The 72,089-nt window shown below is 38.8% G+C and overlaps 1 protein-coding gene across 4 annotated transcripts; it reads right to left on the bottom strand.

The window, feature by feature from the left end:
• Window positions 1–22,907: 22,907 nt before the first annotated feature.
• LOC137216857 (spindlin-2-like) lies at window positions 22,908–24,853 on the bottom strand. 4 transcript variants are annotated; one of them, XM_067722973.1, is made up of 3 exons: window positions 24,547–24,853; window positions 24,220–24,339; window positions 22,908–23,875 (listed from the first exon to the last, which is right to left on the bottom strand). In XM_067722973.1, the coding sequence occupies exons 2-3, from the start codon at window positions 24,280–24,282 to the stop codon at window positions 23,078–23,080; spliced, it is 861 nt and encodes a 286-aa protein (XP_067579074.1). In that variant the 5' UTR covers window positions 24,283–24,339; window positions 24,547–24,853; the 3' UTR covers window positions 22,908–23,077. The 4 variants fall into 4 exon arrangements, with proteins under 4 accessions (XP_067579074.1, XP_067579073.1, XP_067579077.1 ...); XM_067722972.1 differs by lacking the exon at window positions 24,547–24,853 and having other exon boundaries at window positions 24,220–24,412; XM_067722976.1 differs by lacking the exon at window positions 24,547–24,853 and having other exon boundaries at window positions 22,908–23,848; window positions 24,197–24,359.
• Between the last annotated feature and the right edge of the window lie 47,236 nt (window positions 24,854–72,089).

The raw sequence follows: 72,089 nt of genomic DNA, 5'->3' as shown, positions 1-72,089 counted from the left end.
TCAGAAATTAAGCCGTGGTAAATTTCAGAAAATTGAAATTGTATCACGTATCTTTTCCGAACACAATGCTATGAGATTAGTTATCAAGCACAGGAAAAGATGTGTAAAAAATACACACAATTGGAGGAAAAAAAAATACACTACATAATATCGAAGTGATCACTGAGGAAATCAAAGAGGAAATAAAAAATAACTAAGACAAATGACAATGGAGATTCCATGACCCAAAACCTATGGGATGCAGCAAAAGCAGTTCTACAAGGGAAGTTTATAGCAATACAATCCTACCTTGAGAAACAGGAAACATCTCGAATAAACAACTTAAACTTGCATCTAATGCAATTAGAGAAAGAAGAATAAAAAAACCCACAAGTTAGCAGAAGGAAAGAAATCATAAAAATCAGATTAGAAATAAATGAAAAAGAAATGAAGGAAACAATAGCAAAGATCAATAAAACTAAAAGCTGGTTCTTTGAGAAGGTAAACAAAATACATAAACCATTAGCCAGACTTATCAAGAAAAAAAGGGAGAAGACTCAAATCAATAGAATTAGAAATGAAAAAGGAGAAGTAACAACTGACACTTCAGAAATACAAAAGATCATGAGAGATTACTACAAGCAACTCTATGCCAATAAAATGGACAACTGGGAAGAAATGGACAAATTCTTAGAAATGAACAACCTGCAAAGACTAAATCAGAAAGAAATAGAAAATATGAACAGACCAATCACAAACACTGAAATTGAAACTGTGATTAAAAATCTTCCAGCAAACAAAAGCCTAGGACCAGATGATTTCACAGGCGAATTCTATCAAACATTTAGAGAAGAGCTAACACCTATCCTTCTCAAACTCTTCCAAAATATAGCAGAGGGAGGAACACTCCCAAATTCATTCTATGAGGCCACCGTCACCTTGAAACCAAAACCAGACAAGGATGTCAGAAAGAAAGAATACTACAGGCCAATATCACTGATGAACATAGATGCAAAAATCCTGAACAAAATACTAGCAAACAGAATCTAACAGCACATTAAAAGAATGATGCACCAAGATGAAGTGGGTTTTATTCCAGGAAAGCAAGGATTCTTTTATATATGCAAATCAATCAATGTGATAAACCATATTAACAAGTTGAAGGAGAAAATCCATATGGTCATCTCAATAGATGTAGAGAAAGCTTTCGACAAAATTCAACACCCATATATGATAAAAACCCTGCAGAAAGTAGGCATAGAGGGAACTTTCCTTAACATAATAAAGGCCATATATGACAAAATCACAGCCAACATCGTCCTCGATGGAGAAAAACTGAAAGCATTTCCACTAAGATCAGGAACAAGATAAGGTTGCCCACTCTCACCACTCTTATTCTACAGAGTTGTGGAAGTTTTAGCCACAGCCATCAGAGAAGAAAAGGAAATAAAAGGAATCCAAATTGGTAAAGAAGAAGTAAAACTGTCACTGTTTGTAGATGACATGATACTATACATAGAGAATCTTAAAGATGTTACCAGAAAATTACTAGAGGTAATCAATGAATTTGGTAAAGTGGCAGGATACAAAATTAATGCACAGAAATCTCTGGAATTCCTATACACTAATGATGAAAAATCTGAAAGTGAAATCAAGAAAACACTCCCATTTACCATTGCAACAAAAAGAATAAAATATCTAGGAATAAACCTACCTAAGTGGAGAAAAGACCTGTATGCAGAAAATTATAAGACACTGATGAAAGAAATTAAAGATGATACAAATAGATGGAGAGATATACCATGTTCTTGGATTGGAAGAATCAACATTCTGAAAATGACTCTACTACCCTAAGCAATCTACACATTCAATGCAATCAGTATCAAACTACCAATGGCATTTTTCACAGAACTAGAACAAAAATATTCACAATTTGTATGTAAACACAAAAGACCCCAAATAGCCAAAGCAATCTTGAGAAAGAAAAACGGAGCTGGAGGAATCAGGCTCCCTGATTTCAGATTATACTACAACGCTACAGTAATCAAGACACTGTGATACTGGCACAAATACAGAACGATAGATCAATGGAACAGGATAGAAAGCCCAGAGATAAACAGACGCACATATGGTCACCTTATCTTTGATAAAGGAGGCAGGAATGTACAGTGGGGAAGGGACAGCCTCTTCAATAAGTGCTGCTAGGAAAACTGGACCGGTATATGTAAAAGTATGAGATTAGATCACTCCCTAACACCATACAAAAAATAAGCTCAAAATGGATTATAGACCTAATTGTAAGGCCAGAAACTATCAAACTCTTAGAGGAAAACATAGGCAGAACACTCTATGACATGAATCACAGCAAGATCCTTTTTGACCCACCTCCTAGAGAATGGAAAGAAAAACAAAAATAAACAAATGGGACCTCATGAAACGTCAAAGTTTATGCACAGCAAAGGAAACCATAAACAAGACCAAAAGACAACCCTCAGAATGGGAGAAAATATTTGCAAATGAAGCAACTGACAAAGGATTAATTCCCCAAATTTACAAGCAGCTCATGCAGCTCAATAACAAAAAAACAAACAATCCAATCCAAAAATGGACAGAAGACCTAAATAGACATTTTTCCAAAGAATATACACAGACTGCCAACAAACACACGAAGTAATGCTCAACATCATTAATCAATAGAGAGATGCTAATCAAAACAACAATGAGATATCATCTCACACCAGTCAGAATGACCATCATCAAAAAATCTAGAAGCAATAAATCCTGGAGAGGTTGTGAAGGAAAGGGAACACTCTTGCACTGCTGGTGGAAATGTGAATTGGTACAGCCAGTATGGAGAACAGTATGGATGTTCCTTAAAAATCTACAAATCGGGCTTCCCTGGTGGCGCAGTGGTTGAGAGTCCACCTGCCGATGCAGGGGACACAGGTTCGTGCCCCGGTCCGTAAGGATCCCACATGCTGTGGAGCAGCTGGGCCCATGAGCCATGGCCGCTGAGCCTGCACATCCAGAGCCTGTACTCCGCAAGGGGAGAGGCCACAATATTGGGAGGCCCGCGAACACACACACACACACACAAATCTACAAATAGAACTACGATATGACCCAGCATATCCACTAATGGGCATATACCCTGAGAAAAGCATAATTCAAAGAGTCATGTACCAAAATGTTCATTGCAGCTCTGCTAACAATAGCCCAGAGATGGAAACAACCTAAGTGCCCATCTGCAGAAGAATGGATAAAGAAGATGTGGCACATGTATACAATGGAATATTACTCAGCCATAAAAAGAAACGAAATTGAGCTATTTGTAATGAGGTGGATAGACATAGAGTCTGTCATACAGGGTGAAGTAAGTCAGAAAGAGAAAGACAAATACCGTATGCTAACACATATATATGGAATTTAAGAAAAAAATTGTCACGAAGAACCTAAGGGTAAGACAGGAATAAAGACACAGACCTACCAGAGAACGGACTTGAGGATATGGGGAGGGGGAAGGGTGAGTTGTGACAAAGAAAGAGAGAGGCATGGACATATATTCACTAACAAACGTAAGGTAGATAGCTAGTGGGAAGCAGCCACATAGCACAGGGATATCAACTCGGTGCTTTGTGACCGTCTGGAGGGGTGGGATAGGGAGGGTGGGAAGGAGGGAGACGCAAGATGGAAGAGATATGGGAACATATGTATATGTATAACTGATTCACTTTGTTATAAAGCAGAAACTAACACACCATGGTAAAGCAATTATACACCAATAAAAATGCTAAAAAAAAAAAAAGGAAAGGAAATTGAGCTGTTTGTAATGAGGTGGATAGACCTAGAGTCTACCATACAGAGTGAAGTAAGTCAAAAAGAGAAAGACAAATACCATATGCTAACACATATATATGGAAATTATGGAAAAATATGTCCTGAAGAACCTAGGTGTAAGACAGGAATAAAGACAATGACCTACTAGAGAACGATCTTGAGGATATGGGGAGGGGGAAAGGTGAGCTGTGACAAAGCGAGAGAGATGCATGGACATATATACGGTACCAAAGGTAAGGTAGATAGCTAGTGGGAAGCAGCCGCATAGCACAGGGAGATCAGCTCGGTGCTTTGTGACCGCCTGGAGGGGTGGGATAGGGAGGGTGGGAGGGAGGGAAACGCAAGAGGGAAGAGATATGGGAACGTATGTATAGGTAAAACTGATTCCCTTTGTTATAAAGCAGAATCTAACACAACATTGTAAAGCAATTATATCCCAATAAAGATGTTAAAAAAATAAATTTCAAAAAAAAAAAAAGAAATGAAGGAAAGGATAGCAAAGATTAATAAAACTAAAAGCTGGTTCTTTGAGAAGATAAACAGAATTGATAAACTATTAGCCAGACTCACCAAGAAAAGAAGGGAGAAGACTCAAATCAATAGAAATAGAATTGAAAAAGAAGTAACAGCTGACACAGCAGAAATACAAAAGATCATGAGAGATTACTACAAGCAACTCTATTCAAATAAAATAGACAACCTGGAAGAAATGGACAAATTCGTAGAAATGCACAACCTGCCAAGACTGAATCAGAAAGAAATAGAAAATATGAACAGATGAATCACAAGCACTGAAATTGAAACTGTGATTAAAAATCTTCCAACCAACAAAATCCCAGGACCAGATGGCTTCACAGGCGAATTCTGTCAAACATTTAGAGAAGAGCTAACATGTATCCTTCTCAAACTCTTTCATAACATGGCAGAGGGAGGAGCACTCCCAAACTCGTTCTACAAGGCCACCATCACCTTGATACCAAAACCAGACAAGGATGTCACAAAGAAAGAAAACTACAGACCAATATCACTGATGAACATAGATGCAAAAATCCTCAACAAAATACTAGCAAACAGAATCCAACAGCACATTAAAAGGATCATACACCATGAGCAAGTGGGGTTTATTCCAGGAATGCAAGGATTCTTCAATATACGCAAATCAATCAATGTGATAAATCATATGAACAAATTAAAGAGAAAAACCATTTGATATCTCAATAGATGCAGAGAAAGCTTTTGACAAAATTCAACACCCATTTATGATAAAAACCCTGCAGAAAGTAGGCATAGAGGGAACTTTCCTCAACATAATAAAGGCCATATATGACAAGCCCACAGCAAACATCATCCTCAATGGTGAAAAACTGAAAGCGTTTCCATTAAGATTAGGAACAAGACAAGATTGTCCAGTCTAACCACTCTTATTCAACATAGTTTTTGAAGTTTTAACCACAACAATCAGAGAAGAAAAGGAAATAAAAGGAATCCAAATAGGAAAAGAAGAAGTAAAGCTGTCACTGTTTGCAGATGACATGATAATATACAGAGAGAATCCTAAAGATGCTACCAGTAAACTACTAGAGCCGATCAATTAATGTGGTAAAGTAGCAGGATACAAAATTAATGCACAGAAATATGTGGCATTCATATATATTAATGATGAAAAATCTGAAAGTGAAATCAAGAAAACACTCTCATTTATCATTGCAACAAGAAGAATAAAATATCTAGGAATAAACCTACCTAGGGAGACAAAAGACCCGTATGCAGAGAATTATAAGACACTGATGAGAGAAATAGATGGAGAGACATACCATGTTCTTGTATTGGAAGAATCAACATTGTGAAAAATACTGTACCACCTAAAGCAATCTACAGATTCAGTGCAATCCATATCAAACTTCCTCTGGCATTTTTCACAGAACTAGAACAAAAAATGTCACAATTTGTATGGAAACACAAAGATGTTGAATAGCCAATGCAATCTTGAGAACAAATAACGGAGCTGGAGGATTCAGGCTCCCTGGCTTCAGATTATACTGCAAAGCTACAGTAATCATGACAGTATGGTACTGGAACAAAAACAGAAAGATAGATCAATGGAACAGGATAGAAATGCCAGAGATAAACCCACGCACATATGGTCACCTTATCTTTGATAAAGGAGGCAGGAATGTACAGTGGAGAAAGGACAGCTTCTTCAATAAGTGGTGCTGGGAAAAGTGGACACGTACATGTAAAAGTATGAGATTAGATCACTCCCTAACACCATACACAAAAATAAGCTCAAAATGGATTAACGACCTAAATGTAAGGCCAGAAACTATCAAAGTCTTAGAGGAAATCATAGGCAGAACACTCTATGACATAAATCACAGCAAGATCCTTTCTGACCCACCTCCTAGAGAAATGGATATAAAAACAAAAATAAACAAATGGGACCTAATGAAGCTTCAAACCTTTTGCACAGAAAAGGAAACCATAAACGAGAGCAAAAGACAACCTTCGGAATGGAAGAAATTTTTGCAAATAAAGCAACTGAAAATGGATTAATGTCCAAATTTATAAGCAGCCCATGCAGCTCAATAACAAAGAAACAAACAACCCAATACAAAAATGTCCAGAAGACCTAAATAGACATTTCTGCAAAGAAGATATATGGACTGCCAACAAACACATGAAATAATGCTCAACATCATTAATCATTAGAGAAATGCAAACCAAAACTACAATGAGATATCATATCACACCAGTCAGAATGGCCATCATCAAAAAATCTAGAAACAATAAATCTGGAGAGGATGTGGAGAAAAGGGAACACTCTTGCACTGCTGGTGGGAATGTGAATTGGTTCAGGCACTATGGAGACCAGTATGGAGGTTCCTTAAAAAACTACAAATAGAAAGACCCTATGACCCAGCAATCCCACTACTGGGCATATGCCCTGAGAAAACCATAATTCAAAAGGAGTCATGTACCAAAATATTCATTGCAGCTCTATTTACAATAGGCAGGAGATGGAAACAACCAAAGTGTCCATCATCAGATGAATGGATAAAGAAGTGTGGCACATATATACAATGGAATATTACTCAGCCATTAAAATAAACGAAATTGAGCTGTTTGTAATGTGGTGCATAGACCAAGAGTCTGTCATACAGAGTGAAGTAAGTCAGAAAGAGAAAGACAAATGAAGAATGCAAACACATATGTATGGAATTTAAGATAAAACTGTCATGAAGAACCTAAGTGTAAGACAGGAATAAAGACAGAGACCTACTAGAGAATGGACTTGAGTATATGAGGAGGGGGAAGAGTAAGCTGCACAAAGCGAGAGAGAGGCTTTGACATATATGCATTACCAAACGTACGGTAGATAGCTATGAGAAGCAGCCGCATAGCACAGGGAGATCAGCTCAGTGCTTTGTGACCACCTAGAGGGGTTGCATAGGTAGAGTTGGAGGGAAGGAGACGCAAGAAAGAAGAGATATGGGAACATATGTATATATATAACTGATTCACTTTGTTATAAAGCAGAAACTAACACACAATTGTAAAGCAATTATACTGTAATAATGATTAAAAAAAACACTCCCATTTACCATTGCAACAAAAATAATAAAATATCTTGGAATAAACCTACCTAAGAAGAAAAAAGACCTCTATACAGAAAATTATAAGACACTGATGAAAGAACTAAGATGATACAAATAGATGGAGAGATTTACCATGTTCTTGGATTGGAAGAATCAACATTGTGAAAATGACTCTACTACCGAAAGCAATCTGCATATTGAATGCAATCCTTATCAAACTGCCACTGCCATTTTTCACAGAACTAGAACAAATATTTTCACAATTTGTATGGAAACAAAAAGACTCCGAATAGCCAAGGCAATCTGGAGACCGAAACACAGAGCTGGAAGAATCAGGCTCCCTGACTTCAGATTATACCACAAAGTTACAGTAATGAAGACAGTTTGGTACTGGCACAAAAGCAGAAATATAGGTCAGTAGAACAGGATAGAGAGCCGAGAGATATACCCACGCACATGTGGTCGCCTTATCTTTGATAAAAGAGGCAGGAAAGTACAGTGGAGAAAGGACAGCCTTTTCAATAATTGGTGCTGGGAACACTGGACATGTACATGTAAAAGTATGAGATTAGAACACTCCCTAACACCATATACAGAAAAAAGCTCAAAATGGGCTAAAGACCTAAATGTAAGGCCAAAAACTATCAAACTTTTAGAGGAAAACATTGGCAGAACACTCTATGACATATATCACAGCAAGATCCATTTTGACCCACCTCCTAGAGAAATGGAAATAAAAACAGAAATAAACAAATGGACCTAGTGAAACTTAAAGGCTTTTGCTCAGCAAAGGAAATCATAAACAAGACCAAAAGAAAACCCTCAGAATGGGAGAAAATATTAGCAAATGAAGCAACTGACAAAGGATTAATCTCTACGATTTACAAGCAGCTCATGCAACTCAATAACAAAAAAAACCCAACAATCCAATCCAATTACGGCAGAACACTCAAATAGACATTTCTCCAAAGAAGATATACAGATTGCCAGCAAACACATGAAAGAATGCTCAACATCATTAATCATTAGAGAAATGCAAATCAAAACTACAGTGAGATATCATCTCACACCAGTCAGAATGGCCATCATCAAAAAATCTAGAAACAATAAATGCTGGAGAGGGTGTGGAGAAAAGGGAACACTCTTGCACTGCTGGTGGGAATGTGAATTGGTTCAGGCACTATGGAGAACAGTATGGAGGTTCCTTAAAAATCTACAAATAGAACTACCATATGACCCAGCAATCCCACTATTGGGCATATACCCTGAGGAAACCATAATTCTAGAAGAGTCATGTACCAAAATGTTCATTGCAGCTCTATTTACAACAGCCAGGAGATGGAAGCAACCTAAGTGTCCATCATCGGATGAATGGATAAAGAAGATGTGGCACATATACACAATGGAATATTACTCAGCCATTAAAAGAAACGAAATTGAGCTATTTGTAATGAGGTGGATAGACCTAGAGTTTGTCATACGGAGTGAAGTAAGTCAGAAAGAGAAAGACAAATACCGTATACTAACACATATAAATGGAATATAAGAAAAATAATATCATGAAGAACCTAGGGGTAAGACAGGAATAACGGCACAGACCTACTAGAGAATGGACTTGAGGATATTGGGAGTGGGAATTGTAAGCTGTTACAAAGCGAGAGAGTGGCACGGACATATACACACTACCAAACGTAAAATAGATAGCTAGTGGGAAGCAGCCTCATAGCACAGAGAGATCAGCTCGGTGCTTTGTGACCACCTAGAGAGGTGGGATAGGGAGTGTGGGAGGGAGGGAGATGCAAGAGGGAAGAGATATGGGAACATATGTATATGTATAACTGATTCGCTTTGTTATAAAGCAGAAACTAACGTACCATTGTACGTTACATTGTACAAAGCAATTATACTCCAATAAAGATGTAAAAAAAATGGATTAAAGACCTAAATGTAAGTCCAGATACTATAGAACTTTTAGAGGAAAACATAGGCAGAACACTCTATGATATAAATCACAGCAAGATCCTTTTTGACCCACCTCCTAGAAAAATTTGAATAAAGGCAAAGTCAACAATTGGGACCTAATCAAAGTTGAAAGCTTTTGCACAGCAAAGGAAACCATAAATAAGAGGAATAGACAACCCTAAGTATGGGAGAAAATATTTGCAAATGAAGCAACTGACAAAGGAGTAATCTCCAAAATTTACAAGCAGCACATGCCGCTCATTATCAAAAGAACAAACAAGCCAATCCAAAAGTGGGCAGAATACGTAAATAGACGTTTCTCCTAAGATATACAGATTGCCAACAAACTCATGAAAGAATGCTTAACATCATTAATCATTAGAGTAATGTAACTCACAACTGCAATGAGATATCATCTCACACCTGTCAGAATGGCCATCATCAAAATATCTACAAACAATAAATGCTGGTTACGGAGTGGATAAAAGGGAACTCTCTTGCATGTCTGGTGGGAATATAATTTGATACAGCCACTATGGACAACAGTATGGAGATTCCTTAAAAAACTACAAATATAACTACCATATTACCTAGCGATTCCACTACTGGGCATATACCCCGAGAAACCATAATTCAAAAAGAGTCATGTACCACAATATTCATTACAGCTCTGTTTACAGGAATCAGGACATGGAAAAAACCTAACTGTCCTTTGACAGATGAATGAATAAAGAAGATTTGGCACATATATACAATGCAATATTACTGAGCCATGAAAAGAAACAAAACTGAGTTATTTGTAGTGACGTGGATGGACCTAGAGTCTGTCATACAGAGTGAAGTAAGTCAGAAAGAGAAAAACAAATACCATATTCTAACTCATATATATGGAAAGTAAAAAAATAATAAAAAAAAGAAATTGTCATGAAGAACCTAGGGGCAAGACGGGAATAAAGATGGAGGCCTACTACAGAATGGATTTGAGCACACAGTTAGTGGGAAGGGTAAGCTGGGACAAAGTGAGAGAGTGGCATGGGTATATATACACTACCAAATGTAAAATAGATCGCTAGTGGGAAGCAGCCGCATAGCATAGGTAGATCAGCTCGGTGCTTTGTGACCACCTAGAGAGGTGGGATAGGGATGGTGGAAGGGAGGGACACGCAAGAGGGGAAAGATATGGGGTATATGTATATGTATAATGGATTTACTTTGTTATAAAGGAGAAACTAACACACCATTGTAATGCAATTATAGTCCAATAAAGATGTTTAAGAAAAAAACAAACTGCTTTTGCTGCATCACATAGGTTTTGGGCCCTCCTGTTTTCATTGTCGTTTGATTCTAGGTATTTTTTGATTTCATATTTGATTTCTTCAGCGATCTCTTGCTTATTTTTTAGTGTGTTGTTTGGCCTCCATGTATGTGTATTTTTTTACACGTTTTTTTGCCTCTAATTTATATCTGGTTTCAAAGCATTGTGGTCAGAAAATATACTTGATACAATTTTAATTTTCTTAAATTTATGGAGTCTTGATTTGTTACCCATGATATGATCTATGCTGGAGAATGTTCCATGAGCACTTGAGAAGAAAGTGTGTATTCTTTTGTTTTTGAATGGAATGTACTATAAAAATCAATTAAGTCCATCTTGTTTAATGTGTTGTTTAAAGTTTGTTTCCTTATTTATTTTTAGTTGGGATGATCTGTCCATTGGTGATAGTTGGGTGTTAAAGTTCCATACTATTTTTGTGTTACTGTTGATTTCCCCCTTTATGACTGTTAGCATTTGCCTTATGTATTGAGGTGCTCCTATGTTGAGTGCATATACATTTACAATTGTTTTACCTTCTTCTTGGATAATCCCTTGATCATTATGTAGTGTCTTTCTTTGTGTCTTGTAATAGTCTTTATTTTAAAGTCTATTTTGTCTGACATGAGAATAGGTACTCCAGTTTTCTTCTGATTTCCACTTGCATGGAATATCTTTTCCCATCCCATCACTTTCAGTCTGCATCTGTCCCTAGGTCTGAAGTGGGTCTCTTGTAGACAACATATATATGGGTGTTCTTTTTTTTTTTGTATCCATTCAGCCAGTCTATGTCTGTTGGTTGGAGCATTTAATCCATTTACATTTAAGGTAGTTATCGATATGTGTGTTCATATTATGATTTTGTTAATTGTTTTGTGTTTGTCATTGTAGGTCTCCTCCTTCTCTTGGGTTTCCTGCCTACAGCAGTCCCTTTAGCATTTTTTTGTAAAGCTGTTTTGTGGTGCTGAATTCCCTTGATGTTTGCTTATTTGTAAAATTTTAATTTCTGCATTGAATCTGAATGAGATCTTTGCTGGGTAGGGTAATCTTAGTTGTAGTTTTTTCCCTTTCATCACTTTAAATATGTCCTGCCACTGCCTTCTGGCTTGCAGAGTTTCTGCTGAATGTTCAGCTGTTAACCTTATGTGGGTTCCCTTTTATGTTATTTGTTGCTTTTCCGTTGTTGATTTTAATATTTTTTCTTTGTATTTAATTTTTGATAGTTTGATTAATATGTGGTTTGGCATGTTTCTCCTTGGATATATCCTGTATGTGCCTCTCTGCTCTTCCTGACTTGACTGACTATTTCCTTTCCCTTATTAGGGAAGTTTTCAACTATAATCTCTTCAAATATTTTCTCAGTCCCTTTCTTTTTCTCTTCTTCTTCTGGGACCCCTATCATTCGAATGTTGTTGCATTTAATGTTACCCCAGTGGTCTCTGAGACTGTCCTCAATTCTTTTCATTCTGTTTTCTTTATTCTGGTCTGCAGTAGTTATTTCCACTATTTTATCTTCCAAGTCACTTATCCATTCTTCTGCTTCAGTTATTCTGCTATTGATTCCTTCTAGATCATTTTTAATTTCATTTATTGTGTTGTTCATCATTGTTTGTTTGCTCTTTCGTTCTTCTAGTTCCTTGTTAAACATTTCTTTTGTTTACTCCATTTTATTTCCAATATTTTGGATCATCTTTATTATCAGTAGTTTGAATTCTTATTCAGGTAAAATGCCTATTTTCTCTTCATTTGTTTGGTGTGGTGGGTTTTTACCTTGCTCCTTCATCTGCTGCATATATTTCTGTCTTCTCATTTTGTTTAACTTACTGTGTTTGTGGTCTCCTTTTCAAAATCTGCAGGTTCGTAGTTTCCCTTGTTTTAGGTGTCTGCCCCCAGTGGGTAAGGCTGGTCCAGTGGCTTGTGGTATAGGCTTCTTTGTGGAGGGCAATGGTGTCTTTGTTCTGGTGGGTGGGGCTGGATCTTGTCTTTCTAGTGGGCAGTTTTATGTCTTGTGGTGTGTTTTGGGGTGCCTGCGAACATAGTATTGCAGCATAGTATGTAGGTAGTGGGCAATCTCTCTGCTAATTGGTAGGGTTATGTTCCTGTCTTGTTAGTTGTTTGGCATGGGGCATCCAGTGCTGGACCTTGCTGGCTGCTGGGTGGAGCTGTGTCTTGTTTGACGTGGAGATCTCTGGGAGAGCTCTCACCGATTGTCATTATGTGGGGCTGGGAGGTCTCTGGTGGTCCAAAGTCCTTAACTTGGCTTTCCCTGACACCAGGCCGGAGCACCAAGACCCCATCAGCAGCACAGCTATTTCAGAGTTCCAAGAACTACTGGGTTGTCACTTACTGTAACATGGTCTGGATTCAAGACTGTGTGTGCGAGGGTGCCATTTTCACTCTCAACATTAAGCATGTCATGGGGTTTTCAGTCTGTGGCTCTGCATATTGGAAACACAGCTGTCGCTGGTTGAGCATCTTTTATACATCATTTGCTATTTCCAAGCCTCACACAGCCCTATTGTTTTTGCTCCCTTATGCCTTTCCTTTAAAATCAGAGGACTGATGAACTGTTAAGCTTTTTGGAAATGTTGCTAGCAGGGAAGTATGTCCATTTGCGACATCAGAGTTGATCTGAGGCTTCTTGTCTCCCTTGTATATTATTTGTTTCTTTATCCTTGATGTTTTTAATATTCTCTCTTTGACTTTCACTTTTGTCATTTCAATTATAATGTGTCTTGGTTTTTTCCACTTAGTTCAAACCTGTCTGGGACTCCCTGAGCTTCCTGGATTTGAGTTACTCTTTCATTTTCCAGGTTAGGGAGGTTTCCAGCTAGTATGTCTTCAAATATTTTCTCAGGCTCTTTCTCTCTCTCTTTTCTTTCTGGGACCCCTATAATGAAAATATTAGTGCACTTGATGTTTTTCCAGAAGTCTCTTAACATGCCCGTAATTTCTTTTCATTCTTTTCTTCTTTTTTTCTGATTCCTTCTAGTGTATTTTTCATTTGGTTACTGTATTCTTCATCTCTGTTTGGTTGTTCTTTATATTTTGTCTTTGTTAAAAACTTCTAACTTCTTGCTCTGTGCATCCAGCCTTCTCCTGAGTTCTTTGATCATCTTTCTGATCACTACCCTGACCTCTTTCCCAGGTAGATTGTCTATCTGCACTTCAGTTAGTTTTTCTTCTGGGTTTGTTTTCTTATTCCTTCATGTAGAACATAGTACTCTGCACTTCTTTTTGTCTAAGTTACTATTTGTATTTTTAAGTATGTGGTGTGTTAGTTATGTTTTTTGACTTTGGAGAAATTGCCTGTTTAGGAGATGTCCTATGCACCCCAGCAGTTTACTTCCCCTCTTGTCACTCACCTATATGCTCAAAGTGTCCCCTGTAAGAGGGCTGCATAGGTCCCTCTGTTGTGGCAGGCTTACTGTCTGCACAGTCCAGAAGGCTTGGTTGGCCCCTAACCTGATTGGTTGCCAGGCCTTGCCTTATGTTGTTGCTGCTAGCTGCTGTTTCAGAGCCTGATCTTGAGGAGGCTTTCTGCAGAACCCTAGGGAGTTCTTGTGCTAGTGCTGGCTCCTTGGTGTGTGGATTCTGTGTTCTGAAGACTCCAGGGTTGTTGCCTGCCCACTGGCAGGTAAAGTCACATCCTTGGGTTAGTGCTGGACTACTGGCACACAGAGCTCATCCTGGAGTCTGGCTGCAGGACCTAGGAATCCCAGAGATTGTTTCAGATAGCTGGTATTGGGGGTGGTTCCTAACATCGTTAGGTATGTTGTCTGGGGTGTCCTCAAGCTTGTGTTGGACTGCTAGTGTCAGTGCCAAGGTCCACCTGGTCCCAGGGTAGGTCTGGCCTCTGTGGGCGGCCTGGGTTTGTAGGCTGCCGTATCATGGTTTTCTTGCATCTGGAATCTGTCCCCTGGTCGGTGAGGCTGTTCTAGGGGCTCATGCAGGGTTCCTGGAGGGCAGGGATGTTGTCTGCCCACTGGTTAGTGGAGCTGGGTCTTGATCCTCTGGTGGGCATGGCTATGCCTAGGGATGTGTCTAGAGGCAGCTGTGGGCCCAGTAATTCTTTAGGAAGCCTGTCTGCTGATGGTTTGGACTGTGTTCTTGCCCTTTTAGTTGGGTGGCCTGAGGTGTCCCAGCACTGGCACTTACAGGCTGTTGGGTGGGGCCAGGTCTTGGGGCTAATGAGCTAGAGGCAGGATCCCAAAGTGGCAGCATCTAGCAGCAGTTTTCATGTGGTAGAATGTTCCCAAATATGACTACACCAGTGTCTATGTCCCCAGGGTATGCCAGAGCTACCCTCTCCTCCTGCCTCTCCAGGAGACTCTCCAATACCAGCAGGTAGGTCTGGCCCAGGCTCTTATCAAATTACTGCTTTTGCCCTGAGTCTTGGTGTATTTGAGGTTTGTGTGTACCCTTTAAGAGTAAAGTCTCTATTTCTCCTATTCCTTTGTGATTCCTGAAATTAAGCCCCACTGGCCTGCTCTGTGGGCTTGTCTTCCTGGTGCAGGACGCCCTGGGCTGGGGAACCTGCCATGAGGCTTAGAACTCTCATCCTGTGGGAGAACCTCTGCAATATAACTATTCTTCATTTTGTAGGTCACCCACCCAGGGGTGTGGACTTGATTATATTGCAAGTCCACCTCTCCTACCTGTCTCCTTTTGCTTCCTTCTTTATGTTTTTACTTGTAGAATATCTTCTCTGGTAGGTTCCAGTCTTTTTCATTCATGGTTGTTCTGCAAATATTTGTGATTTTGGTGGGTTTGTGAGAGGAAGTGAACTCAGGGTCTTTATACTCCACCATCTTGGCCAGTGTCCTCCTATGAATATTTTAAAAATAGCTGATTTATGTCTTTAAGTCCAATCTTTGCCCTTCCTCAGGGACAGTTTATACCGATTGCTCTTTTTCTTGTATATGGTATATACCTTCTTATTTCTTACATGCTTTGTATTTTTGTTTGAGAACTGGACATTTAAAATAACATAATATGGCAATGTTAGAATTATGTTTCTCCCCCCATCCCCAAGGTTTGTTTTATTGCTGTTCATTATAATAGTTGTTGTTTGTTTCATGACTTTTCTGAACTAATTCTGTAATATTTGTACTTTTTCATGTATGTCTATTGAGGTCTCAAATTCAATGAGCTTAGCAGTCAACAAGTAATCTGTCAACAAATAATCTGATTAAACTTTAATCATTTGTTACCAATAAGTCTTCCAGTCACTTTGTGTATGTTGGCATATATAGAACCAGGTAGTTTACCACTTTGCATTAGCCTTCACTTACTGCTTTCAGAGAGCCTAAATGTCCACCATAAATGAGAGTTTAGGGGAATAATGTCTTTCCTGATTATGCACAAAGCCCTACACATGAAGGTGGCTTTCCATATCCCCAGGAATATGTCAGAGATTTTCAAAACCCCTAAGGACACTTCATTCCTCATTTATTTTATTTAGTCTACTGTTTGCCTCAAACTGTTATCCATTGACTCAGGCAGTTGTGCTCTTAAAACATTGAACAAATGCTCTCCCCGCCTCCCCAGAAGCTATTAGTATTGGATAAGTTTGAGTGAGGTAGAATAAAAACAAGTCTTTTGATTGACATCTTCAATGGAACCACCAAACAAGTCAAATTATGTCTTTTGGGGGGAAGCTCCAGCCTCATTCTGCTCTTTCCAATACTCAGAATGTGGCCTGTGGTCTATAAAATTTATAGAACATAAAATTTGCCTTTTAATCATTGTTAACTTACTGTCTCTCTGAATTTGCCTATTCAGATAATCCTTACAAATGAAGTCATATAGTATTTGTCCTTTACTGTCTGGCTTTTTTCACTTAGCACAGCTTTTTTATGGTTCATCATCATTGTAGCATCTATTAGAACTTTATTCCATTTTCTTACTGAGTAATATTCTATTGTAAGTATATATTATATATCTTAGTCAATTTAGGTTGCTATAACAAAATACCATAAAGTGTGTGTCATATAAGCACCAGAAACTTATTTCTTACAGTTTTGCAGGCTGGAAGTCCAAGAAACTGAGCATGGAACTCAGCATGGTTGGATTCTGGTGAGGGCCCTTTTCTAGGTCAATTATTTTCATTCATATGTTTTTCATATGTTATTATGCTTTTAGTATATGGTTATATCTACAAAAAAGACATCATTGTCTTGAATGTTTTAAAAATTTTATTAATGTTGGCTATCTGCAAACAGGCAGATGTTGCTTCCCTTTGTTATTGATTCCAATTGGGTAGTCATCAGTCCCAGAGACTTAAATCTCAAAGGGGTCATTATAGTTGTGGGGCCCCAAAGGTAGAGAGTATGACACAGGTTGTTGGACAATATCCACAGCAGAATGTTGTTTTGGGCCACAATTAAAGATGCTAATTTGTGAGTACCTGATATAAAGAACCAAATACGATGTCCAAGTAATCACAGTTTTCAATATCCAGAGGATCCAGTTAGCTGCTGAGCTTCCTTTTTGGTGGGGAGGGGGTTTAAAAAGGCAAGTTTTCTTTGATTGTTTGAAGGACTGAATATTATAAATCTGCCCACATACTACTGAGAAACATTACTTAGTAAGCAGACTCTTGAATTTTGTTGGGGATTTTCAGCCACTCTTTCTGGCCTGGGCAGTTGAAACTAAGGCTTCTGACTATCAACCATCAGGATATCAAGTATATAGTGAAAAGTTTGGAAATCAGAGTGTAGAAGCACTTGTTCTAAATTCTGACCTATCCAAGTTTGGCAAACATCAGTGGAGTTTAAGTAACCCTGAAGAAGTACAAGAAACATATATTGGAGACCTTTTCATGTGAATGCTAAAAGATCTTGATCCTTAGATGTCAGTAGTACGGGAAAGAAGGTGTTGTCAACATTTAAAAGTGTACCATGTACCATTAGTCTGTGTAATGGATTCAACTACAGTCACATTGTCTGCAACATCTGAGAGTATAGCAGAAACAAGTGAATTTGACAATAACCCTCTCTAAGACTGCAGATTTTTGCACATGGCTGTCCTTGAACTTCTTACCACCTAAGCTTCCTTCAATTCTTTAAATCTGGACTGTGATTTTTTTTCCTCTTGGGATTCTCTGCACCCAGAAGGGAACAGGGAGGTTGGTGGGAGAATGATTTATGCACCTTACTAATACTCCTCTACATGTGGCTGAATTTCATCTGGCACTTATGGGGCAGAGAAATACAAATATCTGTTCCCACTATATATTCAGATTAGAGGTAACAACTAGAGTGCACTGAATTGGCCCAAAAGGTTTCACTCAGAAGGTCATACTGGCTTCCTTTTCCCACCAGCCCAATCCCCATTAGCTCATTTTTATGCCATTTTCTTCCAGCGATCTGGGTAAAATAGTGACTTGAGCATCCATATCTAACAGGCCCACAGAAGTTTGACACTTTCCCTTTGCCAAAATTTCCCATCATACTCAGACAGGTGCATATGACCTTTGACCTCATTGGGGACAGGGAGCCCTCAGCTCTCATCCTGCAACTACTTCCCCAATTCCACCTCATTAAAAGATTAAGGACTATTTATGCATAATTGATTTGTACATTCACCATCAATTCTCATAAATTACCCTCAAATTCCATTAACTGGCTCGTGAGGTCCTCATTCTTCCTCTTACAGAAAGCCATGTCTCTGTCAGCTTTTATCCTCATCGCTACAAGTATCAAGAAGATTGAAGATTATGAAATTTTACCATATTTGTGAGCTAACAAGTTACCAGCCACAGTTTCTTGGGTGCCAGTAGAACATATGAGACTTTTGGTCAGAGACAAAGGATAGTTTATTATTCACAGTAATAAAAATAGCCTGAATATCAGTGTTTTTACCCTATAAGCCTGAGTCCCACTTCCTACAGAGTTATGAAGAATGGTTACATGACACATACATATAAGGTAAGTTGAATTACAAAGGAGGAAACATCAGTTTGGGAACCTCAAACTTTTATATGGAGCAGTAAGCATCCCTTTCCTTTGCTCTTGAAAGAGACATTGTCTTTATTATATTGGAGTAAGCATTCCTGCCCTTTGTCCCAGAGGAAATCACTATCTTCCAAAGACTCTAAGCAATCCTGCTTTTTACTTCAGAGAGAGAGATACTATGTCTATCTTCCAAAGCTGTTCACCACTCAAACATCTTTCAAAAGACACCTCAAAAGAAAGAATTCTCAGTGTTTTACTTGCCATATGTACAGTAACATGTGAGACACACACAGAATTGCCTTCCAACAATATATAAACATGAAATTGCTGGAAATATGCCGGCTTCTATCTAGGCTATCACTAGATAATGGCAAATTTCTTTCTGACAAATGCTCACCTAGAGTGTATAGGATCTCCCACTTGTTTAACTGGTCAATATGTATTTTCAAACTTCACATGTGTAGCTGATCTAATGTGTGTGAGATCATGTTACTTTAATTTTCATTTCCCTAGTTACTGATGAGATTCATATAGTTAACAAATGTTTATTAAACACTTACGTTATGCCAGATACTATTCTAAGGAAGAAAACTCATGCACTTTCAGGGTTTACATTCTGGTAGGGAAACAATAAACATATTAACTAAGTAAACTATGTAGTATGTTAGAAGATGACATATTATGGACAAGATTAAGGTAATGAGCAGCAGATCAAGGTAATGTATATTTGTTGACTGTGATCTATTTGAATTCCCTATTCATATATTTACCCAGTGTTCTATGGACTCTATTATTTTCTCACTGAATATATTTTTCTTTAATTCATTTTGACTATCACAGTTTGTAACCTTATCACATTGACTCCACTTGGTATATGATGATTTTTGATATTTGGGGCTTGCATATTTTAAAATAAACATATCAAACTTTCCCTTCATTACTTGCGCATATTTTGCCTGTAAAATAAATCTTTCCCATTTACATAGGGAAAAAAACACTCACTTTCATCTTATACTAAAATTTTTATAAGTATTACCTTCTAAATTTAAGCATTAACATTTTTCCATTTTCCTTTTGTGTGTAGGATGCGTTGAAGGGATTTATGCTTATTTTTTTGCCATATGGGAAACAGATTAATGGAGCACCATTTATTGAATAAAATGTCTTTTCATCATTCATCTGAAATATCACCTCTATTATGACATAAGTTTCCTATATGTAAATCTATTTTTAGGTCTCTACTCTGTTTCATTGGTATATTTTATCTTCCTTTTCCCAAACTTGACCACAAACAGATAACACTCCAGACTTTCCAGAATGATCCTGTGAAAAATATAAAACAAATCATATCCAGCCTCTGCTGAAAATACTCGAATGACTCCTCCCCACACTCACTGTAAAAGTCAAATTCCATTATAGACCCTCCAAGGCTCCAAGCTATCTGCTTCTCCCAGATCCACATCACCTCTCTGAACTCACTTCCTGATATTCTCTACCTTGCTAACTCAGCTCCAGCCATGCTGGTATCCTCAGTGTTCCTTGAACATGCCAGGCCTACCTCTGCCTTGGGACCTCAGCACGTGCTGTCCCTGCTAATTGGAATCCTCATTCCCCAGACAGCCACAGGGTCAGCTCTCTCACTGCCTTCAGGTCTTTACGCAAAATCCAGGCTCTCAGTGAGGCCATCTCTTCAACCTCCTCCCTGGAATTTCAGTCCCCCTGTTCATTTTTCCCTTCTTAACACTTATCACTTTGAAACTACTTTATATTTTACTTATTGTCTCTTGGATACTGTCTGTCTCCCACACTAATATGAAAGTTCCATGAAGATAAGATTATTTATTTGTTTCTTTTGTTTATAACCATATCATAAGGACCTGTGTCTAGAACACTGCCTGGCAGAGAGACCACCTGAACTAAGTATTGGTGAGATGAAGATAGAGCAAATAAATTAAAAAGCAAATGGGGTTAAAGTAAGCCAAAGTGGGGTTAGGCAGTTTTCCCTGGGTCTAGCCCCAAAACTACCAATGCAAGTGCTTCCAGGAGACAACTGGGCATTTTATTAGAGCGAAGAAGGCCAACTTGGGGTGTGGCCCCACTGAGAGAGCATTCTGAGTCTAAAATGGCTGAGCCCTTCCTCAGAGCCAGCTGCTTGTATCCTTATTGGAATGTGGGCCCTAATCCTTGGTCTATTGATTTTGTTTTTATTTTTTCAGGTAAGCCAGAAATGTGGATTTTTGAAATGTGAAATCCCCCAAATGTCTAAGTAGCTAATTTTAAAATGGAGAATGATAAAAACATGACGATCAAGCAAAATATGACAGCGGGCTGAAATTGGCCAATGAGTGGCCTGCAGGTGTTTGCTAGGCTGAATTATGTGCTGTATGAAAGAAAACTTATCCCTGTTCTGGTGAGGTGGGCTTGCCTTGTGTAATTCTTGAGACAAACAGCTTCAGGCCATGTTGGGTGGAGAGAATGAACTGGAATTACCAACTTCTATCAACTCCTGGAAGCTCCCTGCCTCCCCACCTCCCTGCTATGCCTGGAGTTAAGGAAACCTGGGCAGTGGGTAGTCACCAGAACTGTTTCTTTGAGGGTAGGGGTATATTTCAGTGAAGTGTGGAGTGGGAAAACCAGAGAGAGGGTTTTGAAGGAAACTTCCACAGCTGGACCGGGGAAAGGAAAGAAGGAGAGAAGGACAAAGACCCATGTGTTAGGACATTGTACCTCTGAGGGAATTTATTGGGGGTTACAACACCCTCTCCCCACCAACCACCTATGTGGTACCATACAGTCGGAGGACTTAGTTATACAAAGTCACAACTCCCTGCCCAACTGCGCATGCCATCTATCTCACCAGGAAATAGAGCTGCACAAATTTCCATCACAGCTCCCCGTGTGCGTGAAGTGGGCAAGACTGGTCAGGAGGTACCTGTGAAATGCCAGTAGCCAATGGCTTTGTTGGGATATAACCAGAATGGGGCTTCTGGAGGCAGCAGACCTCCATCTGGTGAAGCATTGGGTGAAGTCACCTGTGATTTCAGGCAACTGCTGAGAGAAGCATGGACAGTCAAGTATTCCCCACACCCGGGAGAGAAACATTAAGCTCAATCCTCTGATGCCCCTCCTCTGTAAGGAGGCCAGGTATAGTCCAGGAGGAGGAAGAACAGTGAGGAGAGTGCTGTACCTGGGTTTAGCAAGTTTCCATTTTTCTGGATAAAATGCTTTCCAAATGCAAGGTGGCACATCTCTTAAGTTCTGAGCACCCCACTGACCTGTTCCCCTCAAGAATCGTTTATTCAGTGTAGGCGAAGGGAACCAAGACCTTCAGGTCTGAGATTTACTGCTCTTGGGTCCTCTGGAAAATACGAGGAAGCTGCCCACAGGCCCCTGCTTATGGAGTGCCATGTTAGTGTGTTTAGGCTGAGGGTTTGGGTTCTGCTCAGCAGGTGTGGCATGAACTCCCTGATATTATAAAAGGCTTTTAGGTATAAACTTGGCTCCTGCTTAACTCTTGAGACATTCCTGTCAAAATGTCCTTCTAGGGAAGCTCCAGTCCATCTGGTTTCTTTGACTGTTGCCACCTCCTTTGGGCACAGAGCTAGGGAGGGCAATTTGGATACTGCCAGAAGTCCTATTTTTCCTTGGGTCTTCCCATCTCTCATGGACCACACTTCCCATATCTTGTTGTCTGTATTCTCACTCCCTCTGTCAGTCTTTCATCTTAGAATTCCTCTTTCCTCGATGTCCCTCCCCTTCTGGCCCCTCACTCATGCATAGAACTCCATTTGAGTATCCTTTTAGCCTCTCCCCAGATCTCTGCCAACTTCATCTTTCTCTCCCTTGCTCTGGATCTCTTCTAAACGTCCTTGTGTCCCTCTCTACTCAATTTATTCTGTCTGTTTTCCTCTAAGTCTCAAGATCTCACTCTCCCTCTGTTATTCTTCACCCCCTCCCAGTTGTGTGCCTCCCCCTCTTAGGTCATCCCGCCCGCTAGGGAGCCTCTCCATTTTTGACCCCTCCCCACCTCCTGCTAAGCAGCCACCTCCCCTTCTCCCTTCCCCCACAGCTCATCTCTAGTTCCTTCTCCTCCTCCCTCCCTAGACCAGACCAGCTAAGTCCTATTCCATTTTTAGATGACTGATTATGATACTAGCTGATCTTTATTCACAGTCTGAATTTACAGCTGTTCCTTCCTTTCATGCCCCATCCACCAAACACACCCAAACGTTTCAACATGACAAATTCCTTACACACAGCGTGTCATGGCCACATAAATTTGTATTTTTCAGGACAAAACAACAGTTATGCTGGCAAAGATGTCAGATTAACAGGGACCCTAAAGCTTTCAATACACTGAAAAGTAACATTATTTTGCATGTCTACAAAGTACACATTTGTTTTCACAAATGTGGCAAAGTTTACCCTAACAGTTAGGACTTTTTCACCAAATCATAGACATAGATATGGAAATCATCATCAAACTTGATGAAATACACAGAGGGTTTGGCTTCCACTTGGTGAATGACCATGCCGATCCGTTTGGAGCCATCTTCTTTGGTATATTCCACATGTTTACCTATCAGGCCATCTACAACTCCTCCTGGCTCCCTCTCTGCTGGAGGAGACTCACCGGACTCTGGCATGATACGGAGGTCTCCTTCTTTATAATCATCTAGAAGCTGGTACATGTACAAGACAGGATCTTTCTCATAGGTAATATAAAACCAGGCTTTCATGATAGGTGCTTGGGCCAAGACCATTCCTCTCCATTCATCCTTAGAACCATGCTCACCCTCAAACATATGTTCCACAGCTTTACCAATTATGGTGTTTGCAAGGTGCACATCTCTGAGTCGAGATAATGGCACCTTATCAGGAAGGATTTTAAGCTTTAAAATCCTTTCATCTCTGTGAAGTTCCAGTCCGTAGACACAGTCAATTCCATCATATTTCACCAGATAAAGAGAAGGATTTATAGGCACCTGATCCAGAACGGTTCCTTTCCACTGGGTGATGCTCTCATTGCCTTCCTTCCATCCGTGTGAAATTCTGCAGCCCACGATTTTCCTGCGGGGCTGGGAGGAAGGTCTGCCTCTCTGCTTCTTTTGAGAAGTCTTTTTCTTCCTCATACTTTCAGACCCTTTGTGGCCATCGACAATTTCCCTGGTTTGCTGCCCTGCAGCTGCCTTTTTGTGAGGGGTCTTCATACCTGCAGGGGGAGGAAGAGGCTAGGGAGAAACATTTAGTGTACTATAGTGTGAGGTTTTTTTCTCTGCATTGCAAATTCCCTGGGCACCAGGTATATGTATTACAGCCCAAGTTATTCATGTGTGCAGCAGGGATGCTGGCTATCAAAATGCTATTCGATGCTTGCCAACATTGTCCTCCCTCCAAACTTATTTGGCTGTGCTGGAGGGTTGGAGTGGTGATGGTTTTGGTGGTTGAGGCCCCAGCATGAGGGAGCAGGCTCCTTTGGCTAATGCCTTATCCTGTTAGCATACTGCGGTCCCCACACCAGACACAGATATTCACCGTTTATTAGCTCCCACCCTGTCTCTCCATTTGCACTTACATAGTCTCCTTTTCCCCTGCTCATTGTCGTCTGCTCTTCATCTGTTTTGCCTCCCAGCCCCATGGCTTCTGCTTGTTGTTCACCTCTCCTTCGTATCTCTTCCTGGTCATCTCCATTTTGCTGTTGGGTGCCCAGAACAAATCTATTTCTCTTTCTGGGGCCACCTTTGTATACCATCCAGGTGCTCTTTGGCTCCCCCTACCCCCACCCTCCCGTCCCCAAATCACCCTTGTCAGTCTCCCTCATCTCCTGTCCCAGCACACACCCCAATCTTCCCTCCTGGCATCCACCAACCCTCATCCTCCGATTCTCTAGTCCAGCGCCCACCTCCCCAATTCCGGGGATCGCAGGCCTCACGTGTCCAAATCGGACACCTCACTGCTGCCTCCGCTGTGAACCCGTGGTGAAAGAGAATCAGCAGGCGACGAGTTCGGAGTTTGCAAGAGCTGGGAGGGGAGGATCCTTAGGCGACGAGCCTGTCTAGGAGGACAGCAGGCCAGGAGAAAAGGATGGCAGCAATGTCTCCAACACCGGGCTCGCGGGCCCTCCACCTCCTTGTTGGCGGTGACGGCCCCTCTGCCACATCGGGATCCCAGAAGCCGCTGCCGCAGCCGCAGTCTCCTCCCTCTTACCACCGTCGCGCAGCTTCCTGCCAGGAGAGAGGCCTCCCCTTCCTGCCAAACACTGCCACCCTCCCCGCCCCCGCCACTCTCAAGCCCACTTCTGCCCTGGGTCTGGGAGGAGTTTCTATCTCCCGCCCCCACCCCCTTTCCAAAATCTGGAGCCGCCTTTCCTTGCCCACAACTCCCCACCCCGACTGCTTTGCCCCCACTCTCAAGTTCAGGGCCCCCGTTTTCCCCACCCCTACCCCACCCCCACCTCAGTGTCCCTGCCCCATCTGCTTTCCATCTTCCAAGAATTCCCCTTTTCTTTTCCCCCTGTGCCCTTCGGATGTTATTCTCTATATACGGAAACCTGCCTTTCCTGCCATTTAAAGGGATTTGAGGTAGGACAGGAGAAATGCGCTTGTGCTTCGTCTGCCATCTTGACACAATCCAAGTAATTTTTACTGTCTGGTCATTTTCAGACTTTACTTCTTGAAGATTTTTTATTCCTTTTCTTCTTTTTTCTTTTTCACAGATTGCAAAAGAATTGCATGCACAATGTGGACACTGTAAAATTCAGAAAATTCACTTGAAGAAAATAATCCACCCTAAATCCACTGTAAATCTCATTCCGTAGGGCTTCAAGCAAAATATGAACACTCATTATTACCCTAACCTTTTTTCTAAAATCTCTTAGAAATCTGTGGTCATTTTGCAAACTCAGGTCTTAATAATTCTTTGTAGCATCATTTTTATGGTATTTTGAAAATACAGTGTATACAGCAATATTACAAGTACTAAATACTCTCCATTAAAATTTTTACTTGTTTTTATTGAAGCATTTTAAAATAAAATATTATCAATAAAATGTAATCCTTTATTCTATAACCCTGATCCTATTCCCTTCCTCCTCTCTAACGCTAACAATCATCATTCAAATTTTGCATATCCTAACCCTCTTTATATTTATATTCATACATATATTATTTACAAATGGATATTATTCATTTTGTTTTCCATAATTATTTTTAAAAATTTCATTATGAAGGATAATTAATTACTCTATACTGTGAGGGAAAGAGAATCATTCTTTTTCAATGGACCACACCTGATATTTCTGGAAGGTGGCTCTGAGTCCTTATGACCCAGGTATATATATATACTGTGCAACTGATAAGAATATGACATCTCTACACTTTGTAAAACTAACCAATCATGTACTTAAACAACCTTATTTAGCAATTCCTTTTTAAAGTGTATGTATATGTCCACTCACATATATTCAAGAAAATGTTTGTTTTTTTTCTTAAAAAGACCTTTTAAGCAAGCCTGAAATAGAACTCTGATAAGTCTTGTAATCTAACTTGGTTCAGCTTTATTCTGAACATAAGTTTAAACATGTGTATGTTATTTTTCTGCATCTTGCTTTTATTACTCAATATTTTGTTTTTATTTATTTATTTATTTATTTTTTTAGGGAGAATCTTTATTTTTATTTATTTATTTTAACATCTTTATTGGGGTATAATTGCTTTACAATGGTGTGTTAGTTTCTGCTTTATAACAAAGTGAATCAGTTATACATATACATATGTTCCCATATGTCTTCCCTCTTGCGTCTCCCTCCCTCCCACCCTCCCTATCCCACCCCTCCAGGCTGTCACAAAGCACCGAGCCAATACCCCTGTGCCATGCGGCTGCTTCCCACTAGCTATCTACCTTACTACGTTTGTTAGTGTGTATATGTCCATGACCCTCTATCACCCTGTCACAGCTCACCCTTGCCCCTCCCCATAACCTCAAGTCTGTTCTCTAGTAGGTCTCCGTCTTTATTCCTGCCTTACCACTAGGTTCTTCATGACATTTTTTTTTCTTAAATTCCATATATATGTGTTAGCATACGGTATTTGTCTTTTTCTTTCTGACTTACTTCACTCTGTATGACAGACTCTAGGTCTATCCATCTCATTACAAATAGCTCAATTTCGTTTCTTTATATGGCTGAGTAATATTCCATTGTATATATGTGCCACATCTTCTTTATCCATGCATCCGATGATGGGCACTTAGGTTGTTTCCATCTCCGGGCTACTGTAAATAGAGCTGCAATGAACATTTTGGTACATGACTCTTTTTAAATTATGGTTTTCTCAGGGTATATGCCCAGTAGTGGGATTGCTGGGTCATATGGTAGTTCTATTTGTAGCTTTTTAAGGAACCTCCATACTGTTCTCCATAGTGGCTGAACCAATTCACATTCCCACCAGCAGTGCAAGAGTGTTCCCTTTTCTCCACACCCTCTCTAGCATTTATTGTTTCTAGATTTTTTGATGATGGCCATTCTGACTGGTGTGAGATGATATCTCATTGTAGTTTTGATTTGCATTTCTCTAATGATTAATGATGTTGAGCATTCTTTCATGTGTTTGTTGGCAGTCTGTATATCTTCTTTGGAGAAATGTCTATTTAGGTCTTCTGCCTATTTTTGGATTGGGTTGTTTGCTTTTTTGTTATTGAGCTGCATGAGCTGCTTGTAAATTTTGGAGATTAATCCTTTGTCAGTTGCTTCATTTGCAAAAATTTTCTCCCATTCTGAGGGTTGTCTTTTGGTCTTGTTTATGGTTTCCTTTGCTGTGCAAAAGCTTTGAAGTTTCATTAGGTCCCATTTGTTTATTTTTGTTTTTATTTCCATTACTCTAGGAGGTGGGTCAGAAAGGATCTTGCTGTGATTTATGTCATAGAGTGTTCTGCCTATGTTTTCCTCTAAGAGTTTGATAGTTTCTGGCCTTACATTTAGGTCTTTAATCCATTTTGAACTTATTTTTGTGTATGGTGTTAAGGAGTGATCTAATCTCATACTTTTATATGTACCTGTCCAGTTTTCCCAGCACCAGTTATTGAAGAGGCTGTCCTTTCTCCACTGTACATTCCTGCCACCTTTATCAAAGATAACGTGTCCATATGTGCATGGGTTTATCTCTGGGCTTTCTATCCTGTTCCATTGATCTATATTTCTGTTTTTGTGCCAGTACCATACTGTCTTCATTACTGTAGCTTTGTAGTACAGTCTGAAGTCAGGGAGCCTGATTCCTCCAGCTCCTTTTTTCGTTCTCAAGATTGCTTTGGCTATTCGGGGTCTTTTGTGTTTCCATACAAATTGTGAAATTTTTTGTTCTTGTTCTGTGAAAAATGCCAGTGGTAGTTTGATATGGATTGCATTGAATCTATAGATTGCTTTGGGTAGTAGAGTCATTTTCACAATGTTGATTCTTCCAATCCAAGAACATGATATATCTATCCATCTATTTGTATCACCTTTAATTTCTTTCATCAGTGTCTTATAATTTTCTGCATACAGGTCTTTTGTCTCCTTAGGTAGGTTTATTCCTAGGTATTTTATTCTTTTTGTTGCAATGGTAAATGGGAGTGTTTTCTTGATTTCACTTTCAGATTTTCATCATTAGTATATAGGAATGCCAGAGATTTCTGTGCATTAATTTTGTATCCTGCCACTTTACCAAATTCATTGATTAGCTCTAGTAGTTTTCTGGTAGCATCTTTAGGATTCTCTATGTATAGGATCATGTCATCTGCAAACAGTGACAGCTTTACTTCTTCTTTTCCGATTTGGATTCCTTTTATTTCCTTTTCTTCTCTGATTGCTGTGGCTAAAACTTCCAAAACTATGTTGAGTAAGAGTGGTGAGAGTGGGCAACCTTGTCTTGTTCCTGATCTTAGTGGAAATGCTTTCAGTTTTTCACCATTGAGGATGATGTTTGCTGTGGGCTTGTCATATATGGCCTTTATTATGTTGAGGAAAGTTCCCTCTATGCCTACTTTCTGCAGGGTTTTTATCATAAATCAGTGTTGAATTTTGTCAAAAGCTTTCTCTGCATCTATTGAGATGATCATATGGTTTTTCTCCTTCAATTTGTTAATATGGTTTATCACATTGATAGGTTTGCGTATATTGAAGAATCCTTGCATTTCTGGAATAAATCCCACTTGCTCATGGTGTATGATCCTTTTAATGTGCTGTTGGATTCTGTTTGCTAGTATTTTGTTGAGGATTTTTGCATCTATGTTCATCAGTGATATTGGCCTGTAGTTTTCTTTCTTTGATTAAAGTAAAAAAACGGACGGATAGCACCCTCGGACAAATGGTGGAAGCAAAGCTATACAGACAAAATCTCACACAGAAGCATACACATACACACTCACAAAAAAAGGATAAGGGGAAAAAATCATAAATCTTGCTCTCAAAGTCCACCTCCTCAATTTGGGATGATTCGTTGTCTATTCATACATTCCACAGATGCAGGGTACTTCAGATTGATTGTGAAGCTTTAATCCGCTGCTTTTGAGGCTGCTGGGAGAGATTTCCCTTTCTCTTCTTTGTTCTCACAGCTCCCAGGGGCTGAGCTTTGGATTTGGCCCCGCCTCTGCGTGTAGGTCGCTGGAGGACGTCTGTGTTTCGCTCAGACAGGACGGGGTTAAAGGAGCAGCTGATTCGGGGGCTCTGGCTCACTCAGGCCTGGGGTAGGGAGGGGCACGGAATGTGGGGCGAGCCTGCGGCGGCAGAGGCCGGTGTGACGTTGCACCAGCCTCAGGCGCAGTGTGCGTTCTCCCTGGGGAGTTGTACCTGGTTCACGGGACCCTGGCAGTGGCGTGCTGCACAGGCTCCCGGGCGGGGAGGTGTGGATAGTGACCTGTGCTCGCACACAGGCTTCTTGGTGGCGGCATCAGCAGCCTTAGCGTCTCATACCTGTCTCTGGGGTCCGCACTTTTAGCCGCAGCTCGCGCCTGTCTCTTGAGCTCCTTTAAGCAGCGTTCTTAATCCCCTCTCCTCGCGCACCAGGAAACAAAGAGGGAAAAAAAAGTTTCTTGCCTCTTTGGTGGGTCCAGAGTTTTCCCCGGACTCCCTTCCGGCCAGCCGTGGCACACTAACCCCTTGCAGGCTGTGTTCACGCTGCCAACCCCAGTCTTCTCCCAGCGCTCTGACCGAAGCCGGAGCATCAGCTCCCAGCTCCGCCCGCTCCCGCAGGCGAGCAGACAAGCCTTTCGGGCTGGTGAGTGCTGGTCAGCACCGATCCTCTGTGCGGGAATCTCTCCACTTTGCCCCGCGCACCACTGTTACTGTGCTCTCCTCCGCGGCTCCGAAGCTTTCCCCCTCCACCACCCGCAGTCTCCGCCCGCGAAGGTGCTTGCTAGTATGTGGAAACCTTTCCTCCTTCACAGCTCCCTCCCACTGGTGCAGGTCCTGTCCCTATCCTTTTGTCTCTGTTTATTCTTTTTTCTTTTGCCCTACCGAGGTACGTGGGGGTTTCTTGCTTTTTTGAGGTCTGAGGTCTTCTGCCAGTGTTCAGTAGATGTTCTGTAGGAGTTGTTCCACGTGTAGATGTATTTCTGGTGTATCAAGCATAGACGGAGGACAAGCCTCAGCAGCCCTCTGCACAGGGAGGTCCTTGTGAGCCCTCCGTGATCTTGTTTCTTAATAGCCAGATCACATACATCAGACAAAACCTATAACGGCTCCTCATTTCACTCATAAGAAAAGTCAAAGTACTTAGGGTTTCTTACAAGACTATACATGGTCCAACTCTTTTTTCCCTACTCTGTTATCTTTCTGATAACACTACCACTCTCACTACCATGATGCTGAAGTATATAAAATTTCTGTGTTCATAGGTCAGAATACATTGAATATCAGCAATTCCAAAAGGTTCAAACTATCATCTAACTGTGCTCCTTCCACACTGGAATCATTGGTACTCCTTGAACAAACAAAATGTTCTCTTACATTCAGGCTGTTGTGTTTGCATTCCTTCTCATTTAATGTCCTTTTTCACTATCTTAATTTCTCTACTCATCATAGTCACAATGAGAGCCACATTGAGGACTTCGTTTAAAATTCTTGTCTCAATGCTCCGAATCCTTTTTATTTTGCTCGACTCTTTCTCACACTATTTGTACTAATTAATATATGCTTACTTCTTCTATAAATACCATCCAAACCTTAGTAGTGCAATATAAAAAATAATTTCTTACACGTGAAACAGTACAATGCAGGCATTTCTGGTCAGTAGGCAGCTTTCCTAGAATTGGTAATTCAGAGAACAAAGCACCTTGATCTCTTCAAACCTAGCCATTTTCTCTGACTTCATGATCCTCAGCCAGATCTTATCCAGCTGGCCATCAAACAAAGAATGAGAAAGAGTTTACTAGAGTGGTGCTGTCTAATAGAAATATTAAGATAAGTCATATGTGCAAGGGAGCCAAGAATACTCAATGGAGAAAAGATTGTCTCTTCAATAAATTGTGCTTGGAAAACTGGATATTCACATGCGAAAGAATGAAAATGAACCCCTATCTTACACTATTAATAAAAATTAACTCAAAATGGATTAATGACTTAAATGAGACATGTGAAGCCATAAAATTTCTAGAAGAAAACACAGGGAGAAACTTCCTTGACATCGGTCTTGGCAATGATTTTTTTGGATATGACACCCAAAGCACAAGCAGCGAAAACAAAAATCAAGTGGGACTACATCAAACTAAAAATTTGCACAATAAAAGTAACAGACAACAAAATGAAAAGGCAACCTACAGAATGGGAATAAATATTTGCAAACCACATATCTGATAAAGGGTTAATCTCCAAAATATATAAGGAACTCATACAACTCAATAACAAACAAACAAACAAACACCACAATCCAATTTAAAAAGTGGGCAAAGGAGTTGAACAGACATTTTTCCAAAGAAGATCTTCAAATGGCTAATAGGTACATGAAAAATTGCTCAACATCACTAATCAGGGAAATGCAAATCAAAACCAAAATGAGGTGTCACCTCATACCTGTTACAATACTTATTATCAAAAACAGAAGAGATAACAAGTGCTGGCAAGGATGTGGAGAAAGGGGAACATTTGTATAATGTTGATGGGAATGTAAATTGCTATAACCACTATGGATAATGGAGGTTCCTCAAAAAATTAAAACTAGAACTATCATACACGCCAGCTATTACACTTCTGGGTATATATTTAAGGGACGAAAACAAGTTGTCAGAGAGATATATCATTCCTGTGTTTATTGTAACATTATTCAAAATAGCCAAGTAATGAAAACAGTCTAAGTGTTCATCAACAGATGAATGTGCAGCTATGAAAAGAGGAAATCCTGGCATTTACATCAAAAAGGATGGACCTTGAGGACATTATACTAAGTTAAAAAAAGAAAAATACTGTGTGATTTCACTAATACATGGAATCTAAGAAAGACAAACTCATAGAAACAGAGAACAGATTGGCAGTTGCCAGGGGTGAGAGATGGGAGGTGAGGAGTGGGGGAAATGGGTGAAGGTGGTCAAAGTGTACAAACTTCCAGTTATAAAATGAATAAGTTCTGGGGATTTAATGTACAGCATGGTACCTAGAGTTAAAAATATTGTATGCATATCTGAGAGTTGCTGAAGTAGATTTGAAAAGTTCTCACCACACACATAAAACGCTGTAACTATGTGAGGTTATGAATGTGTTAACAAACTTTACTGCGGTAATTATTTTGCAATATGTGCATATATGAATTCACTACACTGTACACCTTAACTTATACAATGTTATATGTCAATTCCATATCAACAAAGCCAGAAAAAAGGATGAGTCATATATGTATTTTTTAAAACATCTTTATTGGAGTATAATTGTTTTAAAATGGTGTGTTTTAGTTTCTGCTTTATAACAAAGTGAATCAGTTACACATATACATATGTCCCCATATCTCTTCCCTTTTGCATATCCCTCCCTCCCTATCCCACCCCTCTAAGTGGTCACAGAGCACCGAGCTGATTTCCCTATTCTATGTGGCTGCTTCTATGTCACTCTCTCACTTTGTCCCAGCTTACCCTTCCCCCTCCCCGTATCCTCAAGCCCATTCTCTAGCAGGTCTGCATCTTTATTCCCGTCTTGCCCCTAGGTTCTGCTGACCATTTATTTTCCTTCATTTTTTTTTTGTTTTTTAGATTCCATATATATGTGTTAGCATACGGTATTTCTTTTACTCTTTCTGACTTACTTCACTCTGTATGACAGAATCTAGGTCCATCCACCTCACTACAATTAACTCAATTTCGTTTCTTTTTTTTTAAACATCTTTATTGGGATATAATTGCTTTACAATGGTGTGTTAGTTTCTGCTTTATAACAAAGTGAATCAGCTACACATATACATATGTTCCCATAACTCTTTCCTCTTTCATCTCCCTCCCACACAACCTCCCTATCCCAGCCCTCTATGTGTTCACAAAGCACTGAGATGATCTCCCTGTGCAATGTGGCTGCTTCCCAGTAGCTATATATGTTATATTTGGTAGTGTATATATGCACATGCCCCTCTCTCTCTTTGTCACAGCTCAGCCTTCCCCCTCTCCATGTCCTCAAGTCTATTCCCTAATAGGTCTGTGTCTTCATTTCCACCTTGCCCCTAAGTTCTTCATGACAATTTTTTTCTTTTGATTCCATATATATGTGTTAGCATATGGTATTTGTTTTTCTCTTTCTAAATTACTTCACTCTGTATGAAAGACTCTAGGTCCATCCACCTCACTACAAATAACTCAATTTCATTCCTTTTTATGGCTGAGTAATATTCCATTGTATATATGTGCCACACCTTCTTTATCCATTCATCTGTTGACGGACACTTAGGTTGCTTCCATGTCCTGGCTATGGTAAATAGGGCTGCAATGAATATTGTGGTACATGACTCTTTTTGAATTATGGTTTTCTCAGGGTATATGCCCAGTAGTGGGATTGCTGGGTCGTATGGTATTTCTATTCTTAGTTTTTTAAGGAAAGCCCATTCTGTTCTCCATAGTGGCTGTATCAATTTACAATCCCGCCAATAGTGCAAGAGGGTTCCCTTTTCTCCACACCCTCTCCAGCATTTACTGTTCATAGATTTTTTGATGATGGCCATTCTGACTGGTGTGCGATGATATCCCATTGTAGTTTTGATTTGCATTTCTCTAATGATTAATGATGTTGAGCATTGTTTCACGTGCTGGTTGGCAAGCTGTATATCTTCTTTGGAGAAATGTCTATTTAGGTCTTCTGCCCGTTTTTGGATTGGGTTGTTTGTTTTTTTGATATTGAGCTGTATGAGTTGCTTGTATGTTTTGGAGATTAATCCTTTGTCAGTTGCTTCATTTGCAAATATTTTCTCCCATTCTGAGGGTTGCCTTTTCATCTTGTTTCTGGTGTCCTTTACTGTGAAAAAGCTTTTAAATTTCATTAGGTTCCATTTTATAATTTTTGTTTTTATTTCCATTTCTCTAGGAGGTGGGTCAAAAAGTTCTTGCAGTGATTTATGACATAGAGTGTTTGGCCTATGTGTTCCTCTAAGAGTTTGACAGTGTCTGGCCATACATTTAGGTCTTTAAACCATTTTGAACTTATTTTTGTGTATGGTGTTAGGGAGTGTTCTAATCTCATACTTTTACATGTACCTGTCCAGTTTTCCCAGCACCATTTATTGAAGGGGCTGTCTTTTCTCCACTGTATATTTTTGCATCCTTTATCAAAGATAAGTTGACCATATGTGCGTGGGTTTATCTCTGGGCTTTCTATCCTTTTCCATTGATCTATATTTCTGTTTTGGTGCCAGTACCATGCTGTCTTGATTACTGTAGCTTTTTATTATAACCATATGATCATCTCAATAGATGCAGAGAAAGCTTTTGACAAAATTCAACACCCATTTATGATAAAAGCTCTCCAGAGAGTAGGCACAGTGGGAACTTACCTCAACATAATAAAGGCCATATATGACAAGCCCACAGCCAACATCGTCCTCAATGGTGAAAAGCTGAAATCATTTCCATTAAGATCAGTAACAAGAAAAGATTGCCCACTCTCACCATTCTTATTCAACATAGTTTTGGAAGTTTTAGCGACAGCAATCAGAGATGAAAAAGAAATAAAAGGAATCCCCATTGGAAAGAAGAAGTAATGTTGTCACTGTTTGTAGATGACATGATACTATACACAGAGAATCCTAAAGATGCTACCAGAAAACTACTAGAGCTAATCGTTGAATTTGGTAAAGTAGCAGGATACAAAATTAAGGCACAGAAATCTCTTGCCTTCCTATACACTAATGATGAAAAATCTGAAAGAGAAATTAAGGAAACACTCCCATTTACCATTGCAACAAAAAGAATAAAATATCTAGGAATAAACCTACCTAAGGAGACAAAAGACCTGTAAGCAGAAAATTATGTCACTGATGAAATAAATTAAAGATGATAGAAATAAATGGAGAGATATACTACGTTCTTGGATTGGAAGAATCAACATCGTGAAAATGACTCTACTACCCAAAGCAATCTACAGATTCAATGCAATCCCTATCAAAATACCACTGGCATTTTTTCACAGAACTAGAAGGGAAAATTTCACAATTTGTATGGAAACACAAAAGAGCCCGAATAGCCAAAGCAATCTTGAGAAAGAAAAACGGAGCTGGAGGAATCAGGCTTCCTGACTTCAGACACATATGTATTTTAAAATTTGTCAATTATCACATTAAAAAGCGAAAGGAAATACGTAAAAAGTAATTTTAGTAATGCACTTTACCCAACATGCTCCTAAAATTATAACTTCAACATACAATCAATATAAAGATTATTAATGAGATAGTTAAATTTATTTTCATACAAAGTCTTCAGAATCTAGCGTGTATGTTGCACTTACAGCACATCTCAATTCAGACTATCCATTTTCCATGTGCTCAATAGCCATATGTGGCTAAAGACGATCATACTGGATGGCATAGTTCTAGCCATTTATGGAGTAGGTCTTTAAATTGTACCTATAATTTTTACCAAAATTCCATATGGCCAGAACTCAAAGTCCAAATCTTACTGGAAGGGATTTAGGAAATGCAAATTAGCTAAAAACTCCAGAAAAAGAGGAGAAAAACCTGTACTGATGAGCATAACAACATCTGTCACAGTATTAAGTAGGGCAAAATATTGAATCCTTCACAGTTCTTGGGAGAGGTGTATTTTTCTCTTCCATTTATTTACTTATTCAAACATTTATTAACAGTATGGACTCAGATATTTATTGAATTATCTGGGTAGTAACTAAGTACCATATTTATATTACTGTTCAATTTTTTTCCACTGTGACAATTGGGAACATGTTCAGGTTGATTCTTGTGTTCTTACTTCCTTATCCAGAAGTCAGAAACCTGGGTCCCATTATCTGCAATATAGTATTTGTTCAACCTGTTCCACATGTAAAGTAGTTTCAGAATTTCTAATCTATGCCCATGTAAGAAACAAGTTTACCAACTTACCAATTTAAATACAGTGTTGGTGTTAGTGTACAGTTCTCTTTGTCTCTAGCCTCACTATCAGATAAGATAGTTTTCCAAAGTCAATAATTACAGAGTCACTTTTCTTCCCCATCCCTTTCAGTGTGCTTATGGCATTCATTTGTAATATAGTTGCATTCATTTGTCTCTGTCTGTATCTTTCGTTCTCCTGATATTCTAGTTGTTTTATTTCAGTTTGCATACAGTAAAGTTTTTTCTTTTTGGTGTACAGTTTTAAGAGTTTGACAAATGCATGAAATATGTCCATTATCATAGTACCACAAAGAACAGTTCCACCAACTTTAAAATTTTCTTCATATTGTCTCTTTGTAATCAACACCTTGTCTCACGTCCAATCACTGGCAACCACTCGTCCCTATATTCTTTACCTTTTCCACAAGGTCTTTGTAAACAGAATCATACATTATGTAGCATTTGGGGTCTGGCTTCTTTCACTTAGCAAAATATACTTAAGTTTGATTCATGATATATGTGAATCAGTAGTTCATTCCTTTTATTTCTGAGTAGTATTCCATCATATGGATATATCACAGTTTGTTTATTCATTTACATTTTGATGGGCATTTGAGTTATTTCCAGTTGTTGGCATTTAGGAATAAAGGTGTTATAAACATCTGAGTGCAGGGTTTTTTTTGTGGATATTAGTTTTTTGGGTTTTTTTACTTGGCTAAATAGATAGGATTGGGGTTGTTGTATTGTGTGGTAAGTGTATATTTAACTGCATAAAAAACAGCTTATGAAGTTTTCCAAAGTAGCTTTATCATTTTGCATCCCTACCAGCAAAGTACAAGAGTTTCATTCGGTCTGCATCCTCATCAGCATTTGGTATTGTCAGAATTTCTTATTTTAACCACATTCATAGGTGTGCAGTGACCAGCTGCATTGTGGTCTTAATTTTTGTATTTCCCTAATGATTAATAATGGTGAATATCTTTTCATAAGTTTATTTGTCATTGTTATATTTTCTTTCGTAAAGTGTCTTGTCTGAATATTTGCCTTTTTAAATACTAGGTTTTTGTGTTCTCATTGTAGTTTTGAGAGTTTTTATCTATGTGATTTGTAAATATTTTTCTCCCTGTTTGTGGCTAATCCTTTCCATCTCTTTTAAGTGTTCTTCAAAGAGCAAAAGTTTTTAATTATAATGAAGTCCAATTAATTTTTTTCTTTTATGGATTGTGTTTTTGGTTTTATATCTAAAACTCTTTGTCAAACCAAGGTAGATTTTCTCCAGTGTTTTCTTCTGTAAGTTTTAGAGTTTTACATTTTACATTTAGATCTATGACCCATTTTGAGTTAACTTTTGTTTAAGGTATAAGACATGTGCTGAGGTTTTTTTTTTTCTTTTTTTGCATATGGTTGTCTAGTTTTTCAGCACCATTTGTTAAAAAGACTCTCCATTCTTCATTGAATTGCTTTTGTCCCTTTTTTCAAAAATCAATTGATTATATTTGTGTGCATCTATTTTGGCCATTTCTATACTGTTTCATTGAACAAGTTTTCTAACTTTTCACTAGCAACCAACTCATTTTCCCAACCTTACTAAAATATGATTGACTAAAGCATGGTACATGTGCAATGTGATTTTTTAAAGGTGTCCAATGTAATGTTCTAATAGTCACATACATTATGGAGTGATTAACTACATTCATGTCAATTAGCACATCCATCACCTCACATATTTCCCATTTTTTTGTAAAAACCCAGTCTTTTGATTATACAGCTTCAGAATAAGTCTAGAAATCAGTGTGACTCCTTAAATGTTATTATTTTTTTCTTTTCTTTTTACACACTTGTTTGACTATTTTAGTTACTTTGTCTTTCTATACAAATTTTATAACAGACTTGTTGATATCTACAAAAATATTGATGGATTTTGCTCAATCTGTAGATTAAACTATGAAGGACTGAATATCCTAACACTATTAGTATTCAAATCCATGATCAAGATGTATCTCTACATTTACTTAGGTCTTTGATTTCCTTTTTTAATTAGAGTATAATTGCTTTACAATGTTGTGTTAGTTTCTGCTGTACACCGAAGTGAATTAGCTATATGTATACATATATCCCCTCCCTCTTGGACCTCCCCCAACCCCCATCCCAGCCATCTAGGTCATCACAGAGCTCTGAGCTGAGCTCCTGTGTGCTATACAGCAGGTTCCTACAATTTTACATGTGGTAGTGTATATATGTCAATCCTAATCCCACAATTCATCCCACCCTCCCCTTCACCCCCATATCCACATGTCCATTCTCTACATCTGCATCTCTATTCCTGCCCTACAAATAGGTTCATCTGTACCAGTTTTTTAGATTCTACATATATGCATTCATATATGATATTTGTTTTTCTCTTTCTGACTTACTTCATAAAACTCTCTGTTCATTGACAAGGATTGTCCATGTAGAAAATCCCAAAGTACCTGCAAAAGAGCTCCTGGAACTAATAAATGAGTTTAGCAAATTTGCAAGATATAGAGTCAATATAAAAAAGTGAATGGTATTTCTATATACGAACGACAAACATTTGGAATATGATATTGTAAAACAATTACATTTATACTATCACCCAAAAGTGCAGTACTTAGAAATAAATCTAGTAAAATATGCGCAGGTCTTTGATTTTTTCATCAGTGTTTTGTAGTTTTCTGCATACAAATCCTGCATTTGGCCTTTACCACCATAATAGTCCTCATTGTACAGGTCAGGGAACCAATATAGGGATTCCCCCCAGCTACTGTATATGTCTATTCCAAATATACATTTCAGAATTGGGGAAATAACTAGAGGATGGGTGTGAGGCCCCCATGGCCCCACTGTGAGATAAATCTGTGCTGAAGCTCCATTGATCACCTGACCTCTAAAAGTCCCTACTTAATCTAGTGGACCAGTGACATTTTAGTGCCAGTTCAGAGTCAGTGTCTCATAGTCTTCAAAAGATCCAGTTATTTTCTTTCCCCCAATGCACAATTTCCCTGGTAAAAGATCATAAGTCACATTATGGAAGGCAGGGAGAAAGATTAACAGCATAAATTTTTAGACCAAAGTCCTTCCACAAGGGGTTCTGGCCTCCCTTTCACTCAAGGGGTTTGGCTCTGTAAACTGGCTCAAATCTGGGAACAATTAAGGGGCTTTGACTCATGATTCAAGTTAGATTTTTGTTTTCTTTAACCTCGAAGTTTTCTGCTTATACAGATCTAAGTAAGAATTTAGTAGACTTCCTATCTATTTCACCTCTAGGAACATTATGATCAACTAACCAACGCCATAGATTTTTGTGAGTCAGACAATTCTGATTGCTGTTTTGACACTGCTGTTTATTATGGTAATGACACCCACCTTGCTTTTGGCAGTTGAGTGCTGCTACTTTGTCCTGTCATCCAGGTATCTAACTACTCCCATTGCATTTATGTTTCTCAATTTAGTGACTGCAGTTCCCAGAGACCTCTTCAAGAATACCAGGGCTCTCTTCACAAATTTTTTCTGACAGTCGTGGTGAAAGGTATGACTTCTGGACTTTCTCAGCATGGGTGAGAATTTTTAAGAGACAAATTCACTCTAACATTCTAATCTTACTAAGCTTTTTATTTCAGTTATTTAAAAATGTTTTACACAATTTTAAATGTTACTTTTCATTTAGTTATTACAAAATATTGGCCACCTTCCCTGTGCTGTTCAATACATCCTTGAGGCTATCTTGTACCCAACAGTTTGTGCCTCCCACTCCCTCATCACCATATTGCCCCTTCCCCAACTGGTAACCATTAGTTTGTTCTCTATATATGTGACTGCTTCTTTTTTGTTATAAAAAGTGGTTTGTTTTATGTTTTAGATTCCACATATAACTATGGAATACAGTATTTGTCTTTCCCTGTCTGACTTATTTCACTAAGCATAATGACCTCCAAGTCCATCCATGTTGCTGCAAATGGCAAAATTTCACTCTTTTTATGGCAGAGTACTATTCCACTGTGTGTGTGTATGTATATATATATCACAATTTCTTTATCCATTCATATGTTGATGGACACTTAAGTTGTTTCCCTAATCCTAAATTTTTCATTGAAATACAGTTGATTTACAGTGTTGTGTTAGTTTCAAGTGTAGAGCAAAGTGAATCAGTTATATATATCCACTCGCTTTAGATTCTTTTCCCATATAGGTCATTACAGAGTAGACTTCACTGTGCTACACAGTGGGTCCTTATTAGTTATCTATTTTAAATATAGTAGTGTGGGTCTTTATTAGTTATCTATTTTATATATAATAGTGTGTATATGTCAATCTAAATATCCCAATTTATCCCTACAACTCTTTCGTCCCTGCTAACCAGGGACGAAACCACAGATGTTTTCTACATCTGTGATTCTATTATTGTTTTGTAAATAAGTTCATTTGTACTTTTTTTTTAGATTCCACATATAAGCATTATTATATGACATTTGTCTTTCTCTGTCTGACTTACTTCACTCAGTGTGGCAATTTCTAGGTCGATCCATTTGTTGCAAATGGGATTATTTCATTCTTTTTTATGAGTGAGTATTGTATATATATACCACATGTTCTTTATCCACTCCTCACTCCTCTGTCAATGGATATTTCGTTTGCTTCCATGTCTTGGCTACTGTAAAGAGTGCTGCAATGAACATTAGGGTGCATGTATATTTTTTTCTTTTTTTAATGGTCAAATGCTTTCTTAATGAGCTATGTTTGATTAATTCATTTGTTCCACTAGAAGAGAGTTGGCACTATAAGGAAATTAGGAGAGAAAATGTCTATATTATCAAAGCTTGTATCATTCCCTACCATTGTCCCTTCTATGATACGTAAGGATCCTTCATTATGTGTACAATTAAGTATTAACAAAATAATTCAGAGTCTAAGAAGAATGGTTTCTATTATATTACCGCACTTCATGTATCAGAAAATTTCTATTGTTCTCTTTAATTTTTTTGTTAACATCTTTATTGGAGTATAATTGCTTTACTATGATGTGTTAGTTTCTGCTTTATAACAAAGTGAATCAGCAGTACATATACATAAATCCCCATATCTCCTCTCTCTTGCGTATCCTTCTCACCCTCCCTATCCCACCCCTCTAGGTGAACAAAAAGCATCGAGCTGATCTCCCTGTTCTATGTGGCTGCTTCCCACTAGCTATCTATTTTACATTTGGTAGTGTATATATGTCAATGCCACTCTCTCACTTCGTCACAGCTTACCCTTCGCCCTCCCCTTGTCCTCAAGTCCATTCTCTATGTCTGCATCTTTATTCCTGTTCTGCCCTTAGATTCTTCAGACTATTGTTTTTTTAGATTCCATAAAAATGTGTTGGCATACGGTATTTGTTTTTCTCTTTCTGACTTACTTCACTCTGTATGAGAGTCTCTATGTCCATCCACCTCACTACAAAAACTCATATTCGTTTCTTTTTATGACTGAGTAATATTCCACTGTATATATGTGCCACTTAATCTTTATCCATTCATCTGTCAATGGACACTTAGGTTGCTTCCATGTCCTAGCTATTGTAAATAGAGCTGCAATGAACATTGTGGTACATGACTCATTTTTCTTTTCCCCCATGGTTTCACAACACTTGTTCATTCTTCTTTTTTTTTTTAACATATTTATTGGAATATAATTGCTTTACAATGGTGTGTTAGTTTCTGCTTTATAACAAAGTGAATCAGCTATACATCCACATATATTCCCAAATCTCCTCCCTCTTGCATCTACCCCCCATCCTCCCTATCCCACCCCTATAGGTGGTCACAAAGCATGGAGCTGATCTCCCGGTGCTAAGCGGCTGCTTCCTACTAGCTATCTTTTTTACATTTGGTAGTGTATATATGTCCATGCCACTTTCTCACTTAATCCCAGCTTACCCTCCCCCCACCGTGTCCTCAAGTCCGTTCTCTGTCTATTTTTTTTAGATTCCATATACATGTGTTAGCATACGTTATTTGTTTTCTCTATTGTAAATAGAGCGATGGACATTGTGGTACATGATTCTTTATGAATTATGGTTTTCTCAGGGTATATGCCCAGTAGTAGGATTGCTGGGTGGTATGGTAGCTCTATTTTTAGTTTTTTAAGGAACCTCCATACTGTTCTCCATAGTGGCTGTAACAATTTACATTCCCACCAACAATGCAAGAGGGTTCACTTTTCTCCACAACCTCTCCAGCATTTATTGTTTGTAGATCTTTTGATAATGGCCATTCTGACTGGTGTGAGGTGATACCTCATTGTAGTTTTGATTTGCATTTCTCTAATGATTAGTGATGTTGAACATCCATTCATGTGTTTGTTGGCAATCTGTATATTTTCTTTGGAGAAATGTCTATTTAGGTCTTCTGCCCATTTTTAGATTAGTTTTTTTTTTTTTTTTTTGGATATTGAGCTGCATGAGCTGCTTGTATATTTTGGAGATTAATCCTTTTTCAGTTGCTGCATTTGCAAATATTTTCTCCCATTCCCCTAAAATGCATTGTCTTTTTGTCTTCTTTATGGTTTCCTTTGCTGTGCAAAAGCTTTTAAGTTTCATTAGGTCTCATTTGTTTATTTTTGTTTTTATTTCCATTCCTCTAGGAGGTGGGTCAAAAAGGATCTTAAAAAGGGTCTTGCTGTGATTTATATCATAAAGCAAACAATGTTTTTTTTAAACATTCTTATTGGAGTATAATTGCTTTATAATGGTGTGTTAGTTTCTGCTTTACAAGAAAGTGAATCAGTTATACATATGTTCCCATATCCTTCCCTCTTCTGTCTCCCTCCCTCCCACCCTCCCTATCCCACTACTGTAAGTGGTCACAAAGCACCGAGCTGATCTCCCTGTGCTATGCATCTGCTTCCACTAGCTGTCCATTTTACGTTTGGTAGTATATATATGTACATGTCACTCTCTCACTTCGTCACAGCTTACCCTTCCCCTCCCCATACCCTAAGTCCATTCTGTAGTAGGTCGGTGTCTTTCTTCCCGTCTTGCCCCTAGGTTCTTCATGATCATTTTTTAAATTTTAGATTCCATATATATGTGTTAGCATATGGTATTTGTTTTTCTTTTTCTGACTTACTTCGCAGACTCTAGGTCCATCCACCTCACTACAAATGACAGACTCTAGGTCCATCCACCTCATTACAAATAACTCAATTTCGTTTCTTTGTACAACTGAGTAATACTCCATTGTATATATGTGCCATATCTTCTTTATCCATTCATCTGTTGATGGACAGTTAGGTTGATTCCACGTCCTGGCTATTGTAAATAGAGGTGCAATGAACATTTTGGTACATGACTCTTTTTTTTGTTTTTTAATTATAGCTTTGTCTGCATTTTAACCATTTTAAGTGTACAATTCAGTGGCATTAAATACATTCATAATGTTGTGCAGCCATCTCCACCATCCATCTCCAGAAAATTTTCATCATCCCAGATAGAAAGTCTGTACCCATTAAACAACAATTCCCCATCCCTCCTTCTCCCCAGCCCTTGCTAACTGCTGTTCTACTTTTTGTATCTATGAATTTGCCTATTATAGATACCTCATATAAGTGGAATCATACAATATTTGTCCTTTTGTGCCTGGCTTATTTTATTTAGCATAATATATTATTTAATAAATTTATTTATTAATTTATATTAATTTTTGGCTCCATTGGGTCTTCACTGCTGCATGTGGGATTTCCCTAGTTGCAGAGAGTGGGGGCTACTCTTTGTTGTGGTACATGGGCTTCTCATTGTGGTGGCTCCTCTTGTTGCAGAGTACGGGGTCTAAGTGCGTGGGCTTCAGTAGTTGTGGTTTGCGGGCTTCAGTAGTTGTGGCTCGAGGGTTCTAGGGCTCAGGCTCAGTAGTTGTGGTCCATGGGCTTAGCTGTTCTGTGGTACGTGAGATCATGCCAGACCAGGGCTTGAACCCATGTCCCCTGAATTAGCAGGCGGATTCTTTTTTTTTCTTTTATATGTTTATTGGAGTATAATTGCTTTACAATGGTGTGTTAGTTTCTGCTTTATAACAAAGTGAAGCAGTTATACATATACGTATGTTCCCATATCTCTTCCCTCTTGCGTCTCCCTCCCTCCCACCCTCCCTATCCCACCCCTCTATGTGGTCACAAAGCACTGAGCTGATCTACCTGTGCTATGCGGCTGCTTCCCACTAGCTATTTTATGTTTGATAGCGTATATATGTCGAGGGCTCTCTCTCGCTTTGTCACAGCTTACCATTCCCCCTCCCCATATCCTCAAGTCAATTCTCTACTAGGTTTGAGTCTTTATTCCTGTCTTACCCCTAGGTTCTTCATGACATTTTTTCCTTAAATTCCATACACATGTGTTAGCAGACGGTATTTGTCTTTCTCTTTCTAACTTACTTCACTGTGTATGACAGACTCCAGGTCTATCCACCTCATTACAAATAACTCAATTTCGTTTATTTTTATGGCTGAGTAATATTCCATTCTATATATGTGCCACATCTTCTTTATCCATTCATCCGATGATGGACTCTTAGGTCGTTTCCATCTCCGAGCTATTGTAAATAGAGCTGCAAAAAACATTTTGGTACATGACTATTTTGAATTATGGTTTTATCAGGGTATATGCCCAGTAGTGGGATTGCTGGGTCATATGATAGTTCCATTTGCAGTTTTTTAAGGAACCTCCATACTCTTCTCCATAGTGGCTGTACCAATTCACATTCCCACCAGCAGTGAAAGTGTGTTCCCCTTTCTCCACACCCTCTCCAGCATTTATTGTTTCTAGATTTTTTGATGATGGCCATTCTGACCGGTGTGAGACGATATCTCATTGTAGTTTTGATCTGCATTTCCCTAATGATTAATGATGTTGAGAATTCTTTCATGTGTTTGTTGACAGTCTGTATATCTTCTTTGGAGAAATGTCTATTTAGGTCTTCTGTCTATTTTTGGATTGCGTTGTTGGTTTTTTTGTTATTGAGCTGAATGAGCAGCTTGTAAATTTTGGAGATTAATCTTTGTCAGTTGTTTCATTTGCAAATATTTTCTCCCATTCTGAGGGATGTCTTTTGGTCTTGTTTATGGTTTCCTTTGCTGTGCAAAAGCTTTGAAGTTTCATTAGGTCCTTTTTCTTTTTCTTTGCGGTACGTGGGCCTCTCACTGTTGTGGCCTCTCCCATTGCGGAGCACAGGCTCCGGACACGCAGGCCCAGCAGCCATGGCTCAAGGGCCCAGCCACTCCGCAGCATGTGGGATCTCCCCAGACCGGGCCACGACCCCATGTTCAGTGCATCGGCAGACGGACTCTCAACCACTGTGCCACCAGGGAAGCCCCAGGTCCCATTTTTTAATTTTTGTTTTTATGTGCATTTCTCTAGGAGATGGGACAAAAAGAATCGTTCTGGGATATATGTCATAGAGTGTTCTACCTATGTTTTCCTCTAAGTGTTTGATAGTTTCTGGACTTACATTTAGGTCTTTAATCCATTTTGAGCTTATTTTGTGCATGGTGTTGGGAGTGATCTAATCTCATACTTTTACATGTACCTGTCCAGTTTTCCCAGCACCACTTATTGAAGAGGCTGTCCTTTCTCCACTGTACATTCCTGCCTCCTTTATCAAAGATAAGGTGACCATATGTGCGTGGGTTTATCTCTGGGATTATTATCCTGTTACATTGATCTATCTTTCTGTTTTTGTGCCAGTACCATACTGTCTTGATTACTGTAGCTTTGTAGTATGGTCTGAAGTCAGGGAGCCTGATTCCTCCAGCTCCATTTTTTGTTCTCAAGATTGCTTTGGCTCTTCAGGATCTTTTACGTTTACATACAAATTGTGAAACTTTTTGTTCTAGTTCTGTGAAAAATGCCAGTGGTAGCTTGATAGGGATTTCATTGAATCTGTAGATTGCTTTGGGTAGTAGAATCATTTTCACAATGTTGATTCTTCCAATCCAAGAACATGTTATATCTCTCCATCTATTTGTATCACTCTTAATTCCTATCATCAGTGTCTTATAATTTTCTGCATACAGGTCATTTGTCCACTTAGGTAGGTTTAGCTCTAGATGTTTTATTCTTTCTGCTGCAATGGTAAATGCAAATGTTTCTTGAACTCACTTCCAGGTTTTTCATCATTAGTGTATAGGAATTCCAGAGAATTCTGAGCATTAATTTTGTATCCTGGTAATTTACCAAATACATTGATCAGCTCAGTAGTTTTCTGGTAGCATCTTTAGGATTCCATATGTATAGGATCATGGCATCTGCAAACAGTGACAGCTTTACTTCTTCTTTTCCGATTTGGATTCCTTTTATTTCCTTTTCTTCTCTGATTGCTATGGCTAAAACTTACAAAACTATGTTGAATAAGAGTTGTGAGAATGGGCAACCTTGTCTTGTTCCTGATCTTAGTGGAAATGCTTTCAATTTTCCCAATTGAGGACGATGTTGGCTGTGGGTTTGTCATATATGGCCTTTATTATGTTGAGGAAAGTTCCCTCTATGCCTACTTTCTGCAGGATTTTTATCATAAATGGGTGTTGAAATTTGTCAAAAGCTTTCTCTGCATCTATTGAGATGACCATATGGTTTTTTTCCTTCCATTTGTTAATATGGTACATCGCATTGTTTGATTTGCATATATTGAAGAATCCTTGCATTCCAGGAATAAACCCCACTTGATCATGGTGTATGATCCTTTTAATGTGCTGTTGGATTCTGTTTGCTAGTATCTTGTTGAGGATTTTTGCATCTATGTTTATCAGTGATATTGGCCTATAGTTTTCTTTCTTTGTGACATCCTTGTCTGGTTTTGGTATCAGGGTGATGGTGGCTTCGTAGAATGAGTTTGGGAGTTTTCCTCCTTCTGCTATATTTTGGAAGAGTTTGAGAAGGAGAGGTGTCAACTCTTCTCTAAATGTTTGATAGAATTCGCCTGCGAAGCCATCTGGTCCTGGGCTTTTGTTTGTTGGAAGATTTTTAATCACAGGCTCAATTTCAGTGCTTGTGATTCATCTGTTCATATTTTCTATTTCTTCCTGATTCAGTCTTGGCAGGTTGTGCCTTTCTAAGTATTTGTCCATTTCTTCCACGTTGTCCATTTTATTGGCATACAGTTGCTGGTAGTAATATCTCTTGATCTTTTGTATTTCTGCAGTGTCACTTGTTACTTCTCCTTTTGCTTTTCTAATTCTATTGATTTGAGTCTTCTCCATTTTTTTTGATGAGTCTGGCTAATGGTTTATCTATTTTTTTTTATCTTCTCAAAGAACCAGCTTTTAGTTTTATTGATCTGTGCTATCATTTCCCTCATTTCCCTTTTTCATTTATTTCTTATCTGATTTCTATGATTTCTTTCCTTCTGCTAACTTTGGGGGGTTTTTTTGTTCTTTTTTTCTAATTGCTTTAGGTGCAAGGTTAGGTTGTTTATTTGAGATGTTTCCTGTTTCTTAAGGTAGGATTGTATTGCTATAAACGTCCCTCTTGGAACTGCTTTTCCTGCATCCCATAGGTTTTGGGTCGTCCAGTCTCCATTGTCATTTGTTTCTAGGTATTTTTTGATTTCCTCTTTGATTTCTTCAGTTATCACTTCGTTATTAAGTAGTGTATTGTTTAGCCTCCATGTGTTCGTATTTTTTACAGATCTTTTCCTGTAATTGATATCTAGTCAGAAAAGTTACTTGATACAGTTACAATTTTCTTAAATTTACCAAGGCTTGATTTGTGACCCAAGGTATGATCTATCCTGGAGAATGTTTCATGAACACTTGAGAAAAATGTGTATTCTGTTGTTTGTGGATGGAATGTCCTATAAATATCAATTAAGTACATCTTGTTTAATGTATGATTTAAAGCTTGTGTTTCCTTATTTATTTTCATTTTGTTTGATCTGTCCATTTGTGAAAGTGGGATGTTAAGGTCCGCTACTCTGATTGTGTTACTGTCAATTTCCCCTTTTATGGCTGTTAGTATTTGCCTTATGTATTGAGGTGCTCCTATGTTATGTACATAAATATTTACAGTTGTTATATCTTCTTCTTGGATCGATCCCTTTATCATTATGTAGTGTTCTTCTTTGTCTCTTCTAAAACTCTGTATTTTAAAGTCTATTTTGTCTGATATGAGAAATGGTACACCAGCTTTCTTTTGGTTTCCATTTGCATGGAATATCTTTTTTGATCCCCTCACTTTCAGGCTGTATGTGTCTCTAGTCTCTAGGTCTGAGGTCGGTTTCTTGTAGACAGCATATATATGGGTCTTGTTTTTGTATCCATTCAGCCACTCTGTGTCTTTTGGTGGGAGCATTAATCCATTTACATTTAAGAAATTTATTGATATGTATGTTCCTATTCCCATTTTCGTAATTGTTTTCAGTTTGTTATTATAGGTCTTTTCCTTCTCTTGTGTTTCTTGCCCAGAGTAGATCCTTTTGCATTTGTTGTAAAGCTGGTTTCGTGCTGAAAAACTCTCTCAGCTTTTGTTTGTCTGTAAAGTTTTTAATTTTTCTTTAAAGATGATACAAATAGATGGAGAGATATACCATGTTCTTGGATTGGAAGAATCAATATTGTGAAAATGACTCTATTACCCAAAGCAATCTACTGATTGAACGCAATCCCTATGAAACTACCACTGGAATTTTTCACAGGAGTAGAACAAAAAATTTCACAATTTGTATTGAAACACAAAAGACCCCGAATGGCCAAAGCAGTCTTGAAAAAGATAAACGGAGCTGGAGGAATCAGGCTCCCTGACTTCAGACCATACTACAAAGCTACAGTAATCAAGACAGTATGGTACTGTCACAAAAACAGAAAGATAGATCAATGGAAGAGGATAGAAAGCCCAGAGATAAACCCATGCACATATGGCCACCTTATCTTTGATGAAGGGGGCAGAAATGTACAGTGGAGAAAGGACAGCCTCTTCAATAAGTGGTGCTGGGAAAACTGGACAGATACATGTAAAAGTATGAGATTAGGTCACTCCCAAACACCATACAAAGAAAACATGCTCAAAATGGATTAAAGACCTAAATGTAAGTCCAGAAACTATCAAACTCTTAGAGGAAAATTTAGGCAGAACACTCTATGACATAAATGACAGAAAGATCCTTTGTGACCCACCTCCTAGAGAAATGGAAATAAAAACAAAACAAAACAAAAAAACAAATGGGACCTAATGAAACTTCAAAGCTTTGGACAGCAAATGAAACCATAAACAAGACCAAAAGACAACTGTCAGAATGGGAGAAAATATTTGCAAAGGAAGCAACTGACAAGGGATTAATCTCTAAAATTTATAAGCAGCTCATACACCTTAATAACAAACAAACAACCCCGTGCAAAAATGGGCAGAAGACCTAAAGAGTCATTTATCCAAAGAAGATATACAGACTGCCAACTAACACATGAAAGAATGCTCAACATCAGTAATCATTAGAGAAATGCATATCAAAACTACAATGAGATATCATCTCACACCAGTCAGAATGGCCATCATCAAAAAATCTAGAAACTATAAATGCTGGAGCGGGTGTGGAGAAAAGGGAACACTCTTGCACTGCTTGTGGGAATGTAAACTGATACAGCCACTGTGGAGAATAGTATGGAGTTTCCTTATAAAACTACAAATAGAACTACCATATGACCTAGCATCCCTCTACTGGGCATATACCCTGAGAAAACCAGTATTCAAAAAGAGTCATGTAGCAAAATGTTCATTGCAGCTCTATTTACAATAGCCAGGACATGGAAACAACCTAAGTGTCCATCATGGGATGAATGGAAAATGAAGGTGTGGCACATATATGCAATGGAATATTACTCAGCCATAAAAAGAAACGAAATTGAGCTATTTTTAATGAGGTGGATAGACGTAGAGTCTGTCATACAGCATGAAGGAAGTCAGAAAGAGAGAGACAAATACCATATGCTAACACATATATATGGAATTTAGAAAAAAAATGTCATGAAGTACCTAGGGGTAAAACAGGAATAAAGACAGAGACCTACTATAGAATGGACTTGAGGATATGGGGAGGGGAAGGGTAAGCTGTGACAAAGCGAGAAAGGGGCATGGACATATATACACTACCAAACGTAAGGTAGATAGCTAGTGGGAAGCAGCCACATAGCACAGGGAGATCAGGTCAGTGCTTTGTCACCATCTGGAGGGGTGGGATAGGAAGGGTGAGGCAGGAGATGCAAGAGGGAAGAGATATGGGAACATATGTAAAAAAGAAAGTTTTTAATTTCTCCATCAAATCTGAATGAGATCCTTGCTGGGTAGAGTAATCTTGGTTGCAAGTATTTCTCCTTCATCACATTAAATATGTCCTGCCACTCCCTTCTGGCTTGCAGAGTTTCTGCTGAATGATTAGCTGTTAACCTAATGGGGATTCCCTTGTGTGTTATTTTTCCCTTGCTGCTTTTAATGTTTTCTTTGTATTTAATTTTTGACAGTTTGATTAATATGTGTCTTCGTGTGTTTTTCCTTCGATTTATCCTGTATGGGACTCTCTGTGCTTTCTGGACTTGATTAATTATTTCCTTTCCCATATTAGGGAAGTTTTCAACCATAATTTCTTCAAATATTTTCTCAGTCCCTTTCTTTTTTTCTTCTTCTTCTGGAACCCTATAATTCAAATGTTGGTGCGTTTAATGTTGTCCCAGAAGTCTCTGAGACTGTCCTCAGTTCTTTTCATTCTTTTTTCTTTATTCTGCTCTGCAGTACTTATTTCCACTATTTTATCTTCCAGGTCACTTATCCGTTCTTCTGCCTCAGTTATTCTGCTATTGATCCCATCCACAGTATTTTTAATTTCAATATTGTGCTGTTCATTGTTGCTTGTTTCATCTTTATTTCTTCTAGGTCCTTGTTACATGTTTCTTGCATTTACTCTATTCTATTTCCAAGGTTTTGGATCATCTTTATTATCATTATTCTGAATTCTTTTTCAGGTAGACTGCCTATTTACTCTTCTTTTGTTAGGTCTGGTGGGTTTTTGTGTTGCTCCTTCATCTGCTGTTTTTTTTCTGTCTTCTCATTTTGCTTATGTTACTGTGTTTGTGGTCTCCTTTTTGCAGGCTGCACGTTCGTAGTTCCCGTTGTTTTTGGTGTCTGTCCCCAGTGGCTAAAGTTGGTTCAATGGTTTGTGTAGGCTTCCTGGTGGAGGGGACTAGTTTGTGTGTTCTGGTGGATGAGTCTGGATCTCGTCTTTCTCATGGGCAGGTCCATGTCTGGTGGTGTGTTTTGGGGTGTCTGTGGCCTTATTATGATTTTAGGCAGCCACTCTGCTAATGGGTGGGGTTGTGTTCCTGTCTTGCTAGTTGTTTGGCATAGAGTGTCCAGCACTGTAGCTTGTTGGTCGTTGAGTGAAGCTGGGTGTTGGTTTCGAGATGGAGGTCTCTGGGAGATTTTTGCCATTTGATATTACATGGAGCTGGGAAGTCTCTTGTGGACCAGTGCCCTTAAGTTGGCTCTCCCAACTCAGAGGCACAGCACTGACTGCTGGCTGCAGTACCAAGAGCCTTTCATCCATATGGGTTGGATTAAAAGGGGGAAAATTAGAAAAAAATGAAAGAAAGAGAATAAAATAAAGTAAGGTAAAATAAAATAAAGTTATTAAAATATAAAAAATAATTATTAAGTAAAAATTTTTTTTAAAAAGTAAAAAACAAGGATGGATAGAACCCTAGGACAAATGGCGAAAGCAAAGCTGTACAGACAAAATCTCACACAGAAACATATACATACACACTCACAAAAAGAGGAAAAGGGGAAAAATAATAAATGTTGCTCTCAAAGTCCCTCTCCTCAATTTGGGATGATTCGTTGTCTATTCATGTATTCCACAGATGCAGGGTACATCAAGTTGATTGTCGAGATTTAATCCGCTGCTCCTGAGGCTACTGGGATAGATTTCCCTTTCTCTTCTTTGTTCACACTGCTCCCGGTGTTCAGCTTTGGATTTGGCCCCGCCTCTGCGTTTAGGTCGCTGGGGGGCATCTGTTCTTCTCTCAGACAAGACCGGGTTAATCGAGCCGCTGTTTCAGGGGCTGTGGCTCACTCAGGCCTGTGGGAGAGAGGAGCACGATATGGGGCGAGCCTGCGGTGGCAGAGCCTGGCGAGACGTTGCACCAGCCTGAGGCGCTCCATGCTTTCTTCCTGGGAAGTTATCCCTGGATCTCGGGACCCTCGCAGTGCCGGGCTGCATAGGCTCCCCGGGGGGGTGGTGTGGAGAGTGACCTGTGCTCGCTCACAGGTTTCTTCATGGTGGCAGCAGCAGCCTTAGCGTCTCATGCCTGTCTCTGTGGTCCGCACTGTTAGCCGCGGCTCACATCTGTCTCTGGAGCTCCTTTAAACAGTGCTCTTAATCCCCTCTCCTCACACACCAGGAAACGAAGAGGGAAGAAAAAGTCTCTTGCCTCTTCGGCAGGTGAAGCCTTTTCCCTGGACTCCCTCATGGCTATCCATGGTGCACTAACCCCTTCAGGCTGTGTTCACACCGCCAGTCCTCTCTCTGCGCTCCAACCGAATTCTGAGCCTCAGCTCCCAGCCCGGCCCACCCTGGCGGGTGAGCAGAAAAGCCTCTCGGCCTGGTGAGTGCTGGTCGGCATCAATTCTCTGTGTGGGAATCTGTACGCTTTGCCCTCTCCACCCCTGTTGCTGCACTCTCCCCCGTGGCACTGAGTCTACCCCACTCCGCCACCCGCATTCTCCGCCTGCGAAGGGGCTTCTAGTGTGTTGAAACCTTTCCTGCTTCACGGCTGCCTCCCGTCCCTATTCTTTTGTCTCTGTTTATTCTTTTTTCTTTTGCCTTACCCAGTTACGTGGGGAGTTTCTTGCCTTTTGCGAGGTCTGAGGTCTTCTGCCAGCATTCAGTAGGTATTCTGTAAGAGTTGTTCCATGTGTAGATGTATTTCTGGTGTATCTGTGGGGAGGAAGGTGCTCTCTGCGTGTTACTCTTCTGCCATCTTCCCCCTCTCTCCACATGATTCTTTTTGAATTATGTTTTTCTCAGGTTATATGCCCAGTAGTGGGATTCCTGGGTCGTATGGTAGTTCTACTTTTAGTTTTTTGAGGAACCTCCATACTGTTCTCCATAGTGGCTGTATCAATTTACATTCCCTCCAAAGTGCAAGAGGGTTGCCTTTTCTCCACCCCCTCTCCAGCATTTATTGTTTGTAGATTTTTTGATAATGGCCATTCTGACTGGTGTGATATGATATCTCACTGTAGTTTCGATTTGCATTTCTCTAATGATTAAGGATATTGAGCATTATTTCATGAAACACTGATCTTTTAGCCATCTATAGTTTTTCCTTTTCCAGAATATATATTTGGAATCATACAGTACGTAGCCTTTGAGTTGACTGCTTCTACTTAGCAATACTTATTTATGAGTTCTCTATGCACTTCCTTGGTCTAAAATCTCATTTCTTTGTAGTTATTAGTAATATTTCATTTAACGAATACCATAGTTTTTGTTTTGTTTTGATTTGTTTTTGATCATATTGTGCATGGCTTGCAGGTTCTTCGTTCCTCAACCAGGGATTGAACCCAAACTCTCCGCTGTGAAAGCATGGGGTTCTAGCTACTGGACTTCCAGGGAGTTCCCCATAGTTTTCTCTTTTTGTTTTAGAAATCATTCACCTTCTGAAAGGGATCTTGGTTATTTTAAATTTGGGGCAATTTTGAATACAGCTGCTATGTAGGTTTTTGTGTGTTCGGAAGTTTTAAACTCATTTAGGTACCTACCCGGAAATGCAATTGCTGGATTGTATTGTAAGAGTATGTTTAGTTTTGTAAGAGACTGTTAAACTGTCTTCCAAAGTGGTTATACTCTTTTGTATTTCCACAAGTAATAAATGAGTGTGCCGGTTGTTCCACATTCTCAACAACATTTGGTGTTTTCAGCCTTTTGGCTTTTGCGTATTCTAATAGATGTGTAGTAGTATCTTACTGTTGTTTAAATTTACATTTTTCTAGTGACACATGATGTGGAATGTCATTTCATTTGCTTATTTGCCATCTCTATATCTTCTTTAGTGAGGACTCTGGTCAGATGTTTCACCCGTTTTTCATCTGTGTTGTCTTGTTTAGTTTTAATAGATTTTTGCATATTTTGGACACAAATTATTTATCAGATATGTCTTTGCAAATATTTTCTCCCAGTCTGTGGCTTATCTTCTCATTCTTTTAAGAGTGTAATTGGCACAGCAAAAGTTTGAAATTTTAAGGAAGTCCAGCTTATCTATTTTTCTTATATGGATCTTGCCTTTGATGTTGTATCAAAAAACTTTCTGTCAAACCCAAGGTTATCTAGATTTTCACCTATGTTTTATTTCAGAATTTTAAGAATTTTGCATTTTACACTTAGGTCTGATATCCATTTTGAGTTAATTTTTGTGGAAAGCATACGATCATTGTCCATATTCATTTTTTAACATGTGAATGCCCAGTTGTTCCAGCTCTATTTGTTTAAAGAATATTCTTTTTCCAGTGTATTGCCTTTGATCTTTTGTCAAACATCAGTTGACTATAGTTTTGTGTGTGTATTTCTGAGTTTTCTATTCTGCTCCATTGATTAATTTATCTATTCTTTCACCAATATTACACTGTCTTTTTATAACTTTATCTTGTTGTCAGAAAGGGTCAGTTCTAAAACTTTAAATTTTTTTTTCAATTTTTCATTGGCTAATATGGGTTTTTGTCTTTCTAAACATTAGAATCCTTTAAAAAATATATCCACAAAGTAATTTGCTGGGATTTTGATTGGCATTGTGAATCTATAGATGAAGTTGGGAAGAACTGACATCTTAACATATTGAACCTTCTTTTCCATGAACAATTTCCTCATATAGCTCTTGCACATAATTTGATAGATTTATGACAAATTTTTTTGGTATTAATGTTATGGTGTTGTGCTTTTAGTTTCTATTTCCAATTATTCTTTCATGGTATATAAGAAAACAAAATTTTTTGTATATTAAATCCCTGTATCCTGCAACGTACTATAATAATTCATTAGTTCAAGAATGTTATTTTTTATTATTATTCTTAGGCATTTTCTACATAGCTATGTAACCTGAAAAAAACATGTTATATTTCTACACAAAGTGTGTATCTTTATTTTGCCCTGCTTCTCTTATTTCATTAGATAAGATTTCCAGTACAATGTTGACTAAGAATGATGAAAGGGAGGGAGGAGCTTCAAGATGGCGGAAGAGTAAGACGCGGAGATCACCTTCCTCCCCACAAATACATAAGAAATATATCTACATGTGGGAAAACTCCTAAAGAATACCTACTGAATGCTGGCAGAAGACCTCAGACCTCCCCAAAGGCAAGAAACTCCCCACGCACCTGGGTAGGGTAAAAGAAAAAACAGAGACAAAGAATAAGGACAGGACCTGCACCAGTGGGAGGGAGCTGTGAAGGAGGAAAGGTTTCCACACACTAGGAACCCCTACGCAGGTGGAGACTGCAGTTGGCGGAAGGTGGAGCTTCAGAGCCATGGAGGAGAGCACAGCAACAGGGGTGCAGAGGGCAAAGTGGAGAGATTCCCACACAGAGGATCGGTGCCGACCAGCACTCACCAGCTGAGAGGCTTGTCTGCTCACCCACCGGGAGGGGTGGGGGCTGGGAGCTGAGACTCGGACTTCAGAGGTTGGATCCCAGGAAAAGGACTGGGGTTGGCTACGTGAACACAGCCTGAAGAGGCTAGTGCATCACAGCTTGCCGGGAGGGAGTCTGGGAAAAAGTCTGGAGTTGCCAAAGAGACAGGAGACTTATTTTTGCATCTTTGTTTCATGATGTAAGAGGAGAGGGAATTAAGAGTGCTGCTTAAATGAGCTCCAGAGATGGGCGGAGCCGCGGCTATCAGCGCTTACCACAGAGCCGGGCATGGGATGCTAAGGCTGCTGCTGCCTCCACCAAGAAGCCTGTGTGCAAGCACAGGTCACTCTCCAAACTTCCCCTCCCGGGAGCCTGTGCAGCCCACCACTGCCAGGGTCCCGTGATCCAGGGAAAACTGCCCCGGAAGAACGCATGGCAAACTTCAGGTTGTTGCAATGTCACGCAGGGGCTCTGCCGCCACAGGCTCGCCCCTCATTCGTACCCCTCCCTCCCCCAGTCTGAGTGAGCCAGAGCCCCCGAATCAGCTTCTCCTTAAACTCCGGCGACCTACATGCAGAAGCAGGTCCAAATCCAAATCTGAAACCCGGGAGCTCTGTGAACAAAGAAAAGAAAGGAAAATTTCTCCCAGCAGCCTCAGGAGAAGCATATTAAGTGTCCACAATCAACCTGATGTACGCTGCATCTGTGAAATATCTGAATAGATAACAAACCATCCCAAATTGAGGGGGTGGACTTTGGGAGCAACAATATATATGTTTTCCCCCCTTTTTCTCTCTTTGTGAGTGTGTATGTGTAAGCTTCTGTGTGTTATTGTCACTGTATAGCTTTGCTTGTATCATTTGTCCTAGGATTCTGTCTGTCCATTTTTGCTTCTTTGTTTTTATTATTTAAAAATTTTTTATTAATACTTATATTTTATTTTAATAACTTTATTTTATTTATTTAATTTTATCTTCCTCTTTCTTTCTTTCTTTTCTCCCTTTTATTCTGAACCATGTGGAGGACAGTCTCTTGGTACTCCAGCCAGGCATCAGGACTGTGCCACTGAGGTGGGAGGGCCAAGTTCAGAAAACTGGTATGCAAGAGACGTCCCAGCTCCACGTAATATCAAATGGTGAAAATCTCCCAGCGATCTCCATCTCAACACCAAGACCCAGCTCCACTCAGTGACAAGCAAGCTACAGTGTAGGACACCCTATGCAAATAGCTAGCAAGACAGGAACACAACCCCATCCTTTAGCACAGAGGCTGCCTAAAATCATAATGAGGCCACAGACACCAAAAAACACACCACCAGACGTTGACCTGCCCACCAGAAAGACAAGTTCCAGCCTCATCCACCATAACACAGACACTACTCACCTCCACCAGGAAGCCTACACAACCCACTGAGCCAACCTTAGCCACTGGGGACAGACACCAAAAACAACAGGAACTACGAACCTGCACCCTGTGCAAAGGAGACCCCAAACACAGTAAGTTATGCAAAATGAGAAGACAGAGAAACACACAGCAGATGAAGAAGCAAGGCAAAAACCCACCAGACCTAACAAATAAAAAGGAAATCAGCAGTCTACCTGAAAAAGAATTCATAAAAATGAGAGTAAAGATGATACAAATTCTTGGAAATAGAATGGAGAAAATACAAGACACGTTTAACAAAGACTTAGAAGAACTAACGAGCAAACAGAGTTGAGGAACAAAATAAATGAAATTAAAATTTTTCTAGAAGGGATCAATAACAGAATAACTGAGGCAGAAGAACGGATAAGTGAAATGCAAGATAAAATAGTGGAAATAACTATGGCAGAGAAGAATAAAGAAAAAGGAATGAAGAGAATTGAGGACAGTCTTAGAGACCTCTGGAGCACCATTAAACACACCACCAATCGAATTCAAGGGGTCCCAGAAGAAGAGAAAAAGAAGGGACTGAGAAAATATTTGAACAGATTATAGTTGAAAACTTCCCTAATATGGGAAAGGCAATAGTTAGTCAAGTTCAGGAAGCACAGAGAGTCCCATAGAAGATAAATCCAAGCAGAAACACGCCAAGACACATATTAATCAAACTATCAAAAATTAAATACAAAGAACAAATATTAAAAGCAGCAAGGGAAAAACAACAAATAACACATAAGGGAATCCCCATAAGGTTAACAGCTTATCTTTCAGCAGAAACTCTGCAAGCCAGAAGGGAGTGGTAGGACATATTTAAAGTGATGTAAGAGAAAAATCTACAACCAAGTATACTCTATCCAGCAATGATCTCATTCAGATCCGACAGAGAAATTAAAAGCTTAACAGACAACAAAAGCTAAGAGAATTCAGCACTACCAAACCTGCTTTACAGCAAATACTAAAAGAACTTCTCCAGGCGGGAAACACAAGAGAAGGAAAAGACCTACAATAATAAACCCAAAGCAATTAAGAAAATGTTAGTAGGAACATACATATCAATAATTACCTTAAATGTAAATGGATTAAATGCTCCAACCAAAAGACATAGACTGGCTGAATGGATACAAAAATAAGACCCGTATATATGCTGTCTACAAGAGACCCACTTCAGACGTACGGACACATACAGACTGAAAGTGAGGGTATGGAAAAAGATATTCCATGCAAGTGGAAATGAAAAGAAAGCTGGACTAGCAATTCTCATATCAGACAAAATAGACTTTAAAACAAAGACTATTACAAGAGACAAAGAAGGACACTACATAATGATCAAAGGATCAAGCCAAGAAGAATATATAACAATTTAAAATACTTATGCACCCAACATAGGAGTACCTCAATACATTAGGCAAATACTAACACCCATAAAAGTGGAAATCGACAGTAACATATTCATAGTAGGGGACTTTAACACTCAACTTTCACCAATGGACAGATCACCCAAAATGAAAATAAATAAGGAAACAAAAGCTTTACATGGTACATTAAACAAGATTGACTGAATTGATATTTATAGGACATTCCATCTAAAACCAACAGAACACACATTCTTCTCAAGTGCTCATGGAACTTTCTCCAGGATAGATTATATCTTGGGTCACAAATCAATCCTTGGTAAATTTAAGAAAATTGAAATCTTATCAAGTATCTTTCCCGACAACAATACCATGAGACTAGATATCAATTAGAGGAAAAAATCTGTAAGAAATACAAACACATGGAGCCTAAACAGCACACTACTTAATAATCAAGATATCACTGAAGACATCAAACAGGAAATCAAAAAATACCTAGAAACAAATGACAATGAAAACACAATGACCTGAAACTTATGGGATGCAGCAAAACCAGTTCTAAGAGGGAAGTTCATAACAATACAATCCTACCTTAAGGAACAAGAAACATCTCAAATAAACAACCTAACCTTGCACCTAAAGCAGTTAGAGAAAGAAGAACAAAAATCCCAAAGTTAGCAGAAGGAAAGAAATCATAAATATCAGATGAGATATAAATGAAAAAGAAATAAATGATAGCAAAGATCAATAAAACTAAAAGCTGGTTCTTTGAGAAAATAAACAAAATTGATAAACAATTAGCGAGACTTACCAAGAAAAAAGGGAGAAGACTCAAATCAATAGAATTAGAAATGAAAAACGAGAAGTAACTACTGACACTGCAGAAATACAAAGGATCATGAGAGATTACTACAAGCAACTATATGCCAATAAAATGGATACCCTGTTAGAAATGGACAAATTCTTAGAAATGCACAACCTTTCAAGACTGAAGCAGGAAGAAATAGAAAATATGAACAGACCAATCACAAGCACTGAAATTGAAACTGTGATTAAAAATCTTCCAATAAACTAAAGCCCAGGGCCTGATGCCTTCACAGGCGAATTCTATCAAACATTTAGAGAAGAGCTAACACCTATCCTTCTCAAACTCTTCCAAAATATAGCAGAGGGAGGAACACTCCCAAACTCATTCTCCGAGGCCACCATCACCCTGATACCAAAACCACACAAAGATGTCACAAAGAAAGAAAACTATAGGCCAATATCACTGATGAACATAGATGCAAAAATCCTCAACAAAATGCTAGCAAACAGAATCCAACAGCACATTAAAAGGATCATACACCCTGATCAAGTGGTGTTTATTCCAAGAATGCAAGGATTCTTCAGTATACGCAAATCAATCAACGTGATACACCGTATTAAGAAATTGAAGGAGAAAAACAATATGATCATCTGAATAGAGGCAGAGAAAACGTCGATAAAATTCAACACCCATTAACATAAAAACCCTCCAGAAAGTAGGCGTAGAGGGAACTTTCCTCAACATAATTAAGGCCATATATGACAAACCCACAGCCAACATCATTGTCAATGGTGAAAAAGTGAAAGCATTTCCACTAAGATCAGGAACAAGACAAGGTTGCCCACTCTCACCACTATTATTTAACATAGTTTTTGAAGTTTTAGCCACAGCAATCAGAGAAGAAAAGAAGTAAAAGGAATCCAAATTGGAAAAGAAGAAATAAAGCTGTCACTGTTTGCAGATGACATGATACTATACATAGAGAATACTAAAGATTGTAACAGAAAACTACTAGAGCTAATCAATGAATTTGGTAAAGTTGCAGGATACAAAATGAATGCACAGAAATCTCTGTCATTCCTATACACTAATGATGAAATATCTGAAAGTGAATTCAAGAAAACACTCCCATTTACCATTGGAACAGAAAGAATGAAATATCTAGGAATAAACCTACCTAAGGAGACAAAAGACCTGTATGCAGAAAATTATAAGACACTGATGAAAGAAATTAAAGATGATACAAATAGATGGAGAGATATACCATGTCCTTGGATTGGAAGAATCAACATTGCAAAAATGACTCTACGACCCAAAGAAATCTACAGATTGAGTTTAATCCCTGTAATTACCAATGACATTTTTCACACAAGATACCATATTTTGTATGATGTTTATTCTTTTAAATTTGTTAAGGCATATTATGGATCAGGGTGTATCTTATTATTGTGAACATTTCATGTGAGGTTTGAAAAAAAGTGTTTTCTGTTGTTGTTCGATATTTTTAAAACAAATGTCAACTGGATCCAACTGAGAAAATGTGCTATTCAGTTCAACTATATCCTTGCTGATTTTCTGCTTGCTGGATCTGTCAATTATTGATATAAGGTGTTCAAGTCTCAAAGTATAATATCGAGTTCATGCATTTCTTCTTGAAAGTTTCCATTTTTGCCTCGTGCCTTTTCATCTCTTTCGTTAGGTGTATACACATATAGGATTCAATAATTGATATCCTTTTATACACTACCAAATGTAAAATAGACAGCTAGTGGGAGGCAGCCACATAGCACAGGGACATCAGCTCGGTGCTTTGTGACCACCTAGAAGGGTGGAATAAAGAGGGTGAGAGGGAGGGAGACGCAAGAGGGAAGAGATATGGTGATATATGTATATGTATAACTGATTCACTTTGTTATAAAACAGAAACTAACACATCATTGTAAAGCAATTATACTCCAATAAAGATGTTAAAAACTTGATGTCTTTATCATACGTAATAGCTCTTTATCCCTAACATTTTTTCTATTTCTGAGGTTAGCTTTGCTTGAAATTCATATAGCAAATCCATCTTTCTTTCTTTTTCCCAAGGATTTATTGAAGTAAAATTGATACATAAATTGTATATATTTAAGATGCACAACCTGACCGTTTAATACACATTATGAGATGATTACCACACACAAGAAAATCAACACATCCATTGCCTCACATACTTACCATTATTTATCTATTTATTCATTTACTTATTCATGTTTTGAGAGAAAACATAAGATCTATTCTCTTAGCAAATTATGAGTATACAATTCAGAATTATTATCTCTAGTCATCATATTTTTAATTAGGTCTCCATAATTTTTTCATTTTGTAGTTGAAAATATTTATGCTTTGACCAATATGTGCTCATTTTTCTCACCTCACCCAGCACCTGGCAAACCACCATTCTACTTTTGAGTTCTTTAAGTTTGACTATCCTGGATTTCACATTAAAAGAGATCATACAATATTTGTCTTTCTGTGTCTTGCTTATTTTGCTTAGGATAAGTGGTCACAGTTTATTAAAACTGTTACAAATGGCAACATTTTCTTCTCTTATGTCTGAAGAAGATTCCATTGTATATATAAATCACATTTTCTTTAATATCCATTGAGAGATACTTAGGATGTTTTCATATCTTAGCCACTGAGAATAATGTCACGATAAATACGGAATGCAGTTATTTTTTTGAGACAGTGATTTAATTTTCTTTGGATATATATACAAAAATTGAAATCCCTGGACCATATGGTAGTTCAATTTTTTTTTACTGAAGTATATTTAATTTACAATAATGTGTTAGTTTCTGGTATATCATAAGGCTATTCATATATTTTTTCAGATTACATTCCATTATAGGTTATTAGAAGATATTTAATATTATTTCCTATGTTACACAGTTAATCACTGTTGTTTACATATTTTATGTATAGTAGTTTCTCTCTCTTAATACCATACTCCTAATTTATCCCTACCGACCCTTCTTTTCTCCTTTGGTGACCAAAAGTTTTTTTTTTTTCCTATGTCTAAGAGTCTGTTTCTGTTTTTTTTGTTTGTTTGTTTGTTTTGTTTTTTTTTTGCGGTACGCAGGTCTCTCACTGTTGTGGCCTCTCCCATTGCGGAGCACACGCTCTGGACACGCAGGCTCAGTGACCATGGCTCACGAGCCCAGCCACTCCGTGGCATGTGGGATCTTCCTGGACCGGGGCACGAACCTGTGTCCCCTGCATTGGCAGGCGGACTCTCAACCACTGCGCCACCAGGGAAGCCCCTGTTTCTGTTTTTAATATAGATTCATTTGTATTATTTTTTAGATTCCACATATAAGTGATATAATATTTGCCTTTCTCTTTCTGATTTAATTCACTTAGTATGATATTCTCTAGGTCCATTCATATTTCTGCAAATAGTAATATTTTATTCTTTTTTATGGCTGAGTAATATTCCATTGTATATCTATACCACATCTTCTTAAACAAATCATTGGTTGGTGAGCATTTTTTCTGGACATATACCCTGGAATGGGATTGCTGGGTAGCTCTATTTTTAGTTTTTTAAGGAACCTCCATATTGTTTTCCATGGGGGGCTACATAAATTTACATTCCTAACAGCAGTGCAAAAAGGTTCTCTTTTCTCCCCAACATTGTCAGCATTTATTATTTGTAGACTTTTCAATGATTGCCACTTTGATTAGTGCTAGGTGATACCTCATTGTGACTTTGATTTGAATTTCTCTAATAATTAGTGATGTTAAATACCTCTTAATTTTGTGGTATCACACAAATTTTTAAATTATTTAAGTTCTGTGAAAAATGCTATTGGTATTTTGATAGGGATTGCATTGAATCTGCAGATTGCTTTGGGTAGTATGGTCATTTTGACAATATTAATTCTTCCAATGCATGAGCATGGTATACCTTTCCATTTATTTGTATTGTTTTCAATTTCTTTCATAGTGTCTTGTAATTTTCTGAGTATAGGTCTTTCACCTCCTTGATTAAATTTATTCTTAGTTATTTTATTCTTTTTGATGCAATTGTAAATAGAATTGTTTTCTTAATTTTGTTTTCTAACACTCTGTTATTAGTGTATAGAAACACAAGAAATTTATGTATATCTTGATTTTGTAGCCTGAAACATTACTGAATTAATTTATTAGTTCTAATAGGTTTTTGGTGGAATCATTGGAGTTTTCTATATATAGTATCATGTCATCTGCAAATAGTTACAGTTTTACTCTATCTTTCAAATTTTCATGTCTTTTATCTCTTTTCTTCCCCTGTCTGATTGCTGTATCTATGACTTCTAGTAGTACGTTGAATAAATATGGTGATAGTGGGCACCATGGTATTGTAACAGACCTTAAAATGAAAGCTTTCAGCTCTTCATAATTTAGTATTGTGTTAGCTGTAGATTTGTCATGTATGACCTTTATTATCTTGAGGTACATTTCTTCTATACCCACTTTATTGAGGGTTTTTATTATAAATGTTTGTTGAATCTTGTCTAATGCTTTTCCTGCATCCATTGAGATAGGCATATGATTTTTTTTTAACATCTTTATTGGGGTACAATTGCTTTACAATGGTGTGTTAGTTTCTGCTTTATAACAAAGTGAATCAGTTATACATATACATATGTTCCCATATCTCTTCCCTCTTGCGTCTCCCTCCCTCCCACCCTCCCTATCCCACCCCTCCAGGCTGTCACAAAGCACCGAGCCAATATCCCTGTGCCATGCGGCTGCTTCCCACTAGCTATCTACCTTACTACGTTTGTTAGTGTGTATATGTCCATGACTCTCTCTCGCCCTGTCACAACTCACCCTTCCCCCTCCCCATAACCTCAAGTCCGTTCTCTAGGAGGTCTGCGTCTTTATTCCTGCCTTACCCCTAGGTTCTTCATGACATTTTTTTTCTTAAATTCCATATATATGTGTTAGCATACGGTATTTGTCTTTTTCTTTCTGAATTACTTCACTCTGTATGACAGACTCTAGGTCTATCCACCTCATTACAAATAGCTCAATTTCGTTTCTTTTTAAGGCTGAGTAATATTCCATTGTATATATGTGCCACATCTTCTTTATCCATTCATCCGATGATGGGCACTTAGGTTGTTTCCATCTCCGGGCTATTGTAGATAGAGCTGCAATGAACATTTTGGTACATGACTCTTTTTGAATTTCGGTTTTCTCAGGGTATATGACCAGTAGTGAGATTGCTGGGTCATATGGTAGTTCTATTTGTAGTTTTTTAAGGAATCTCCTTACTGTTCTCCATAGTGGCTGAACTAATTCACATTCCCACCAGCAGTGCAAGAGTGTTCCCTTTTCTCCACACCCTCTGCAGCATTTACTGTTTTTAGATTTTTTGATGATGGCCATTCTGACTGGTGTGAGATGATATCTCATTGTAGTTTTGATTTGCATTTCTCTAATGATTAATGATGTTGAGCATTCTTTCATGTGTTTGTTGGCAGTCTGTATATCTTCTTTGGAGAAATGTCTATTTAGGTCTTCTGCCCATTTTTGGATTGGGTTGTTTGTTTTCTTGTTATTGAGCTGCATGAGCTGCTTGTAAATTTTGGAGATTAATCCTTTGTCAGTTGCTTCATTTGCAAATATCTTCTCCCATCCTGAGGGTTGTCTTTTGGTCTTGTTTATGGTTTCCTTTGCTGTGCAAAAGCTTCGAAGTTTCATTAGGTCCCATTTGTTTATTTTTATTTTTATTTCCATTACTCTAGGAGGTGGGTCAGAAAGGATCTTGCTGTGATTTATGTCATAGAGTGTTCTGCCTATGTTTTCCTCTAAGAGTTTGATAGTTTCTGGCCTTACATTTAGGTCTTTAATCCATTTTGAGCTTATTTTTGTGTATGGTTTTAGGGAGTGATCTAATCTCATACTTTTATATGTACCTGTCCAGTTTTCCCAGCACCACTTATTGAAGAGGCTGTCCTTTCTCCACTGTACATTACTGCCACCTTTATCAAAGATAAGGTGTCCATATGTGCCTGGATTTATCTCTGGGCTTTCTATCCTGTTCCATTGATCTATCTTTCTGTTTTTGTGCCAGTACCATACTGTCTTGATAACTGTAGCTTTGTAGTATAGTCTGAAGTCAGGGAGCCTGATTCCTCCAGTTCCTTCTTTCGTTCTCAAGATTGCTTTGGCTATTCGGGGTCTTTTGTGTTTCCATACAAATTGCAAAATTTTTTGTTCTAGTTCTGTGAAAAATGCCAGTGGTAGTTTGATAGGGATTGCATTGATTCTGTAGATTGATTGCTTTGTGTAGTAGAGTAATTTTCACAATGTTGATTCTTCCAATCCAAGAACATAGTATATCTCTCCATCTATTTGTATCATCTTTAATTTCTTTCATCAGTGTCTTATAATTTTCTGCATACAGGTCTTTTGTCTCCTTAGGTAGGTTGATTCCTAGATATTTTATTCTTTTTGTTGCAATGGTAAATGGGAGTGTTTTCTTGATTTCACTTTCAGATTTTTCATCATTAGTATATAGGAATGCCAGAGATTTCTGTGCATTAATTTTGTATCCTGCCACTTTACCAAATTCATTGATTAGCTCTAGTAGTTTTCCGGTAGCATTTTTAGGGTTCTCTATGTATAGGATCATGTCATCTACAAACAGTGACAGCTTTACTTCTTCTTTTCCGATTTGGATTCCTTTTATTTCCTTTTCTTCTCTGATTGCTGTGGCTGAAACTTCCAAAACTATGTTAAATAAGAGTGGTGAGAGTGGGCAACCTTGTCTTGTTCCTGATCTTAGTGGAAATGCTTTCAGTTTTTCACCATTGAGGATGATGTTTGCTGTGGGCTTGTCATATATGGCCTTTATTATGTTGAGGAAAGTTCCCTCTATGCCTACTTTCTGCAGGGTTTTTATCATAAATCAGTGTTGAATTTTGTCCAAAGCTTTCTCTGCATCTATTGAGATGATCATATGGTTTTTCTCCTTCAGTTTGCTAATATGGTTTATCACATTGATAGATTTGCGTATATTGAAGAATCCTTGCATTCCTGGAATAAACCCCACTTGCTCATGGTGTATGATCCTTTTAATGTGCTGTTGGATTCTGTTTGCTAGTATTTTGTTGAGGATTTTTGCATCTATGTTCATCAGTGATATTGGCCTGTAGTTTTATTTCTTTGTGACATCCTTGCCTGGTATTGGTATCAAGGTGATGGTGGCCTTGTAGAAGGAGTTTGGGAGTGTTCCTCCCTCTGCTATATTTTGGAAGAGTTTGAGAAAGATAGGTGTTAGCTCTTCTCTAAATGTTTGATAGAATTCGCCTGTGAAACCATCTGGTCCTGGGCTTTTGTTTGTTGGAAGATTTTTAATCACAGTTTCAATTTCAGTGCTTGTGATTGGTCTGTTCATATTTTCTCTTTCTTCCTGATTCAGTCTTGGCAGGTTGTGCAATTCTAAGAATTTTTCCATTTCTTCCAGATTGTCCATTTTATTGGCATACAGTTGCGTGTAGTAATCTCTCATGATCTCTTTTATTTCTGCAGTGTCAGTTGTTACCTCTCTTTTTTCATTTCTAATTCTATTGATTTGAGTCTTCTCCCTTTTTTTCTTGATGAGTCTGGCTAGTGGTTTATCTATTTTGTTTATCTTCTCAAAGAACCAGCTTGTAGTTTTATTGATCTTTGCTATTGTTTCCTTCATTTCTTTTTCACTTATTTCTGATCAGATTTTTATGATTTCTTTCCTTCTGCGAGCTTTGGGGTTTTTTTGTTCTTCTTTCTCTAATTGCTTGAGGTGCAAGGTTAGGTTGTTTATTCTAGATGTTTCCTGCTTCTTAAGGTGGGCTTGTATTGCTATAAACTTCCCCCTTAGAACTGCTTTTGCTGCATCCCACAGGTTTTGGGTCGTTGTGTCTCCATTGTCATTTGTTTCTAGGTATTTTTTGATTTCCTGTTTGATTTCTTCAGTGATCACTTCATTATTAAGTAGTGTATTGTTTAGCCTCCATGTGTTTGTATTTTTTACAGATCTTTTCCTGTAATTGATATCTAGTCTCATGGCGTTGTGGTCAGAAAAGATAGTTGATACAATTTCAATTTTCTTAAATTTACCAAGGCTTGATTTGTGACCTAAGATATGATCTATCCTGGAGAATGTTCCATGAGCACTTGAGAAAAATGTGTATTCTGTTGTTTTTGGATGGAGTGTCCTATAAATATCAATTAAGTCCATCTTGTTTAATGTATCATTTAAAGCTTGTGTTTCCTTATTTATTTTCGTTTTGGATGATCTGTCCATGGGTGAAAGTGGGGTGTTAAAGTTCCCTACTATGAATGTGTTACTGTCGATTTCCCCTTTTATGGCTGTTAGTATTTTCCTTATGTATTGAGGTGCTCCTATTTGGGGTGCATATTTACAATTGTTATATCTTCTTCTTGGATCGATCCCTTGATCATTATGTAGTGTCCTTCTTTGTCTCTTTTAATAGTCCTTATTTTAAAGTCTATTTTGTCTGATATGAGAATTGCTACTCCAGCTTTCTTTTGGTTTCCATTTGCATGGAATATCTTTTTCCATCCCCTTACTTTCAGTCTGTATGTGTCTCTAGGTCTGAAGTGGGTCTCTTGTAGACAGCATATATAAGGGTCTTGTTTTTGTATCCATTCAGCTAATCTGTGTGTTTTGGTGGGAGCATTTAGTCCATTTACATTTAAGGTAATTATCTATATGTATGTTCCTATTCCTATTTTCTAAATTGTTTTGGGTTCGTTATTATAGGTCTTTTCCTTCTCTTGTGTTTCTTGCCTAGAGAAGATCCTTTAGCATTTGTTGTAAAGCTGGTTTGGTGGTGCTGAACTCTCTCAGCTTTTGCTTGTCTGTAAAGGTTTTAATTTCTCCATCAAATCTGAATGAGATCCTTGCTGGGTAGAGTAGTCTTGGCTGCATGTTTTTCTCCTTCATCACTTTCAGTATGTCTTGCCACTCCCTTCTGGCTTGTAGGGTTTCTGCTGAGAGATCAGCTGTGAACCTTATGGGGATTCCCTTGTGTGTTATTTGTTGTTTTTCCCTTGCTGCTTTTAATATGCTTTCTTTGTATTTAATTTTTGACAGTTTGATTAATATGTGTCTTGGTGTATTTCTCCTTGTATTTATCCTGTATGGGACTCTCTGTGCTTCCTGAACTTGATTAACTATTTCCTTTCCCATATTAGGGAAGTTTTCAACTATAATCTCTTCAAATATTTTCTCAGTCCCTTTCTTTTTCTCTTCTTCTTCTGGAACCCCTATAATTCGAATGTTGGTGCGTTTAATGTTGTCCCAGAGGTCTCTGAGACTGTCCTCAGTTCTTTTCATTCTTTTTTCTTTATTCTGCTCTGCATTAGTTATTTCCACTATTTTATCTTCCAGGTCACTTATCCATTCTTCTGCCTCAGTTATTCTGCTATTGATCCCATCTAGAGTACTTTTAATTTCATTTATTGTGTTGTTCATCGTTGCTTGTTTCATCTTTAGTTCTTCTAGGTCCTTGTTAACTGATTCTTGCATTTTGTCCATTCTATTGTCCATTCTATCTCCAAGATTTCGGATCAACCTTACTATCATTATTCTGAATTCTTTTTCAGGTAGACTGCCTATTTCCTCTTCATTTGTTAGGTCTGGTGCATTTTTATCTTGCTCCTTTATCTGCTGTGTGTTTTTCTGTCTTCTCATTTTGGTTATCTTACTGTGTTTGGTGTCTCCTTTTTGCAGGCTGCAGGTTCGTAGTTCCTCCTGTTTTTGGTGTCTGTCTCCAGTGGCTAAGGTTGGTTCAGTGGGTTGTGTAGGCTTCCTTGTGGAGGGGACTAGTGCCTGTGTTGTGGTAGATGAGGCTGGATCTTGTCTCTCTAGTGGGCAGGTTCACGTCTGGTGGTGTGTTTTGGGGTGTCTGTGGCCTTATTATGATTTTAGGCAGCCTCTCTGCTAATGGGTGGGGTTGTGTTCCTGTTTTGCTAGTTGTTTGGCATAGGTTTTCCAGCACTGTGGCTTGCTGGTCGTTGAGTGAAGCTGGGTGCTGGTGTTAAGATGGAGGTCTCTGGGAGATTTTCGCCATTTGATATTATGTGGAGCTGGGAGGTCTCTTGTTGACCAGTGTCCTGAAGTTGGCTCTCCTACCTCAGAGGCAGAGCCCTGCCTCCTGGCTGGAGCACCAAGAGCTTTTCATCCACATGGCTCAGGATAAAAGGGAGAAAAAGTAGAGGGAATTAGTAGAAGTATGAGGAAAGAAAGAAGGAAAGGAGGGTAGGAAGGAAGGAAAAAAGAAAGAAAGAAGGAAAGAAGGCAAGAAGGAAAGAAAGGAGGGAGGGAGGGAGGGAGGAAGGAAGGAAGGAGGGAAAGAAGGAAAAAAGACAGAAAGAAAGAAGATACAGTAAAAATAAAATAAAGTATACTAAAGTTATTGAATTAAAAAATTCTTATTTAGAAAAAAAAAAAGGGGACGGATAGAACCTTAGGACAAATGTTGGAAGCAAAGCTATACTGACAAAATCTTACACGGAAGCATACACATACACCCTCACTATAAGAGGTAAATGGGGAAAAATCATAAATCTTGCTGTCAGAGACCACCTCCTCAATTTGGGATGATTCGTTGTCTAAAGGAGGGAAGGAAGGAAGGAAAAAAAGAAAGAAAGAAAGAAGGTAAAGTATAATAACGTTATTAAAATTAATTATTAAGAAAAAAATTTAAAAAAAAAACATGGATGGATAGAACCCTAGGACAAATGGTGGAAGCAAGACTATACAGACAAGATCTCACACAGAAGCATACACATACACATTCACAAAAAGAGGAAAAGGGAAAAAATCATAGATCTTGCTCCTAAAGTCTACTTCCTTAATTTGGGATGATTGGTTGTCTATTCAGGTATTCCACAGATGCAGGGTATATCAAGTTGATTGTGGAGCTTTAATCCGCTGCTTCTGAGGCTGCTGGGAGAAATTTCCCTTTCTCTTCTTTGTTCTCACAGCTCCCAGGGCTCAGCTTTGGATTTGGCCCTGCCACTGCGTGTAGGTCGCTGGAGGGCGTCTGTTTTTTGCTCAGACAGGATGGGGTTAAAAGAGCCGCTGATTCGGGGGCTCTGGCGCACTCAGGCCGGCGGGGAGGGAGGGGCACGGAGTGCGGGGCGGGCCTGTGGTGGCAAAGGCCGGCGTGACTTTGCACCAGCCTGAGGCGCGCTGTGCGTTCTCCCGGGGTAGTTGTCCCTGGATCCCGGGAACCTGGCAGTGGCGGGCTGCACAGGCTCCGCAGAAGAGTGGTGTGGAGAGTGACCTGTGCTCGCACACAGGCCCCTTGGTGGCGGCAGCAGCAGCCTTAACGTCTCCCGCCCGCCTCTGGGGTCCGTGCTTTTAGCCGCGGTTTACGCCCGTCTCTGGATTCCGCACTTTCAGCTGCGGCTTGCGCCTGTCTCTGGGGTCCGCGCTTTCAGCCGCGGCTCGCGCCCGTCTCTGGAGTTCCTTTAAGCAGTGTTCTTAAACCCTTCTCCTCACACCCCAGGAAACAAAGAGGGAAGGAAAAGTCTCCTGCCTCTTCGGTAGGTGCAGACTTTTCCCCGGACTCCCTCCCGGCTAGCTGTGCTGCACTAACCCCTTCAGGCTATGTTCAAGCCGCCAACCCCAGTCCTCTCCCTGCGCTCCGTCTGAAACCGAAACCCGAGCCTCAGAGCCTCAGCTCGCAGCCCCGCCCGCCCCGGCGGGTGAGCAGACAAGCCTCTCGGGCTGGTGAGTGCCGGTCGGCACCAATCCTCTGTGCGGGAATCTCCCCGCTTTGCCCTCCGCACCCGTTGCTGTGCACTCCTCCGCGGCTTCGAAGCTCCCCCCTCTGCCTCCCGCAGTCTCCGCCCACGAAGGGGCTTCCTAGTGTGTGGAAACTTTTCCTCCTTCACAGCTCCCTCCCACTGGTGCAGGTGCCATCCCTATTCTTTTGTCTCTGTTTTTTCTTTTTTTCTTTTGCCCTACCCAGGTATGTGGGGAGTTTCTTGCCTTTTGGGAGGTCTGAGGTCTTCTGCCAGCCTTCAGTAGGTGTTCTGTAGGAGCTGTTCCACGTGTAGATGTATTTCTGGTGTATCTGTGGGGAGGAAGGTGATCTCCGCGTCTTACTCTTCCACCATCTTCCGCCTTCTCCTCAGGCATATGATTTTTATCCTTCATTTTGTTAGTGTGGTATATCACATTTGATTTGTGGGTGTTGAACCATTCTTATATCTCTGGTATAAATCCCACTTGATCATGATGTATAAACAAGGCAAATGTATTGTTGTCTTTAGTTTGTTAATATTTTGTTGAGGATTTTTGCATTTATGTTTATCACAGATATTTTGATGGACAGATATTTTCGTTTTTGTGTGTGCTTCCTTATATGATTTTCATATCAGGGTAATGTTGACCTTGTAAAATGAGTCAGAATCCTTCTGTCATCAACTTTTTGGAAGAGTTTGAGAAGTATATGTATTAAATCTTCTTTGAATGTTTACTAGAAATTACCTTGAAACCATCTGGTCCTGAACTTTTATTTACAAGGAAGTTTTTCTGTTTCAATCTCCTTACTAGTGATTGATCTATCTAGATTTTCTATTACTTTATAATTCAGTCTTGGAAGGTTGTATGATTTT

This window comes from Pseudorca crassidens, chromosome X, assembly GCF_039906515.1.
Source record: "Pseudorca crassidens isolate mPseCra1 chromosome X, mPseCra1.hap1, whole genome shotgun sequence".
Classification (NCBI taxonomy): Eukaryota; Metazoa; Chordata; class Mammalia; order Artiodactyla; family Delphinidae; genus Pseudorca; species Pseudorca crassidens.
This window is presented reverse-complemented; position numbering and strand designations above follow the sequence as displayed.

Excerpts from the sequence above, each read along its gene's own strand:
- LOC137216857 (XM_067722972.1), bottom strand. The coding sequence starts at position 24,396 with ATGGTATACAAAGGTGGCCCCAGAAAGAGAAATAGATTTGTTCTGGGC. Across the intron at positions 23,876-24,219 it reads GCAGGGGAAAAGGAGACTAT|CCTCTTCCTCCCCCTGCAGG; the intron begins GTAAGTGCAAAT and ends GTTTCTCCCTAG.